This window comes from Gobius niger, assembly GCF_951799975.1.
Source record: "Gobius niger genome assembly, chromosome: 24".
Lineage (NCBI taxonomy): Eukaryota > Metazoa > Chordata > Actinopteri > Gobiiformes > Gobiidae > Gobius > Gobius niger.
This window is the reverse complement of record NC_136875.1, coordinates 839900-911815: the sequence shown is the minus strand read 5'-3', so window position 1 is coordinate 911815 and position 71916 is coordinate 839900. Positions and strand designations below refer to the sequence as shown.

Here is a 71916-nt window from a genome sequence, read left to right as displayed (position 1 = left end):
CCACGCCCCCTTCTATGACGAGATGCCGTCTGTATCTATAAAGTGAGATAACTCCTGCCCAGGGACTCAAAACAATAAGCAAACCGGCCCCAATGAACACTTTGAGTTGGGGGACCATGCACTCCCATCATCAGAATAACCGGACCCCTCGTCATGCATTATCTCTGACATACTGGTCAAATGTGTTACGTTATCGGTTCCTACAGGCCCCCTGTAAAACTTCCAAGGGCTCTCAGCGGCCCCCACTTTGTGAAGCTAAGTGCAAAACACAGTTTACACTTTCCTCAAACCCCCTCAGTGCTTTATGAATAAAAGCATTTCTGTGGAGGAGCTTTGTGTGACATTTTAAACTCTGATAAACAAATACAGTGGTTTGGACTGACAGTAAACACATTCATTCAAAACGTTCCCTCCTGATTCTTCACAGGGACGAGCTGACGGACACGTGGGGTCAGTGTCAGGAGCACAGTTTACAGTCAGTTCAGTAGCGTTTGTGTCCCACTACGAGAACTAAAAGAGCTGATCAGAGCGTCGGGACGGAGACATGACCTGGACATGATCAGAGTCAGTGCAGAAAAAGAAATCAGCCTTTCTACATTTGGAGGGTATTTTCACCAGAGTTTTTCCAGATCTATCTCCTGCCTGAGTGTCCCCACCAACAGTAACACCAAACCTACACCCTTGCATTTACCCCCGACTGAAGGACTGGACTCATTGATTCACCGCGAGAGAAACATTTATTATCCAGGTATTACCTAAACCTAAAAGCTTCCCAAAAAAATACTTAAAATAGCCACAAAAATGAGACGTAAAGGAAGATGAAAAAGTAACAAAAATGCAACAAAAAGATGCAAACAGCTTTTAGATTTGGGCAAAGTGGAGAAAATGAGCTGTGTTAAAGTGAGGGTTCGAGACTATAAGAAAACATTTGAAGATTCAAACTCGTGCTGTCGATTCCTGACCTCGATATGAGGGAAACATAACCTGTATTATTACTTATTATTCTAAATAATATTTAAATGTGTGCCTTTATTTTAGCATTTAAATCAGAGTACTTGATTCTAATCATTAAAATATCCTGCACATTAAACTATGAAATACTTTTTACTTATAAACTACATTTTACAATGCATACTTTTATACTTTTACTTAAGTAACAATGTTATCAGATACTTTTACTTTTACTTAAGTACATTTTTGGGCCTGTATCTGCACTGTTACTGAAGTAAGACTATTGAGTACTTGTTCCACCAGTGAAAAATACCTCCATGTTTGGAGAATAAAACACTGTGTTTAAATGAGGCCAGAGGAGAGAATACTAAAGACGAGGACATTTTTATGCAACATTATGCAACTGTGAAGCACTTTGAATTGCCTTGTGTATCAACTGTGCTCTACAAATAAACCTGCCTTGCCTACATTTACATCTGAACAAACAAGAGACAAATCCAGCGCCAATCTGCACCAAAGCAGCATTCATTCTCCTGATTCTTCTCCTGATCTACAGAGTCACGTCCTCCAAGGAGTAAGTGTGTGTTTGAGCAGTGGACTCAGAAGAGACTTTAGGTTTAGCTCCTGTGGACTCAGAAGAGACTTTAGGTTTAGCTGCTGCAGGACTCAGAAGAGACTTTAGGTTTAGCTCCTGTGGACTCAGAAGAGACTTTAGGTTTAGCTGCTGCAGGACTCAGAAGAGACTTTAGGTTTAGCTCCTGCAGGACTCAGAAGAGACTTTATGTTTAGCTCCTGCAGGACTCAGAAGAGACTTTAGGTTTAGCTCCTGTAGGACTCAGAAGAGACTTTAGGTTTTAGCTCCTGCAGGACTCAGAAGAGACTTTAGGTTTAGCTCCTGTAGGACTCAGAAGAGACTTTAGGTTTAGCTCCTGTGGACTCAGAAGAGACTTTAGGTTTTAGCTCCTGTGGACTCAGAAGAGACTTTAGGTTTAGCTCCTGTAGGACTCAGAAGAGACTTTAGGTTTAGCTCCTGCAGGACTCAGAAGAGACTTTAGGTTTAGCTCCTGTGGACTCAGAAGAGACTTTAGGTTTAGCTCCTGTGGACTCAGAAGAGACTTTAGGTTTAGCTCCTGTGGACTCAGAAGAGACTTTAGGTTTAGCTCCTGTGGACTCAGAAGAGACTTTAGGTTTAGCTCCTGTAGGACTCAGAAGAGACTTTAGGTTTTAGCTCCTGTGGACTCAGAAGAGACTTTAGGTTTAGCTCCTGTGAACGTCGAGGCCGCTTCAGGCGATGACACAATCTTTCCGAGACGAGACTTTGAACCAAACAACTGACATTTCCTCGAGTCTGCCTTCTCGTGGTCGTCACCGTGCGCTTTATTCATCTGTAAGTGAGACGCTGTGGTGGTGTCTTTCAGCTGGTCCTGAGCAGGTTCAGGTCCAGGAGGGTCTCTGGTCCTGAGCAGGGTCAGGTCCTGGAGGGTCTCTGGTCCTGAGCAGGTTCAGGTCCTGGAGGGTCTCTGGTCCTGAGCAGGTTCAGGTCCTGGAGGGTCTCTGGTCCTGAGCAGGTTCAGGTCCTGGAGGGTCTCTGGTCCTGAGCAGGTTCAGGTGCTGGAGGGTCTCTGGTCCTGAGCAGGTTCAGATCCTGGAGGGTCTCTGCAGGTCCGAGGTGCTCCTGCTGTGTCCACCAGACCTCACACGCCCCGACATCACGGCTAATCCAGTATTTAGGACGCTCTCGTCATTCGGATTCACACTGAACATGTAACGACACTTTACACCAGTGGTTCCCAACCTTTTTGTGTTGCGGACCCCTTGGTGGACCCCCTACCTCAAACATAAGACGGCACCTTCAAAGCTAAAAAGACAGTGTTGTGTTCAAAGCAAACCTCAGATTCTTCCCAAACTATTTTACTGCAAAATAATAACAATAATATTAATAACAATAATAATACTGCATTAGTCTTATATAGCGCTCAAAGTTGCTTCACAATTTTGTGAATTATTCATTGACCGCGCGTAGTACCCGCTGCCTTGTCCTCGAGCAGCACTGGGGTCCCCGTACCCCCGGTTGGGAAACACTGCTCTGCACTGACGATTTGAATGTGAGCAGGTCAGCTCTTTTCTGTGGCGTTTGGAACATGTTTTTCTAACGCCATTAACTCGAGAAACCTATGCAGATAAATCCCCATCGTATCAAACAAAGGGAAATGAAGGAAACACTTCATTATGTTAATAATGTCATTCAAAATGCAATAACTTTATATTCAGCATCAGTTATACGGTTATTATCATGGCCTGTTACCATGGTCGATGATGACAATATAATCATCGGTAAATTATTACAAAACGCTTTATACCAAGGTGTGCTCATTGAGTATTCATAAGGTTTTCATAAGCATTAGTAATTAATACGCCATTACTAATATACTTATAAAGTATGAATAAGGTGGTTAAAGGGAGACACTACAGGCAAAACTCAATTTTTTCAGTTTTCAGGTTTTGGGCCAAATTGGTCTCTGAACATACAAGCTTTCACCCCGAAACAGAAAATATGCTTAATCTTCACAATAACATGTTTAAATATTGCGCTGATTCAATGTTCCCCCATAGACTTATATGGGAGAATGCAATTTCAAGGGCCTTTTTCTCAAAACACATTTTTCTGTCATTGTGGCGACACTATGTCCACGTCAGTCGGACCTAAAGACTTCACATTTTACAGCCTCGGACTCAACAATATTTGGAAGATTTTTTCAGAGGGATTTTTTTATTATTTAATCCTTAAGCCCCATTTATTGAGTTTTGAATGTCAACAAATTAGACGAAAATTGCATTTTTACACATTTTTACACTAAAAAAAACAGCTTATTTTAAAACTAAACAAGAAATCCAAAATCCCCTCTGAGAAAGTCTTGGTAACTCATTTATCAATAAAATGAAACCATACATTTGAATGTAGCTCTATCCGTTATTCAGATTTCGTCGCCGAAAAGATGGGAAATTTGGGGCATTTTTAGGCATAAAACACCTTGTTCTTATATGAAAAGATAAAATGACAGAAAACTTGTGATGTATTTTTTTCTCACATTTATGCCAGTGATCGACAGCAACAGTTTCAAATTGATATCTGTAAATATACATTTTTTTCCTATTCACCTGCAGTGTCTCGCCTTTTAAGTATTAATAAGTATTAATAATGGTGTATTATTTACTAATAAGCATTAGTAATTAACATGCCATTACTAATATACTTATAAAGTATGAATAAGGTGATTAAGTATTAAAACGTATTAATAATGGCGTATGAATTACTATCAAGGATTAGTAATTAATCCGCCATTACTAAAATACTTCTAAAGTATGAATACAATAAGTGTTTAATATACTTGTATCTGTTAGCTAATATAAAGATCGTCCGGTAACACTTGGTTTATTTGGTCGGGACAGGGCGTGTTAATGAACATGGGTCTCATGCATGTAAACGCGCCACACTCAATTGTAGCCTTGGGTTAATTTCCATTAACATCGTCCCCCATGCACACTCTCATTCATCCTATTGTACATGTTTTTAGTGGTAGGGGAAACCTACGCAGACACGGGGAGAATACATATAAACTGCACACAGAAAGGCCCCGTCCAGGTGGGAATCGAACCCGGGACCTTGGAGCTGTGAAGCACGAGCACTAACCGCTGTGCCACCGTGCCGCCCGGTATTCATTTATTAGCCTTAATAAACGATTAATTAACACTTAATTCATTAGTGAAGTGTGACTGACACTTCATGAGTAACAGTGAATACGTGAAGTTTGTGAAGAACTGTTTATTACGAGTGAACTGTAGTTATTACACATTAACCAATCATTAATTAAGTGTTAATTCATCATTTATTAAGGTTAAATAAGGTGTAGTTATTATCAAGTGCTACCGTATATTACTCATGGCCTAGGAGCTGAGAGATACAAATATATTAAGCAGCTTATTAATGCTTTATTAATATGTTTTTAAATAATTACTAATGCTTATGAAAACTGTATTAATACTTAACGAGCACACCTTAATATAAAGCGTTTTGCAATAATTTTCTAATTAATCTTGAACTCCTTTCATGGGATATAATATGTGCTGTGTGCCGACTGCACTATGTACCATTTATAAACACATTTATAAAACATTTACAAAGCTTTCCTCATCATTAGTTACTCGATTATAGGCAACTACATAGTAACTGTTTATTTGATGAAAACGCTTAGACTGAATTATAATTTTCCTAAACTGACCCGTCCCAGACGATGTGCGGTCACTGTCCAGTCTGTCTTCAGCCCAGTGTAAAAGCTTCTTCCAAAAGCCACAAAAACGAGACGTAAAAATCCATCAAAACCCACAAAAACTCAACCCCACGGGCAACGAAACGGTGACGACAAAGGGCCTAAAACACAGCGAAGACGGCAACAGTGCCAGGAAAAATCTTTGATGCGTTTTGACGGTTCTAGCTTTCAAATGAGGCGTTATACTGCCCAGGCTGCAAGCTTTTAGATTTGGGTAAAGCTGAAAATGCGCTCGGATGAGATTACATAATGAGTTGAGAGTTTATTACAAAATGCAGTTTTTATTTGATTTCTGATGCCATTGGATTACATTTTGATGACAAACTGTGGCTTAACAAGGATGTTTAGTAGATTAGACGAAGGCTTTTGAGTAATGTGGACACGATCCAACAACGTCACCATTTTCTTTGTTTTCACCACCTGATGGAACCACTTTGAATTTAAACTCTCAGCCTTTCTATGAGATCTAACTTGTTTGAGCATGTTTCCCCTGGCTGTGTGTTCCTCTCCAGTGTGCCATGGATCAATGTTCTCTAAATGTTCTCTAAATATCTAATATACCTTGTGTCCAGGCCGCGGCGATGAGGAGAGTCCAGAGGAGAGAGCGCCCCATGTCCCTGATGTCCCTGATGTCCCCGATGTCCCTCTGTCGTCTCTGTGGACTCTCAGAGCCAAGTGTCTCCAAACAGTGTCGTCTGTGACAGAAGACAGGAGGAAGTGAGGGGGAAGGCGGGCCAATCGGAGAGCGGGGAGCCAGGCGGGCAGCCAATCACAGACGAGCTTCACAAGCTTCTGTGAGCTTCTCTCTGACAGCTTTGTTTCATGTGGATGTGTCTGACCACCCCCCCAGCACACTTTACCCAGCGAGCTCATAGGCCAGATACAGCCTCATTTGAAAGCTAAGGCCAACAAAATTCATCCAAACAGACCTTTTCCCCCGCGTTGTTGTTGTCACTTTGTCACCTTCTTTTTATATTGTTTTTTGCAACTTGTTTTCATTACTTTTTTATCCACTGGGGATGGTGTGCTTGCTTCAGGTGGAAGTGCTCAACCATGAACCAAGTCTGAAGCTCAGCATTTTTTATTTTTTTTTGGAAAACTTTATTTATACATTTTTGTTTAATAATACAAAATAACCCACACAAAACTTCAAATCAAGCCCTCCCCTTGAAACAAACTAAGCCGAACAAACAAACAAACAAAACAAACAACAACAAAAAAACATACAATAATACTCACACAATGCCACAAGTAAAATTCACAAAACCAAATCAAGCTTTTCTTCAGCATATTTCAAAAAGGGTTGCCAGATTTCTGAAAAAGATGCATCACTGCCTTTAAGGGTATGTCTGATCTTCTCAATTTTTAAGAAATATAGAATGTCTTTGATCCACTGCGAATGAGAAGGAGGTAATGAGTTTTTCCAATTCAGTAAAATCAGTCTGCGAGCAAGAAGCGTACAGTCGGCCAAAAAGTCCCGCTGGTGTTTGTTTAGGTGATATGAATCTGGGATTACACCAAAAAGAGCCACAACTGGGCAAGGGTCCAAAAGCAGTCTGAAAATATCAGAAAATGTCTTAAAAAATACAAGTCCAAAATGACAATAATTTCGGACAACTCCAAAAAGTATGAAAATATGTACCAGGTGTTATTTTACAGCGTTCACAGTTGGGATCGGTGTTGGGAAATCTCTTTGACAGTCTGTCTTTTGACCAGTGAACACGATGTAATATTTTACATTGTAATAGACCGAGCCTGGCGCAAACTGAAGATGTGTGGACCCTTTTTAAAATGTTGGCCCATTTCTCCTCTGACAAATTTTCTCCCAAGTCCTGCTCCCACTTATTTTTTATTACATCTAAAGAAGGATCGAAGCTCAGCATTTTGACCGTTACCGTAGTTACCACAATAGGATTTGAAACTATGGGCTGTTTAAAACTCAACAGCCCTAATGAGCTGCGTGAGACTGAATAAAGAAAATGAGTGGAGCCGGTCTGTGACGGAAAACTCACATGTCAAATCCATAAAGTCAAATCCATGTTAAACTGAGAGCAGCTAAAGTCATATTTCCAACTCGAAAGTGCGGGAAAGGAGCGCGATGTCAGACGGGGAAAATATCTGTAATTTTTTTTTAATATATCCACAAGTCATCGTCCAAGTCTCGGACATTTCCCCATGAACAGACTTTTATTCTGCTCTTGAACAGCTCTTTTTGTACAGGGTTTATACGCAGACGCAAGTCAAACCTAATGCTTTATAATGCCATTGTTAATGCCCAAATATTATATTTTAATGCCACAAATTGGTGCATGTTTAATGTCTTTAACATTTCAAACATTTAATCAAACTGAGGAAAGAGAACTGGACAAAACGGGAAACTTTTAGGCAAAAAAACTTTCAGCCAAACGGCACTGAATATGTTTGAGACCATCGTTTTGGACATTGTTCATTTTCCTGTAAATGTAGATTTAATGCTGGTTTGAATCCTATTTAATGAAACCCTGTTTTGTTTTAGTGGCTCTTCCATCATCCCCACACTTTTCCACTGCTCTGCCATCGTTGTTCGTCCTTTGTTCCACTAAAAGGTAAATGTTTCTGTAGTTCATATTAGAGTCAATGGGACATTTACGGAGCTTTGTGTCCGGGAGCAGCAGGTACAAATGTCAAATCCAAAATGTGCAGTAACATAAAGTCAAATCCATTTTCAATGACACTAATAACTGCTCCGCTCATGTTTCCAAAGTGACAGTGCAGTAAAAGAAGCTCCATCGGCTCCTTCTCCAAAGTCCTCAAACTCAGCCACTGAGACCATGATAAGACGAGTCAGAAGAAGAACTCTGAGGACCAACGTCTGACTTTCACGCAGATGTTCCATGTGAAATGTTTTCTGCTTGTTTCCCGAGCGACCGTTTCTCGGCCGAAATAAAGTCACCTGTTTACTAGTCTTCAGGATGACTGAGTGTGAAACATATGGATGAAAACACACATGTATGAAAACAAGTGCTGCGAGATCAAACTATGAAAGCAACACTGGACAAAATGACCGTTTGAAACATAAAAGTGGCTTTAAAAGAGCTTGAATAAGAGTTCATGGTTCCTACAGCCGCAGAGTCAAATCTAATACTTTATTAATGGAATTTTATTGCACAAATACTCGTCTTTTTACTACACTCATTTTTTTTTTTTTTTTTTGCAAATGTTTCATCAAAGGAATGAGGCAAAAATTCAATATTTAAAAGCAAATTGGACATGATGGGAAACTTTTCAGCCAAAAAGTGCAGCTGAATGAGATAAAGAGCAGAATTTCAGTATTTTTAACAAAGTTAAATCGTCTTTATCTAACAAGGAATTTAGACTGAATGACATTTTGCATCACACTTGAACACTTTTCAACGACATTTTGAATGACATTTCCAGACCTTTGGCTGAATCTCTTGTTCTGTGCTAAAAACTGAAAAGCTCTGCTGTGTCTTACCGTTCAGTCCGTGCCGGTTTCTCTCGGAGCTGGAGCTGCAGATGCAAAAGTCTGTCCCAAATTCAGCCCAATCAAACTTTCATCAAACCCTCATGAAGACGAGTGAGCGAGTGAGCGAGCGCCTGATCCGTGTGCAGCAGAGACGCCGCCGCCGCCACTGTGGCTGTGGTCGTGTCCAGGTGTGACCTCGCTCTGCTCCGGCTTCAGCTTAAGCTTCAGCTCTTGCTTCAGCTTCAGCTTCGGCTTCAGCTTCGGCTTCAGCTCCGGCTCCAGCTCCAGCTCCAGCTTCAGCTTCAGCTCCAGCTTCAGCTTCAGCTTCAGCTTCAGCTCCAGCTCCAGCTCTCTGCACAGAGGAGCCACAGACAGGCCCCGGGAAAGAGGAGCTTCACCCAGCGTTTGAGGAGCACAGTCACAATGGTCTTATAACCATGGTCTGAGAACAGGTTCACAAACTATGTGAACCTGCATGCATAAGAATATTAAATAAATAAGTGAAATAATAAAATATGATAAGACGACATTTGACATAGAACAACAGCAAGATTATATGTCGGTGTATAAAGTGATAAATTGATGAAGTGATAAAGTGATATAAAGTGATAAATTGATATAAAGTGATTTAGAGTGATATAAAGTGATATAGAGTAATATAAAGTGATATAAAGTGATGTAGAGTGATATAAAGTGATATAAAGTGATGTAGAGTGATATAAAGTGATATAAAGTGATAAAGTGATATAAAGTGATATAAAGTGATAAAGTGATATAAAGTGATATAAAGTGATAAAGTGATATAAAGTGATAAAGTGATATAAAGTGATATAAAGTGATAAAGTGATATAAAGTGATAAAGTTATATAAAGTGATATAAAGTGATATAAAGTGATAAAGTGATATAAAGTGATAAAGTGATAAAGTGATATAGAGTGATAGAGTGATATAAAGTGATATAAAGTGATAAAGTGATATAAAGTGATAAAGTGATATAAAGTGATAAAGTGATATAAAGTGATAAAGTTATATAAAGTGATATAAAGTGACATAAAGTGATATAGAGTGATATAAAGTGATATAGAGTGATAGAGTGATATAAAGTGATAAAGTTATATAAAGTGATATAAAGTTATATAGAGTGATAGAGTGATATAAAGTGATGTAGAGTGATTGAGTGATATAAAGTGATAAAGTGATATAAAGTGATAAAGTGATATAAAGTGATATAAAGTGATATAAAGTGATATAGAGTGATATAAAGTGATATAAAGTGATATAGAGTGATAAAGTGATATAAAGTGATATAGAGTGATATAAAGTGATATAAAGTGATATAGAGTGATATAAAGTGATATAAAGTGATAAAGTGATATAAAGTGATATAAAGTGATAAAGTGATATAAAGTGATATAAAGTGATATAGAGTGATAGAGTGATATACAGTGATATAAAGTGATATAGAGTGATATAAAGTGATATAAAGTGATATAGAGTGATATAAAGTGATATAAAGTGATATAGAGTGATATAAAGTGATATAAAGTGATAAAGTGATATAAAGTGATATAAAGTGATATAGAGTGATAGAGTGATATACAGTGATATAAAGTGATATAGAGTGATAAAGTGATATAAAGTGATATAAAGTGATATAGAGTGATAGAGTGATATAAAGTGATATAGAGTGATGAAATGATATAAAGTGATAAAGTGATATAAAGTGATATAAAGTGATATAGAGTGATAGAGTGATATAAAGTGATATAAAGTGATATAGAGTGATAGAGTGATATAAAGTGATATAAAGTGATATAAAGTGATAAAGTGATATAAAGTGATATAAAGTGATATAGAGTGATAGAGTGATATAAAGTGATATAGAGTGATGAAATGATATAAAGTGATAAAGTGATATAAAGTGATAAAGTTATATAAAGTGATAAAGTTATATAAAGTGATATAAAGTGATATAGAGTGATAGAGTAATATAAAGTGATATAAAGTGATAAAGTGATATAAAGTGATATAAAGTGATATAGAGTGATATAAAGTGATATAAAGTGATAAAGTGATATAAAGTGATATAAAGTGATATAGAGTGATAGAGTGATATACAGTGATATAAAGTGATATAGAGTGATAGAGTGATATAAAGTGATATAAAGTGATATAAAGTGATATAGAGTGATAGAGTGATATAAAGTGATATAGAGTGATATAGAGTGATAGAGTAATATAAAGTGATATAAAGTGATAAAGTTATATAAAGTGATATAAAGTTATATAGAGTGATATAAAGTGATATAAAGTGATAAAGTGATATAAAGTGATATAAAGTGATATAGAGTGATAGAGTGATATACAGTGATATAAAGTGATATAGAGTGATAAAGTTATATAAAGTGATATAAAGTGATATAAAGTGATATAGAGTGATAGAGTGATATAAAGTGATATAGAGTGATATAGAGTGATAGAGTAATATAAAGTGATATAAAGTGATATAGAAGGATAGAGTGATATAAAGTGATATAGAGTGATATAGAGTGATAGAGTAATATAAAGTGATATAAAGTGATAAAGTGATATAAAGTGATATAAAGTGATATAGAGTGATATAAAGTGATATAAAGTGATAAAGTGATATAAAGTGATATAAAGTGATATAGAGTGATAGAGTGATATACAGTGATATAAAGTGATATAGAGTGATAAAGTTATATAAAGTGATATAAAGTGATATAAAGTGATAAAGTGATATAAAGTGATATAAAGTGATATAGAGTGATAGAGTGATATAAAGTGATATAGAGTGATAGAGTGATATAAAGTGATATAAAGTGATATAGAGTGATGAAATGATATAAAGTGATAAAGTGATATAAAGTGATAAAGTTATATAAAGTGATAAAGTTATATAAAGTGATATAAAGTGATATAGAGTGATAGAGTAATATAAAGTGATATAAAGTGATATAAAGTGATATAAAGTGATATAGAGTGATATAAAGTGATAAAGTGATATAAAGTGATATAAAGTGATATAGAGTGATATAGAGTGATAGAGTAATATAAAGTGATATAAAGTGGTATAAAGTGATATAAAGTGATATAGAGTGATATAAAGTGATAAAGTGATATAAAGTGATATAGAGTGATATAGAGTGATGAAATGATATAAAGTGATAAAGTGATATAAAGTGATACAGTTATATAAAGTGATAAAGTTATATAAAGTGATATAAAGTTATATAGAGTGATAGAGTGATATAAAGTGATATAGAGTGATAGAGTGATATAAAGTGATAAAGTGATATAAAGTGATAAAGTGATATAAAGTGATAAAGTGATATAAAGTGATATAAAGTGATATAGAGTGATATAAAGTGATAAAGTGATATAAAGTGATATAAAGTGATATAGAGTGATATAAAGTGATATAAAGTGATAAAGTGATATAAAGTGATATAAAGTGATATAGAGTGATATAAAGTGATATAAAGTGATAAAGTGATATAAAGTGATATAAAGTGATATAAAGTGATATAGAGTGATATAAAGTGATATAAAGTGATATAAAGTGATATACAGTGATAAAGTGATATAAAGTGATATAAAGTGATATAGAGTGATATAAAGTGATATAAAGTGATATAGAGTGATAGAGTGATATAAAGTGATATAGAGTGATGAAATGATATAAAGTGATAAAGTGATATAAAGTGATAAAGTTATATAAAGTGATAAAGTGATATAAAGTGATATAGAGTGATAGAGTAATATAAAGTGATATAAAGTGATATAAAGTGATATAGAGTGATATAAAGTGATATAAAGTGATAAAGTGATATAAAGTGATATAAAGTGATATAGAGTGATATAGTGATATAAAGTGATATAAAGTGATATAGAGTGATATAAAGTGATATAAAGTGATATAAAGTGATAAAATGATATACAGTGATATAGAGTGATATAACGTTATATAGAGTTATATAAAGTGATATAAAGTTATAGAGTGATATAAAGTGATAAAGTGATATAAAGTGATATAGAGTTATATAGAGTTATATAAAGTGATAAAGTGATATAAAGTGATAGAGTGATATAAAGTGATAAAGTGATAGAGTGATATAAAGTGATGAAGTGATATAAAGTGATAAAGTGATATAAAGTGATAGAGTGATATAAAGTGATAAAGTGATATAAAGTGATATAAAGTGCAGGACACTGCAGAACATCCATGACTCTGTTACTAAGTCATGGGTCTTGTTTTTGTTCACGAGTGTGACGGTGGAGGGGAAACAACTGTTCTAGTGTCGGGATCTATGGGTCCACGATGATCTCCACTGTCTTCTGGGCGTTCAGCTCCAGGTTGTTGTGGCTGCACCAGGACGCCAGCCGGTCCACCTCTCTGCTGTAGGCGGACATCACCGTCCGAGGGTGGTGTCGTCCTTCTGTTTCATATATTTATTGGTATGCATACAACAAAAGAGTGAAGGCACTTGGATATACACATTTTAATTTTTTTATATAAAAAAAACACACTAATAATTCTAATATAAAAGGAAATATTTAAAGTGCACTAAAAGTAAAAACAATTGGTATGTCATTGAAAAAAATACAAAATACTAACAACATAATATAATGAACTCACTATATATTGCACTAGTAAAATACTTTACCTTAAAAAATAGATACATAAAAATACTAATAAAAGGGTGTGTGTTGGAATTAGCCTAGCTTAGCATAAATGGTTGCCACTTATTGTGAAATTTGACGAGATGACCTTGTTTAGAGAATCTTATTTTTTCCAGTTTCAGAAAGGACATGACCTCAGTGACCCAAAGTGTGTTGGACGAAGAAGAAGATGGCGTCTCACCATCACAGAAGTGAAAGTCAGGACCTCCAGCTGCACTGAGGAAACACCAACAACATCTGGAGACATATCCGTGGTCTTGAGGAGCACTTTAGACACGAGCAAGACTACAGGGTGAACCAGAACATCTGTCAGACATCATTGTATTTGGGAAAGTTTGTGATCGTCGGGTTTTAGAATAATCACATCTGAACACAGCTTTAAGCGTGCACACATGGAAACTGGTGCTGAGCGGTTTGTCGGAGGATGAAGGGTTCAGGTCCTTTGTGAGTGAGAGTTACATCCTCCCATCCTGAAAGGCTGCTGACCTTAATGACCTATAAACCAAGGAGACGGCAGAATACAACATCAGAAAGGCCTCACTGCTGACGTGTGCTCCTCTGCTGTGGGACTCCGGGAAACCAGCACCACAACAGTTCTACTGCAGATGCCACCGTTGAAGTCAAAAAGTACCAGAACCATTTTGTTTCTCACACTGAGGACCCTTTCATGTAGTGGAGAGAGAGCAGGTGATGGGCTAAAGGAGCTGAGGCCCCCATTCTCGTGTCACGTCCTGAAAGCGAGCGTATCGTTTAAGAAAAAGTCATGTGACCAACACTTTCACAGTGTAGCAACGAGCAGCAGGGGGCGCCAGCTGAACGAGAGCAACACCTGGTCATTTTGTCATGTGGGATTTATGCGCCGGGCGCTGATCCGGGGGCCGCCCAAAACACAAGAGCCGTCTAAGTTCTTCTCTTTCACGTCCAGACTGAAGTGCACAAAACCATAGATAAAGGCTCGCACGCTAGTGCGTCGTCATGTAGTTCACACAGCTCTGTGAGGAGCGTCCGGGAATAACCAGAGGGTCGTGAGTTCCAGTCAGATGATGGTTTATGACGGTTTAGTTGTTTGACTTGATATTCACTGGTAAACAAAAGCACACATATGTTTGGTGTCATATTGTCACAGGCACTATCTTTTATTAAATCTTGGTCAGTGACTTCATTTTTAGAAGGTTGTATCACTGATGCTTCTCATTCTTTTCTGTTCTCATTATCCGGAGCAGTTTTCCTCTTTCTAGATTCTCAGCTGTTAAACAGCTCAATCCTGGTTCATATTTCTGAAGGAGAATAAATGAGCTGAGTTTGCTTTTTTCAGGCTCACTGCTGCAATGCTTTTCCACCACCAGATGGCGCCTATGAGCCTCCCAACACAGTGTGATACAGTGTGTGACACACTATGAGCCATCATTAACCCATCACTAGAAAGAGCCGTGATTTTTCCGCATTTGTTCATTGTGTCCAAAGAATACTTGTGTATGCCAGCGACACGGGTACCATGTGTGTTTTCTAAAGCAGGATAAGTCATTACAAACGAAGTCCATTCACAGCAGAAAAAAAAAAAAAAAATGAATAGAAATCTTAAAATGTAAAACTATAAACCTCTGCCTTTTAGTTATGGCAAAACAATGAAGCACAGACAAACCAAATAGCCTGGTATAAAAAGTGCATTTATTTGATAAACACATTTTTATTTCAGACAATTTGAATACAAAATGATGCACAGGTTTTTTGTGGTCGTTTATAATTGGTCAAAAATAGCTTGAGCGAATGTTTTGAAATGTGTTTTAATGTATTATTAGCCGATCAGTTGTATTGTACCAAACACTGGAGATTGAGGCTTAGATCTGCTGAATCATAGAGATTGTGTGCACGAGCCCTGTAGCACCACTGGATCAGCACCAATGTAGCGTTTCATCTCTTGGCTGAAGCATCGTGAACGTTGTAGTAAGTAAGTAGTAGTATGTAGTATGTAGTACGTTGCAGTACTGCAACACTGCCTGTTGAGGTGACTGGAGTCAGTTTCAAAGCTTCAACACAATCGCTTCAACTGCTTTGGGTTTCATGAAGCTTCCTGTTGCCCAAACTTAGAATAAACCAATCACAAACGAGGAGTCCCATTCTGACAATGTTTCAATGAAAAGAGCTCAAGATGGCCGCCACATTTACCCCGTCAACGAGCGTCAGACACTACATTTAATGACTCACACTGAAAACTTCATAATCCAACAGTTTGTGAGATGGAGCTGCATTCTGGTAGAATACAACAAGGGACACAAAGATCCTTTTCCTGAGGTTTATCATCAGTTTGCACAGAGAGAGAACCCTCAGGGCGGATTCTTTTATCCGTGCAACATTGCCTGAAGTTGTTGTATAAGTTGCATTAACTGCTCTCGGTTTATTATGACTGTGGCTCCTGTTTTTGCAGTCGTCGCTCCCTACAAAATAAAGCGTCAGTTTCTTAAAGTGCATATGACAGTTTTTAATGCTTTGTAAATATGACTTATTTAGGAGAACAGACAGTTGTTATTTCAGTGAAGCAGAGATTTTAATGACGAAATGTTGGGCAGAGGTTTTTAAGCTGCTGACAGGAACTGACATACAGGAAACGTTCCAGAGCAGTTTGACTCAATTCCTGTTGACTTAACATGGTCGGCATGGCAACAGTTTAAAATTGTTCGCCTTCATCTATGTCACTTCCTGTCAGTGTCCAATAAGGAAGTGAAACTAGAAGCATCAAAAAAAGTCAAACTAGAGAAAACTGGGAACTTTTGTGCAAAATCTTAAATATAACATTGTATTAACTGTTTTAGCAAACACTGTGTCTAATATGTGTGATCCATTCACAGACGGGCACTTAAAGTGCAGATGCCAGTGTTCTGACATTGAACGGAAACTTACCTCAGTGGAGTCGGAGTTTGAGCGAGCCTGACGGTGGAGCTCCTTATTCAGCTGAGAACGAATGACCATTTTAAGACACTCCAGATAAAATACATCTTCATTAGTTTAAATATCTCAAATTAAAGGGATAGTTCAGGATGTTTGACATAGGGCCTCATTTCCTAGTTATCCGGCGTGTTGCTGATACCTGGAGGTATTTTTTTTGTAATTCATGCAGTTCTTCTGTTTGAAGAGGCTAGTGCAAGGCTAGTGCATTTCTATGGTATCAGCTAGCCTGCATTAAAAACAGTGTGACCCGCTCCACAGAGCACCTGAGGCAAATCACTTATAACACCAGACTAACCTGTCGATAGAGTAATTTTAACCATTTTGCATTTAAAATAACTTATATTTGAGCAGCATTTGCTTCGTGGTTGTATAAACTATGAAGTGGCGGAGTGATCTGCTAGAAAATAGTCCCTCAAAATGCGATCATGTGATGCAAGGTCAGTTATATTCCAAAAATGATTCCATCGACCGACATTTATATGGTTAGTCTGGTGTTATAAGTGATTTGCCTCAAGTGCTCTGTGAAGTGCGTAAGATTGTTTTTAATGCAGGCTAGCTGATACCATAGAAATGTGCTAGCCTTGCACTAGCCTAGCGCCACGAAACTCTTCAAACATAAGAACTGCATGAATTAAACAAAATATCTCCAGGAATCAGCAACACTGTGGATAACTAGGAAATGAGGCCCTATGTTAAAAATCCTGAAACATCCCTTTAAGCATAATCATTTAAATGAGTCGGTTTAACAAGTCAAAAGGGACAATACGGAGTTTAACAATGTTAAAACTAAGTATTTTCCTCCCCTACATGTTCCTCCATGTCCTGATGTGTAGAATGAGCTCAGACCTGTTCACCACAACTGCCTCTAAAATCCTGCACTGTCACTCAGAAAGGTGTTACTTCAGGTCCGAATTGCCGTCATGCACGAGCTTAATATAGAAGCTGCAGTTACACGTATGACCTGAGGTGGCAGTAGTGAGTATAAAATAACCAACTTGCATCTAGTCCCTTTAAGTTTGGCATGACATTGATTTCACTTGTTCCGAGATGTTTCAAAACATTGTCTTCATTTCAGGGTACTCTGTCTGCAAAGGTAAAGAAACTGCACTCGTCCCATTGGCGGTTTTACTTGATTTCAGGTGAGAGTGAGACTCCCTCAGAACCAGTGAGAAATGTCCTTACAGATTAATATTCTCAATTCAGGTCACCTAAACCCACACTTGTTCACTGTGGAGAACATGAGAAGGAAGCGACCGCTGTGGTTAAACACTCAGGAGGTCAAACACATGAGTCTGCCTTTCGGTAAAACCCAGATGTTTGTAGATACTTACAGGAGAAGCCAACGTGAGGCTCAGGAGGCATCCCAGAAACAGAGCCTTCAGCATGGTCACGCCTGTGGAGCACAACATCAGTAACACACCCTTGTGTCGCCTTCGCGGGTCATTTTGACCCGCTGGTATGTTCCGGGCATTTGGATGCAAGGTGACACAAGGGGGCGCCCTTCCAACCTTCTCAGTGTAAATGTGAGTTGACTTTCTTCAGAGTGAGACTTTAGGTCAGACACATGAGTGACAGTGACATGACGCTAAATACAGTGAGCTCTTTGTTTGCAGTAAAAAGGCTGAGGCCTCATTGCTCTTCAGTCACAGACTGAGAAGTGAAGAAGGAAGTCATGGAGCTTCTGCTTTAGACAGAACTTCAGACTTCTGCTGCAGGTATGAGTCAGATCATATTCTGAAACTCAAATATGTAGTAAAAACATAATATATGGAAAATTATTATTACAATTACAAAAAGAAAAAAATTGAAAATGCTGTATCTAATCCAAAAATAGTTTTTTTATTTACTCTCATTCTAAAAAAAAAAAAAAAACCCAGGTCATTTGTATCTGCTGTAGAGTCATGTTTGACCCAGTTCCTCTGAGTCGTGGTGCAGCAGGACTGATGTGGACAGATGTTACAGAAGAAGCTTGTGAGATTTCTTCAACAGTTACTATAGTAACTATTTTCTCCAAAGTAAAAGTAGATCTACTACAGTCCTGTCCACATCTGTCATGGTCCACCATGACCCACCACGACTCAGAGGAACTGGGACAAACATGACTTTACAGCAGATACAAATTGCTAGGGTTTGTTTGGGTTTTCTTTTTTAGAATGAGAGTAAATTAAAAATAAATAAATTGATTAGATATAGGACATCAAGATATAGATATGTTTTTCTTTTTGTAATTGTAATAATTATTTTCCATATTTTATGTTTTTACTACAGATTTGAGTTTCAGAATATGATCAATCAATCAAACTTTATTTATAAAGCACTTTTCATACCAAAAGGTATGAAAAGTGTCTGGTGCTCGCAGTCTGGTGCTCGCAGATGGACCGGGGAAAGTTCTGGTACAGGTGAGCTGGCCAGGTATACTGACACCGCAGATCAGAGTCCTCCAATCACAGGCAAGGACTCACACAGCCAGGGTTCAGCCACACCCACAAAGGTCAGGGCCTGTGGAAATCACTGTGATTAGACGACCGATTTGACCATATATAGTAAACTACTGAGTTTTGTGTTTTGAATTTCAACATACAAGGCACAATGATTTTATTTTTTTACTTAAAAAAAATGCTCATTTTAAAGCTGAACAAGATCCAAATCCCTCTGAAAAAACTCTGTAATTAATACATTTAAACCTGGCGCAATTCATTTTTCAGATTTTGCCAATTTGAGGCATTTTTCATTAAACAGCCTTTTTTTTAACATAAAATGACAGAAAACTTGCCAAGCATTGTTTGTTCATATTGATGTCAGTAATCTACAGGAGTTTCACATTGATAAGTTTCTTTATAAGAAATGGCTCTGCTCCTCAGCACTGGAGCTCCTCTCCTGACTGACATGTGTCGCCTGAGCTGAGGCTGAGCTGAGGCTGAGCTGCAGAGCGAGGACACAGGACGGATGTGGAGAGTTTACGGGGAGATCACAGACGCCACACGCTCCGAACAACACTTTGACTTTGGCTTTTCTTTGACGACGCCGGAGCTTTTGTTCTCACACGCCTGTCACGGAACCTTTCAAGTGGCGTGTGCTTTACAGAACAAGAGACACGAGAGGAGTCAGGCTGCAAGAGGACTTTAGTTTACACACAGATCTACAAGCATGTCTGATACAGTGGTGTGCAGAAGTATGGCCCCCCTTTGACATTCTGCCATAGTATGGACCATAAACACAAATATATTTCATTGAAATGTTATGTGTAAGACACACTAAGTGACACACAATCGTGAAGTGAAATTTATACATGATATAGATTTTTCTTTAATAAATAAAAACGGACAAGTGTGATGTGCAGAAGTATAGTGTAGTCCTTTAAGTACAACCAATTACCTTCAGAAGTTTCCTGATGATTTCTGAATGATCACATGTTGACCTAGTGACTAAATAGAGTCTACCTGTGTGTAAGCTAATGTCAGTTCAAATACAGCTGCTCTGTGATGGTCTCAGGTCTGTTAGAGACTATTGTGGAGCAGAAGCTTCATGAAGTCCAAGAACACACCAGACAGGTCCGGGATAAAGTTATTGAGAAGTATAAAGCTGGGTTAGGTTATAAAAAGATTTACAAAGCTTTGAACATCTCGGTGTACAGTTAAATCCACCATCCAGGAATGGAGTCTGACATCACTGCAAACCTATCAAGACCCGGCCGTCCTCCTAAACTTACTGACCGAACAAGGACAGCACTGACCACAGCTGTTATAAGAAGCCTATGATGACCCTGGATGAACTGCAGAGAGCTACAGCTCAGGTGGGGGAAACTGTCCACAGAACAACTATTAGTCGTACACTGCACAAATCTGGCCTTTATGACAGAGTGGCATTTTTGAAAGAAAACCATAAGTCCCGTTTTGTTTGACAGAAAACAGGACTTCTGTCTGCTCCACAATAGTCTCTAACAGACCTGAGACCATCACAGAGCAGCTGTGTCTGAACTGACATTAGATTACACACAGGTAGTCACTGGGTCAACATGTGATCATTCAGAAATCAGGAAACTTCTGAAGGCAGTTGGTTACACTAAAGGAAAGGGGGCCGGTACTTTTGCACATCACTCTTTTCAGGTTTTTATTTTAAATCTTATTTGAAATTATGTATAAATTTCATTTCACTTCATGATTGTGTGTCTGTCTTTCATATAAAATTTCAATGAAATATATTGATGTTTGTGATCCATATGGCAAAATGTCTGAAAGTTCAGGGGGCCCAAACTTATGCAAACCCACTGTATAGTCCAGGCTGCAGGTGCAGAGAAAACTATACAGGGCATAGTGGTCGTCTACACTCATTCCAAAATCTATCACATTCGGGGTTTTTTCATCAATCTAAACAATACCCTATGACTAAGTCAACGTTTTTTTGAATTTTGGGCAAATTAAAAAATCTGACACTCAGAACTGGGCGTAGAACCACGAGGACTCTTCCGTCAAACATTTCCTTTTCCTTCCAGTGTCTCATTTTTCTTAGAGACGTTAGCTACAACTGCAGGTCTGATTCAAACTTGATTTGGATGGAGTCTGGCATGTTTTCATTTGTACATCGACAGAAACCATTTGAATGTACTTATACTCAAGTTAATGACTACTACACTGCTGTATTTCATCTAAGTAATATGTTCTGCTGTAGATATACTGACCAGTGGTTCAGTCTGCAGACAAACCCAGGCGGCCGCTTTACCAAAGGAACTTTATTGCCGTATTTACAGTCTGGTCAAAGGCACGTTTCACAGAAGCTCAAAGTAAAACATTTTTACACAAAGATAAATGTAACTAAAATAGAAATGAGTCCAGTCTCTACTCCGCCTCCTTTTTCTTCTTTTTCTTCTTTTTCTCTGGCACGGCTGGCTCCGCCTCCTCCTCGGCAGGCTCTGCCTCCTGTCTCTTCTTTTTCTTCTTGGCCGGCGTCTCCGCTGCCGCCTCCTCCTCCTCCTCCTCCTCCTGCAGCTCCACGGCGCCCTCCTCTGGCTCGGACTTGCGTTTCTTCTTCTTAGCAGACGTGTCTGTTGAGGCGAGGTTCTGGGCCCCGTTCTCAGGGGCCTCCTCCACGGGGCCCTCGGACGGCCTCTTCTTTTTCTTCTTGACCACCGTCTCCGCCGCGTCTCCGTTCTCCAGCTGCAGAAGGAGAAGATTTACCATTTAGGCTTTTTAAGAAATCATGGATTTAATGTCACTAGTGGGGCTGTGCTTTAACTAGATGGGACAGAATAATGTTCGTTTAAGCCATTTCTTTTAAATATGTGTCATTGATGGAAGCTGAAACAACCAAGTCACTTCCTTTAGAGCCGTCTGTGGACCAGCAGCATCAGGACGTGGTCTTAAGACCAGTTCAGCAGTTTACCCTTTAACAGCTCAGCCATGATGAACCGTTAGCTAATGATTAGCTAATGATTAGCAAGCAGCTGGAAAGCTGAAAATTTAGTTTTACTTGCAAAGTAACAGTATACCGCAATTTGATGTAGAATACAGTGAATTTGTTTGTTTGCAGATAAACACTTAATAACGGTCCTTAATGTGTTTAGGGACAGGAATACACAGACTTTTTGCGCATACTGCATATCTCTACTCAGAAAACAGCAGAAATTAAGTTTGTACTGATTGTTTTGGGCACAGAATGTGTAGAGTTGAACACTGTTACAGGACAAAGACAAATCTCATTTCATTGAAGATTCGGAAAGCTTCCCCCAGACTAACTAACTACTATGCTTATTATGCACAGCCTATTCAGGTAAAGCCTGCAGCTCAATGAGTCAGTGGGTCCCAACCTGGGGCCCAGACCGGTGTCCGGTCATTAAGATATCCAAATGTGAGACTCACTTCAGTGTCCGAGTCCACAGAGCGGACCAGACAATGGTTCGGAGTCTCTGTTCTCTGGCATGTTTTATACGAGACCGGACCACGACACAGGGCCGGCTCAGTCAAACACGCGCCTGACCCACTGACCCACAACATTACGGGTGATGATATACACATATTGCTATGGTACAGACTTTTACATTGCAAGGCAAGACCATGCCAAAGATTGCTGAACCACACACTGACTGGGAAATGCCTACAAAATGCATTGAGATTGAATTTTGGATCCATTGAAAAAGTATTTAGTAGATACACCTGTTAACCCCACCCCCCCCTCACCTGAGTGTCGCCGTTGGTGCCATTCTCCGGCTGCTCCTGAAGCAGCTTCTCCTTCTTCTTGCGTTTCTTCTCCTTTTTGTCCAGTTTCTTCTTGATCTCAGCCGCCACCTCTCCCGCCTGTCAAACAGATTCACATTTACTCTCAGCAAAGGAAACGGGACGAGAGTGGATTTCCCCAACGGCAGCGCTGCGTCAGACTCATTAAATCAGTTTTTGCCTCCACTTCAGAGTCAGGAGAAAGAGGGTCATCATCACAGCCACTTCACTTCCAAACATTCACACCACATTTACGGGGTTCTATTCATTAAGCTAAGTTCTTACTTCAATGTCACATTTCACAATGTAAAGAAGCCCATCTCACCTCCTTGACGGCCTCCTTCATCACGTCCACGTTCTTGCGCGGCATGTCTCCGGTCTCGTAGAAGGAAAGCCGCTCCTCCACCTGCTCGCGGAGTTTATCCCCGAACACAGATGTGGGCACCTCTGTCAGAGACAAACACGTGTCAGAGAAAGAGGGTAGAAACAGAAACCTAAACCGAGAAGCAGCAGGGCGGCTCCAAGGGCTCTGCTCAGACACAAGCTTCCACATCCATCCACCAGGAGGCGGTGTGCGGTTGACGAAAAATGACACATCACAGCAGAGCTCCGGGGGCAACACGGACAAGAACAGAGGTTTGGGTTTGAACACAACGTTCTCTGCAGCTAAAACATGTTTCACTTTCTCAATATTCAAAAGTAAATGAACTAAAGCGAGCTCACCGGAGAAGCAGTCAATGCGCGAGGCAATGGTGCACTTGTTGGCCAGATAGCGCGAGATTCGGCCCTTGTTCTTGGCGGCGGCTCGGCCAATGAACGTGGAGTGGAAGATCAGGCCATATTTGGGCGTGTTTCCTCTGGTCTTCAGCGCTCTGTAGGGAAGACGGGTTTAGAGACGACTGTGGGGGGGAAATCAATCAAGAGTAAAAATTATGCTTGAATCATGGCTAAAACATGGTCTGTTCCCAACGAGGGGAACAACATTGCAACTTAAGAAACCACCGTGTTTCAGCCCCTCTAAACCACTCCAGGGGCCCCTTGTTTCAGCCCCTCTAAACCACTCCCGGGGCCCGTGTTTCTACCTGTAGCTGCAGCTACATCGGCCGTTCAGACGTGGGGTGCACCGGGGCCGGGGTCACTCCGTGGTCACCCCGCGGTCACCCGGCCCAGCGCCCCGCCCTGCCATCACCACAGCCACGCCCCCAGACATGCCCCCGCAGGGAGGGGGGGCCCATGTACCTGAACAGGGCCTTCTCTGCACCCAGGATCTGCACCGTCGACGCAGGGTACTTGGCCAGGTTAGTCAGGCTGCCGGCGTGGGAGATGAGGCGCGCGCCCACCTGTGAGGAAGCAGAGAGCACAGGGTGAGACATGAGGGGGGAGAGAGTAGGTGAGCAGGGGGAGAGGAGACTTGAGGGGGGGAGGACCATCAGAACCGGAGGAGTCTCAACAGGAGCTTCAGGGGATTGACAGATTTTGGTCAAACATCATGGGTCCAGGACAAAGGGAGCTCATTTAAACTTCTGACTTCATGTCTTTCTTGCGCCTCTAAGATGCCACTCACCACTTCCCCGATGAGCGCCGCCAGGTTTGGTGCCACCTGCCCCATCTTGGAGCGCAGGTACTCCTGCAGCTCCAGCCGGTACTCGGCCAGAGACACCACACGGCTCGAAAAACGCTCGATGTTGATCAGGTCAATAGGAGAGATGTCCATCCCTGAGGAGAGCAGGCACATGGAGGTCAGTGAGCGGGCAGAGGGGTCAGTGAGCGGGCAGAGGGGTCAGTGAGCGGGCAGAGGGGTCAGTGAGCGGGCAGAGGGGTCAGTGAGCGGGCAGAGGGGTCAGGGAGCGGGCAGAGGGGTCAGGGAGCAGGCAGAGGGGTCAGGGAGCGGGCAGAGGGGTCAGGGAGCGGGCAGAGGGGTCAGGGAGCGGGCAGAGGGGTCAGTGAGCGTGCACAGGGCACAATGTGAATTACAGGCAGGAAAATATTGCAAACATTATTGTTAGTCCTTTTCATGGCACAGGGGAAAAGGACAGTGACAGTTAACATACTAAAATATACAAATTGCAATAAATAAATTAGTACAACACAATATATGTCTCAAACAGTTGGTGGGTTGTACTTTACTATACATAAAAAGAAGGTTTTGGATATGGTGCAGCCTCTCTAGTGAAGCGTGTTTCTCCCGACAGGATCCGTGGTGAGGAATACAACCCTCACCTCAGGTTAATGAGAGACGCTGCTGTGCCCCCTGTGTTTCCACGCCCAGGACACGGCAGTCCGGGCGGGCATAAGAGGGGCGTTCCTCAAAGTGTGGATATACTGACCCATGGAGGAGCGGGACGCGTCCAGAATGGCCTGGGCCTTAGCGCCGTCCATCACCACCTCCTCGATGGCCTCCAGATTCTCCTCCGACAGCTCCTTCCTGTTCCCGATCAGCTGGGCCATGCGGCAGTACGTGGAGTTATCCGCCACGATCTTTATCAGCTCCGGGAAGTGGTAACCGTACCACTCGCTGAGGAGAGGGAGGGCAGAGAGGCGAGGAGGAGAGGGGGAGAGAGACGAAGAGGAGAGGGAGAAAATCTGTCAAGAGTGCCTGACTGTTATGGTCCACATGTGGACTAAGGAGCAGAGAGCCAGAGGGGGCGCTGTTCCTCCTGTTTCTATACAGCAAGAACTCCAAGTACAGTCTGTGGTAAGCTTTAGGAGAAACCTCTGCACACGCTGGAATCACTTCTATTCTCCCAAATGTTCTTGCCACATCATGCCTTGAAAATCCATAGTACTCTTTAAAGCACTCACATGTTTAACCATATGTATTAGGGCTACCATGGACTTTAGGGCAAATAACTTTCTAAACTGCATAATACGACACTGGGCATTTTGTTATGGGCTACCATCTCTTTGGTTGAGTCGAAGTAGAAAGCAAGCAGCAGTTCCTCACCGAACCCTCATGGAGAAGGTGTTGATGTCCTTGTCCAGCTGGTCCAGCAGAGCGATGGACTGGATGATCATGTTGTCGGCGCGGTTCACGTTGAACTTGACCTTGGCTCTGGAGTAGCTGTGGCCCAGGCCCAGCTGAGCTTTGGAGGCTGCCAGCGCCGTGAGGCCTTTGACCAGGGCGTGGAAGTGCAGACGGACGCCTGAGGACAGGTCAAACAGAGATTCTTAATGTAATAAGACCCAAACTTAACGGTCACTCCAAGAGAAACAGCCAAGAGTGCAGTTACTCTGACTAGGGCTGGGTACCTTAACATGCTATTCCCCCATATCGGGACTAAAATAGTTCTGATTCCATTTTTTAGATTTGTAACTACTACCACAACTACAAAGAAGAACCGTCATTACAAAAGAACAGGAAAAAACACTTCCCACATTTTTCCCTTCAAATTTTGCACACTTCCATTTTTTTTCTCTGATACCAAACTAGTTTTAGTTTCTCTTGGTTAAAAGCGGCGGCTGTTCAGATTTTCAGTATGAACCCTCAGGAGATTCAGGAGAAGGCGTTTCATCACCACAGCCTCGCCCGTGCCCCCTCTGGGCCCCCGTCTCACCTCGGAGGATCTCTGACACCACACCGCCCGTCTGGATGGACATGCTGACCTCCTCCTGCAGGGCGGCGCCGATCTTGGTGTCCGACACACCCAAAACCGCCTTCTTTTTCCCCGAGCTGGGCAGGTTTGTCTCCAGGAACAACTTCAGGTCGGCGTGAACCAAACCTGTGCAGGAGAAACCGTGTAGAGTTTACATTTCAGACTGTCAAATATTGATGTACTACAAACACATTTAAGACCAACTCAATGTTGAAACGATCACACCAATATCTGCCTCCATTTCAGTTTAGGAGGAGTTGCCACAAACTTTGAAAAGGTTCCCAGTTGTTCAGAGTATACGGAGTTTGTCTTCACATGATCTCAGGGGATTGACAGATTATACAAACATCATTACAACTGGAAACCGCGTTGGACCACTGGGCTGTGCAATGACTAACAAGTTACCATATGTGATCATTTAAATGTCACGCAGTAAATTACTGATAGAAATATGAGACTGCATGTTTGGTCTGTCGTTGAAAGATGTAACGGCAAAAAATCCCAACGTTCACCAGTGCAGCAGGAAAAGTCAGGAGTAAAAAGAGACTGACCTTCTGAGATGGCGTTCATGTTCTCCAGCGCCGCCTGAGCAGATTTAAAGGGGAAGAACGCAGCCAGGCTCACCATACTGTTGAACTTAGCCAGACTCAGGACGCTCTCCTCCACCTGCAGCAGAGGCACACGCTCCATAAACAAAGACTATCCATCTATGGTGCAGCTGGAGGATCTTCAGGAGGATCTCAGTGCATTTCAACAAATGGGACTGACCTGCGGCAGCAACATCCCGATCTCCTCCACCTCCTTCACGGCGAACAGCGCATACCCCGCTGCATGCTCGAACAGCACGTGCAGCAGCACCTGCACGGGACACACGGTGTTAACATGTACACCACCAATGATCACACAACAGCCCAAAATAAAATACAACAAAATGTCAGTGTTTCATTGCCAACGCTAAACTCGTTTAGGCGACTTCATATTAAGCATTTAAGAATATACAATAGTGTAAATCCAGTCTCTTTAATTAAACTGAAACATTGTATCCACTTTATAGGCGCGTTCACAGACCTGGAGCCCCGAGGTACCGAGCTTTTACTGCATAAACAATGTATCTAATGAAAATATGAACTAAACTGTTTGAGTGAAATTTTACACACAGTGACTTAAATTTCTGTAGATTATCCAGCCATAAAAAACTAGTTGCCAAAATATTTCTCCCATGAAGCCACTGGGTCCAAAACGGCCTCTGGCACCATCTGGTGGCCAAAGCAGAGCACAAACGTAGCGCTCCGCCAATATAAAAGGTATCCTCAGACTTTCAGCTTCTCAGTTGTTCAGAGTATACGGAGTTTGTCATCACATGATCTCAGGGGATTGACAGATTATACAAACATCATCACAACTGGAACTGTCAAAGTCAGATACCTGCAGGGGGCGGACTGGGACTGAAGAACGGCCCTGGACTCTGACCAGCCTGGCCCAAGTGAGTGTAAATGCAGCACTTCCACAAAGACATATTTTACCCTCTTACCTCCCGTCTTAACCGAGCGCCTTTTCTCGAGTTCAGCTTTACCCAAATCTAAAAGCTTCTCAACTGGGAAGCAACGGTGTAACGCTTAATTTGAAAGCTAAGCCTACAAAAGTGATCGCTGCATTTTTGTCACATTTTGTGTCATTTTTTGTTGCTTTTTCACTACTTTTTTGCGTGATTTTGTCACTTTTTATTCCTTTTCCATTGCTATGTCGTCATGTTTGTCACATTTTTTGTTGCTTTTCCGGCACATTTTTGTTGCTTTTTACCATCGTTTGTCACCATTTCAATGCTTCTCTTTTAAGCTTTTAGATTTGGGTAAAGCTCGGTTAAGGTGGGGGGTAAGAGGTTAAGGAGAAAATTGAGAGGCCAGACCGGGCCTTCTGTGCTTTTCCAGAATGGACACATGGCCAGTCCGCCCCTGGATACCTGATCACTTTAATCAATTTACGAAACCATTACAAAATACATGCCAAAAAAGTATGTTTAACAAACCGTCAAAAGATTTACACAACAGGAATTTAGTCGACTACATAAAAATCATTCTGGTCAAGTCTGTGACCATATGTACATATGTGTTGATAGTCTCCGCTTCCTCCGGTCTGTCCCACGTGGTGAAAGCACCGACCTGTTCCTCTACCATTTAAATGATATGCTCTTATAAATTGAAGTTCACATGTTTTTAGATCCCTTACTTTTGATTTAACTTTAAGGAGTCGACCAAATATATACAGATTTACGACATAGACGTACTGACATAGTAATAGTTTTAATGTTATCGACAGCAACGACACGACTTTGACTAAAATTGTGACACATGAAAAATAAGTCAACGAAATACACGTTTTTTTTTAACCTGTATATTTCGTTTACTTATTTTTCATACTCCGCTATACACAGTAGTGAACCACGTGTCACAGATTCCACACATTATTCGAGGCAAATCTGTGCAACTCAGGCAAAAACTCTTAAACTTAAACATTCGGCTGCATCGACACAAAGTCCGTCTCTTCACGTTAGCAGATTTTTGTAACACCTTTTTAAAGTTTTTTTTTTTTTTTTCCCACCACGAAGAACCCGCACTCCCTTCACCCACGTGTTGTGTTTCCTGGGCCCATGCGTGATCTGCGCGCAGTCAGGATAGCAACATGCTAATGCTAACGCGGGGAAATGTGCCTGAAACTCCGCGGACAGCAGTTTTAAAGGCAGTTTAAAGTGCACCATTTCGACAACAACACGTCACTCTTGTTAATAAAAGGCCTGCGTGAGTTTTAATTATGAATGCGTTTCCAAACCGAGCCAAGTAAACAACCCCGTTAGCAACATTAGCCGCTACGGAGGCTGCGCAGGCCTCGCTCCTTCAGCACGTTTACGCAGACAAAACTAAACCCTCAGATCACAACCAGAGGGCACGAGCTCAAAGACTTTTAAACACTACTCTCCAGTCCCGTGTCATGGACTTTACTTACCATTTCTGCGGTTTGTTTGTGCTTTCTCAGCACAGACGCAGCGCTCCGGTCCGTGTTCTGCGGGTCTGTCTGTGCGTAAAGAGAGAGAGCACGGGCGTTTCAATCCTCTCAGACCCCCGAGAGGACCGCCCCAAATCCCGCGTGATCTCCCTCAGGAGGACACGTGGTAGGTACGAATGTGTTTACGTTAAATGTGTGTGTTTTATTTATAGTTTCAAGCTTTCAACGCTCTGTCTCTTTTTTGACCAGCGTTTTTTGAATAGAGTACGTGATCTAGTTATTATGCGGGCTTGGGAAACTCCTGGGTGATTGAGAGCTCACACAAACTTTGAAGCCCAAACACTACAGAAAAAGTACCATTTTCAAATTCAGTCCACTTTCCTGCATAGGTTTAAATGGGAGCTGTATCATTTTAAAGGGCATGTTCTCCCGGTCTCCTTCTGTTGTGTCTGCGTGATTGATTTGATCATATGCAGACGGTCTTCAGTCCGGAGAAACTAGACCGGTTTGGGGGAAAGGGGAGGGGGGCTTGTCACCACTCTGATTGGTCAGGCCAATAGTCAGCTTGCATATTCAAAGTTTCTTTCTCTTCACATGGTTCTATCATGACTGTATATAATACAGGCATTATTTACCCTCTCTACTCAGAGCCTACGCCTGATTTTGATGAGAAATCATTCAATCCCTCATATTTATGCCAGATGGACTGGATATATGTCATGTAGTTAAAGGATATATGTCATGTAGTTAAAGGATGTATGTCATGTAGTTAAAGGATGTATGTCATGTAGTTAAAGGATGTATGTCATGTAGTTAAAGGATGGATGTCATGTAGTTAAAGGATGCATGTCATGTAGTTAAAGGATGTATGTCATGGAGTTAAAGGATGTATGTCATGTAGTTAAAGGATGGATGTCGTGTAGTTTAAGGATGGATGTCATGTAGTTAAAGGATGTATGTCGTGTAGTTAAAGGATGTATGTCGTGTAGTTAAAGGATGTGTGTCGTGTAGTTAAAGGATGTGTGTCGTGTAGTTAAAGGATGTATGTCATGTAGTTAAAGGATGTATGTCATGTAGTTAAAGGATGTATGTTGTGTAGTTAAAGGATGTATGTCATGTAGTTAAAGGATGTATGTCATGTAGTTAAAGGATGTATGTCATGTAGTTAAAGGATGTATGTCATGTAGTTAAAGGATGTATGTCATGTAGTTAAAGGATGTATGTCGTGTAGTTAAAGGATGTATGTCGTGTAGTTAAAGGATGTATGTCGTGTAGTTAAAGGATGTGTGTCGTGTAGTTAAAGGATGTGTGTCGTGTAGTTAAAGGATGTATGTCATGTAGTTAAAGGATGTATGTCATGTAGTTAAAGGATGTATGTCATGTAGTTAAAGGATGTATGTCATGTAGTTAAAGGATGTATGTCATGTAGTTAAAGGATGGATGTCATGTAGTTAAAGGATGCATGTCATGTAGTTAAAGGATGGATGTCGTGTAGTTAAAGGATGTATGTCATGTAGTTAAAGGATGGATGTCGTGTAGTTAAAGGATGTATGTCATGTAGTTAAAGGATGGATGTCATGTAGTTAAAGGATGGATGTCATGTAGTTAAAGGATGGATGTCATGTAGTTAAAGGATGGATGTCATGTAGTTAAAGGACGTATGTCATGTAGTTAAAGGATGTATGTCATGTAGCTAAAGGATGTATGTCATGTAGTTAAAGGATGTATGTCATGTAGTTAAAGGATGTATGTCATGTAGTTAAAGGATGGATGTCGTGTAGTTAAAGGATATATGTCATGTAGTTAAAGGATGTATGTCATGTAGTTAAAGGATATATGTCATGTAGTTAAAGGATATATGTCATGTAGATAAAGGATGTATGTCGTGTAGTTAAAAGATGTATGTCATGTAGTTAAAGGACGTATGTCATGTAGTTAAAGGATGGATGCTGTGTAGTTAAAGGATGTATGTCATGTAGTTAAAGGATGGATGCTGTGCAGTTAAAGGATGTATGTCATGTAGTTAAAGGATGGATGTCATGTAGTTAAAGGATGTATGTCATGTAGTTAAAGGATGTATGTCGTGTAGTTAAAGGATGTATGTCATGTAGTTAAAGGATGTATGTCATGTAGTTAAAGGATGGATGCTGTGTAGTTAAAGGATGTATGTCATGTAGTTAAAGGATGGATGCTGTGTAGTTAAAGGATGTATGTCATGTAGTTAAAGGATGTATGTCGTGTAGTTAAAGGATGTATGCTGTGTAGTTAAAGGATGTATGTCATGTAGTTAAAGGATGTATGTTGTGTAGTTAAAGGATGTATGTCATGTAGTTAAAGGATGTATGTCATGTAGTTAAAGGATGTATGTCATGTAGTTAAAGGATGTATGTCATGTAGTTAAAGGATGTATGTCATGTAGTTAAAGGATGTATGTCGTGTAGTTAAAGGATGTATGTCGTGTAGTTAAAGGATGTATGTCGTGTAGTTAAAGGATGTGTGTCGTGTAGTTAAAGGATGTGTGTCGTGTAGTTAAAGGATGTATGTCATGTAGTTAAAGGATGTATGTCATGTAGTTAAAGGATGTATGTCATGTAGTTAAAGGATGTATGTCATGTAGTTAAAGGATGGATGTCATGTAGTTAAAGGATGCATGTCATGTAGTTAAAGGATGTATGTCATGGAGTTAAAGGATGTATGTCATGTAGTTAAAGGATGGATGTCGTGTAGTTTAAGGATGGATGTCATGTAGTTAAAGGATGTATGTCGTGTAGTTAAAGGATGTATGTCGTGTAGTTAAAGGATGTGTGTCGTGTAGTTAAAGGATGTGTGTCGTGTAGTTAAAGGATGTATGTCATGTAGTTAAAGGATGTATGTCATGTAGTTAAAGGATGTATGTTGTGTAGTTAAAGGATGTATGTCATGTAGTTAAAGGATGTATGTCATGTAGTTAAAGGATGTATGTCATGTAGTTAAAGGATGTATGTCATGTAGTTAAAGGATGTATGTCATGTAGTTAAAGGATGTATGTCGTGTAGTTAAAGGATGTATGTCGTGTAGTTAAAGGATGTATGTCGTGTAGTTAAAGGATGTGTGTCGTGTAGTTAAAGGATGTGTGTCGTGTAGTTAAAGGATGTATGTCATGTAGTTAAAGGATGTATGTCATGTAGTTAAAGGATGTATGTCATGTAGTTAAAGGATGTATGTCATGTAGTTAAAGGATGTATGTCATGTAGTTAAAGGATGGATGTCATGTAGTTAAAGGATGCATGTCATGTAGTTAAAGGATGGATGTCGTGTAGTTAAAGGATGTATGTCATGTAGTTAAAGGATGGATGTCGTGTAGTTAAAGGATGTATGTCATGTAGTTAAAGGATGGATGTCATGTAGTTAAAGGATGGATGTCATGTAGTTAAAGGATGGATGTCATGTAGTTAAAGGATGGATGTCATGTAGTTAAAGGACGTATGTCATGTAGTTAAAGGATGTATGTCATGTAGCTAAAGGATGTATGTCATGTAGTTAAAGGATGTATGTCATGTAGTTAAAGGATGTATGTCATGTAGTTAAAGGATGGATGTCGTGTAGTTAAAGGATATATGTCATGTAGTTAAAGGATGTATGTCATGTAGTTAAAGGATATATGTCATGTAGTTAAAGGATATATGTCATGTAGATAAAGGATGTATGTCGTGTAGTTAAAAGATGTATGTCATGTAGTTAAAGGACGTATGTCATGTAGTTAAAGGATGGATGCTGTGTAGTTAAAGGATGTATGTCATGTAGTTAAAGGATGGATGCTGTGCAGTTAAAGGATGTATGTCATGTAGTTAAAGGATGGATGTCATGTAGTTAAAGGATGTATGTCATGTAGTTAAAGGATGTATGTCGTGTAGTTAAAGGATGTATGTCATGTAGTTAAAGGATGTATGTCATGTAGTTAAAGGATGGATGCTGTGTAGTTAAAGGATGTATGTCATGTAGTTAAAGGATGGATGCTGTGTAGTTAAAGGATGTATGTCATGTAGTTAAAGGATGTATGTCGTGTAGTTAAAGGATGTATGCTGTGTAGTTAAAGGATGTATGTCATGTAGTTAAAGGATGTATGTTGTGTAGTTAAAGGATGTATGTCATGTAGTTAAAGGATGTATGTCATGTAGTTAAAGGATGTATGTCATGTAGTTAAAGGATGTATGTCATGTAGTTAAAGGATGTATGTCATGTAGTTAAAGGATGTATGTCGTGTAGTTAAAGGATGTATGTTGTGTAGTTAAAGGATGTATGTCGTGTAGTTAAAGGATGTGTGTCGTGTAGTTAAAGGATGTGTGTCGTGTAGTTAAAGGATGTATGTCATGTAGTTAAAGGATGTATGTCATGTAGTTAAAGGATGTATGTCATGTAGTTAAAGGATGTATGTCATGTAGTTAAAGGATGGATGTCATGTAGTTAAAGGATGCATGTCATGTAGTTAAAGGATGTATGTCGTGTAGTTAAAGGATGTATGTCGTGTAGTTAAAGGATGTATGTCATGTAGTTAAAGGATGTGTGTCTTGTAGTTAAAGGATGTATGTCATGTAGTTAAAGGATGTGTGTCGTGTAGTTAAAGGATGTGTGTCGTGTAGTTAAAGGATGTATGTCATGTAGTTAAAGGATGGATGTCCTGTAGTTAAAGGATGGATGTCATGTAGTTAAAGGATGGATGTCATGTAGTTAAAGGATATATGTCATGTAGTTAAAGGATGGATGTCATGTAGTTAAAGGATGTATGTCATGTAGTTAAAGGATGTATGTCATGTAGTTAAAAGATAGATGTCGTGTAGTTAAAGGATGTATGTCGTGTAGTTAAAGGATGTATGTCATGTAGTTAAAGGATATATGTCATGTAGTTAAAGGATGGATGTCATGTAGTTAAAGGATGGATGTCATGTAGTTAAAGGATATATGTCATGTAGTTAAAGGATGGATGTCATGTAGTTAAAGGATGGATGTCATGTAGTTAAAGGATGGATGTCGTGTAGTTAAAGGATGTATGTCATGTAGTTAAAGGATGGATGTCGTGTAGTTAAAGGATGGATGTCGTGTAGTTAAAGGATGGATGTCATGTAGTTAAAGGATGGATGTCATGTAGTTAAAGGATGGATGTCATGTAGTTAAAGGATATATGTCATGTAGTTAAAGGATGGATGTCATGTAGTTAAAGGATGGATGTCATGTAGTTAAAGGATATATGTCATGTAGTTAAAGGATGGATGTCATGTAGTTAAAGGATGGATGTCATGTAGTTAAAGGATGGATGTCGTGTAGTTAAAGGATGTATGTCATGTAGTTAAAGGATGGATGTCGTGTAGTTAAAGGATGGATTTCATGTAGTTAAAGGATATATGTCATGTAGTTAAAGGATGGATGTCATGTAGTTAAAGGATGGATGTCATGTAGTTAAAGGATGGATGTCATGTAGCTAAAGGATGTATGTCATGTAGTTAAAGGATGTATGTCATGTAGTTAAAGGATGGATGTCATGTAGTTAAAGGATGGATGTCGTGTAGTTAAAGGATATATGTCATGTAGTTAAAGGATGTATGTCATGTAGTTAAAGGATATATGTCATGTAGTTAAAAGATATATGTCATGTAGTTAAAGGATGTATGTCGTGTAGTTAAAAGATGTATGTCATGTAGTTAAAGGACGTATGTCATGTAGTTAAAGGATGGATGCTGTGTAGTTAAAGGATGTATGTCATGTAGTTAAAGGATGGATGCTGTGTAGTTAAAGGATGTATGTCATGTAGTTAAAGGATGGATGTCATGTAGTTAAAGGATGTATGTCATGTAGTTAAAGGATGTATGTCATGTAGTTAAAGGATGTATGTCATGTAGTTAAAGGATGTATGTCATGTAGTTAAAGGATGGATGCTGTGTAGTTAAAGGATGTATGTCATGTAGTTAAAGGATGGATGCTGTGTAGTTAAAGGATGTATGTCATGTAGTTAAAGGATGTATGTCGTGTAGTTAAAGGATGTATGCTGTGTAGTTAAAGGATGTATGTCATGTAGTTAAAGGATGTATGTCGTGTAGTTAAAGGATGTATGTCGTGTAGTTAAAGGATGTATGTCGTGTAGTTAAAGGATGTATGTCATGTAGTTAAAGGATGTATGTCATGTAGTTAAAGGATGTATGTCATGTAGTTAAAGGATGTATGTCATGTAGTTAAAGGATGTATGTCATGTAGTTAAAGGATGTATGTCATGTAGTTAAAGGATGTATGTCATGGAGTTAAAGGATGTATGTCATGTAGTTAAAGGATGGATGTCGTGTAGTTTAAGGATGGATGTCATGTAGTTAAAGGATGTATGTCGTGTAGTTAAAGGATGTATGTCGTGTAGTTAAAGGATGTGTGTCGTGTAGTTAAAGGATGTGTGTCGTGTAGTTAAAGGATGTATGTCATGTAGTTAAAGGATGTATGTCATGTAGTTAAAGGATGTATGTTGTGTAGTTAAAGGATGTATGTCATGTAGTTAAAGGATGTATGTCATGTAGTTAAAGGATGTATGTCATGTAGTTAAAGGATGTATGTCATGTAGTTAAAGGATGTATGTCATGTAGTTAAAGGATGTATGTCGTGTAGTTAAAGGATGTATGTCGTGTAGTTAAAGGATGTATGTCGTGTAGTTAAAGGATGTGTGTCGTGTAGTTAAAGGATGTGTGTCGTGTAGTTAAAGGATGTATGTCATGTAGTTAAAGGATGTATGTCATGTAGTTAAAGGATGTATGTCATGTAGTTAAAGGATGTATGTCATGTAGTTAAAGGATGTATGTCATGTAGTTAAAGGATGGATGTCATGTAGTTAAAGGATGCATGTCATGTAGTTAAAGGATGGATGTCGTGTAGTTAAAGGATGTATGTCATGTAGTTAAAGGATGGATGTCGTGTAGTTAAAGGATGTATGTCATGTAGTTAAAGGATGGATGTCATGTAGTTAAAGGATGGATGTCATGTAGTTAAAGGATGGATGTCATGTAGTTAAAGGATGGATGTCATGTAGTTAAAGGACGTATGTCATGTAGTTAAAGGATGTATGTCATGTAGCTAAAGGATGTATGTCATGTAGTTAAAGGATGTATGTCATGTAGTTAAAGGATGTATGTCATGTAGTTAAAGGATGGATGTCGTGTAGTTAAAGGATATATGTCATGTAGTTAAAGGATGTATGTCATGTAGTTAAAGGATATATGTCATGTAGTTAAAGGATATATGTCATGTAGATAAAGGATGTATGTCGTGTAGTTAAAAGATGTATGTCATGTAGTTAAAGGACGTATGTCATGTAGTTAAAGGATGGATGCTGTGTAGTTAAAGGATGTATGTCATGTAGTTAAAGGATGGATGCTGTGCAGTTAAAGGATGTATGTCATGTAGTTAAAGGATGGATGTCATGTAGTTAAAGGATGTATGTCATGTAGTTAAAGGATGTATGTCGTGTAGTTAAAGGATGTATGTCATGTAGTTAAAGGATGTATGTCATGTAGTTAAAGGATGGATGCTGTGTAGTTAAAGGATGTATGTCATGTAGTTAAAGGATGGATGCTGTGTAGTTAAAGGATGTATGTCATGTAGTTAAAGGATGTATGTCGTGTAGTTAAAGGATGTATGCTGTGTAGTTAAAGGATGTATGTCATGTAGTTAAAGGATGTATGTTGTGTAGTTAAAGGATGTATGTCATGTAGTTAAAGGATGTATGTCATGTAGTTAAAGGATGTATGTCATGTAGTTAAAGGATGTATGTCATGTAGTTAAAGGATGTATGTCGTGTAGTTAAAGGATGTATGTTGTGTAGTTAAAGGATGTATGTCGTGTAGTTAAAGGATTTGTGTCGTGTAGTTAAAGGATGTGTGTCGTGTAGTTAAAGGATGTATGTCATGTAGTTAAAGGATGTATGTCATGTAGTTAAAGGATGTATGTCATGTAGTTAAAGGATGTATGTCATGTAGTTAAAGGATGGATGTCATGTAGTTAAAGGATGCATGTCATGTAGTTAAAGGATGTATGTCGTGTAGTTAAAGGATGTATGTCGTGTAGTTAAAGGATGTATGTCATGTAGTTAAAGGATGTGTGTCTTGTAGTTAAAGGATGTATGTCATGTAGTTAAAGGATGTGTGTCGTGTAGTTAAAGGATGTGTGTCGTGTAGTTAAAGGATGTATGTCATGTAGTTAAAGGATGGATGTCCTGTAGTTAAAGGATGGATGTCATGTAGTTAAAGGATGGATGTCATGTAGTTAAAGGATATATGTCATGTAGTTAAAGGATGGATGTCATGTAGTTAAAGGATGTATGTCATGTAGTTAAAGGATGTATGTCATGTTGTTAAAAGATAGATGTCGTGTAGTTAAAGGATGTATGTCGTGTAGTTAAAGGATGTATGTCATGTAGTTAAAGGATATATGTCATGTAGTTAAAGGATGGATGTCATGTAGTTAAAGGATGGATGTCATGTAGTTAAAGGATATATGTCATGTAGTTAAAGGATGGATGTCATGTAGTTAAAGGATGGATGTCATGTAGTTAAAGGATGGATGTCGTGTAGTTAAAGGATGTATGTCATGTAGTTAAAGGATGGATGTCGTGTAGTTAAAGGATGGATGTCGTGTAGTTAAAGGATGGATGTCATGTAGTTAAAGGATGGATGTCATGTAGTTAAAGGATGGATGTCATGTAGTTAAAGGATATATGTCATGTAGTTAAAGGATGGATGTCATGTAGTTAAAGGATGGATGTCATGTAGTTAAAGGATATATGTCATGTAGTTAAAGGATGGATGTCATGTAGTTAAAGGATGGATGTCATGTAGTTAAAGGATGGATGTCGTGTAGTTAAAGGATGTATGTCATGTAGTTAAAGGATGGATGTCGTGTAGTTAAAGGATGGATTTCATGTAGTTAAAGGATATATGTCATGTAGTTAAAGGATGGATGTCATGTAGTTAAAGGATGGATGTCATGTAGTTAAAGGATGGATGTCATGTAGCTAAAGGATGTATGTCATGTAGTTAAAGGATGTATGTCATGTAGTTAAAGGATGGATGTCATGTAGTTAAAGGATGGATGTCGTGTAGTTAAAGGATATATGTCATGTAGTTAAAGGATGTATGTCATGTAGTTAAAGGATATATGTCATGTAGTTAAAAGATATATGTCATGTAGTTAAAGGATGTATGTCGTGTAGTTAAAAGATGTATGTCATGTAGTTAAAGGACGTATGTCATGTAGTTAAAGGATGGATGCTGTGTAGTTAAAGGATGTATGTCATGTAGTTAAAGGATGGATGCTGTGTAGTTAAAGGATGTATGTCATGTAGTTAAAGGATGGATGTCATGTAGTTAAAGGATGTATGTCATGTAGTTAAAGGATGTATGTCATGTAGTTAAAGGATGTATGTCATGTAGTTAAAGGATGTATGTCATGTAGTTAAAGGATGGATGCTGTGTAGTTAAAGGATGTATGTCATGTAGTTAAAGGATGGATGCTGTGTAGTTAAAGGATGTATGTCATGTAGTTAAAGGATGTATGTCGTGTAGTTAAAGGATGTATGCTGTGTAGTTAAAGGATGTATGTCATGTAGTTAAAGGATGTATGTCGTGTAGTTAAAGGATGTATGTCGTGTAGTTAAAGGATGTATGTCGTGTAGTTAAAGGATGTATGTCATGTAGTTAAAGGATGTATGTCATGTAGTTAAAGGATGTATGTCATGTAGTTAAAGGATGTATGTCATGTAGTTAAAGGATGTATGTCATGTAGTTAAAGGATGTATGTCATGGAGTTAAAGGATGTATGTCATGTAGTTAAAGGATGGATGTCGTGTAGTTAAAGGATGTATGTCGTGTAGTTAAAGGATGTATGTCGTGTAGTTAAAGGATGTGTGTCGTGTAGTTAAAGGATGTGTGTCGTGTAGTTAAAGGATGTGTGTCGTGTAGTTAAAGGATGTGTGTCGTGTAGTTAAAGGATGTATGTCATGTAGTTAAAGGATGTATGTCATGTAGTTAAAGGATGTATGTCATGTAGTTAAAGGATGTATGTCATGTAGTTAAAGGATGGATGTCATGTAGTTAAAGGATGGATGTCGTGTAGTTAAAGGATGTATGTCATGTAGTTAAAGGATGGATGTCGTGTAGTTAAAGGATGGATGTCGTGTAGTTAAAGGATGGATGTCATGTAGTTAAAGGATGGATGTCATGTAGTTAAAGGATATATGTCATGTAGTTAAAGGATGGATGTCATGTAGTTAAAGGATGGATGTCATGTAGTTAAAGGATATATGTCATGTAGTTAAAGGATGGATGTCATGTAGTTAAAGGATGGATGTCATGTAGTTAAAGGATGGATGTCGTGTAGTTAAAGGATGTATGTCATGTAGTTAAAGGATGGATGTCGTGTAGTTAAAGGATGGATTTCATGTAGTTAAAGGATATATGTCATGTAGTTAAAGGATGGATGTCATGTAGTTAAAGGATGGATGTCATGTAGTTAAAGGATGGATGTCATGTAGCTAAAGGATGTATGTCATGTAGTTAAAGGATGTATGTCATGTAGTTAAAGGATGGATGTCATGTAGTTAAAGGATGGATGTCGTGTAGTTAAAGGATATATGTCATGTAGTTAAAGGATGTATGTCATGTAGTTAAAGGATATATGTCATGTAGTTAAAAGATATATGTCATGTAGTTAAAGGATGTATGTCGTGTAGTTAAAGGACGTATGTCATGTAGTTAAAGGATGGATGCTGTGTAGTTAAAGGATGTATGTCATGTAGTTAAAGGATGGATGCTGTGTAGTTAAAGGATGTATGTCATGTAGTTAAAGGATGGATGTCATGTAGTTAAAGGATGTATGTCATGTAGTTAAAGGATGTATGTCATGTAGTTAAAGGATGTATGTCATGTAGTTAAAGGATGTATGTCATGTAGTTAAAGGATGGATGCTGTGTAGTTAAAGGATGTATGTCATGTAGTTAAAGGATGGATGCTGTGTAGTTAAAGGATGTATGTCATGTAGTTAAAGGATGTATGTCGTGTAGTTAAAGGATGTATGCTGTGTAGTTAAAGGATGTATGTCATGTAGTTAAAGGATGTATGTCGTGTAGTTAAAGGATGTATGTCGTGTAGTTAAAGGATGTATGTCGTGTAGTTAAAGGATGTATGTCATGTAGTTAAAGGATGTATGTCATGTAGTTAAAGGATGTATGTCATGTAGTTAAAGGATGTATGTCATGTAGTTAAAGGATGTATGTCATGTAGTTAAAGGATGTATGTCATGTAGTTAAAGGATGTATGTCATGGAGTTAAAGGATGTATGTCATGTAGTTAAAGGATGGATGTCGTGTAGTTTAAGGATGGATGTCATGTAGTTAAAGGATGTATGTCGTGTAGTTAAAGGATGTATGTCGTGTAGTTAAAGGATGTGTGTCGTGTAGTTAAAGGATGTGTGTCGTGTAGTTAAAGGATGTATGTCATGTAGTTAAAGGATGTATGTCATGTAGTTAAAGGATGTATGTCATGTAGTTAAAGGATGTATGTCATGTAGTTAAAGGATGGATGTCATGTAGTTAAAGGATGGATGTCATGTAGTTAAAGGATGCATGTCATGTAGTTAAAGGATGTATGTCGTGTAGTTAAAGGATGTATGTCGTGTAGTTAAAGGATGTAAGTCATGTAGTTAAAGGATGTGTGTCTTGTAGTTAAAGGAAGTATGTCATGTAGTTAAAGGATGTGTGTCGTGTAGTTAAAGGATGTGTGTCGTGTAGTTAAAGGATGGATGTCATGTAGTTAAAGGATGGATGTCGTGTAGTTAAAGGATGGATGTCATGTAGTTAAAGGATGGATGTCGTGTAGTTAAAGGATGGATGTCATGTAGTTAAAGGATGGATGTCATGTAGTTAAAGGATGTATGTCATGTAGTTAAAGGATGGATGTCATGTAGTTAAAGGATGTATGTCATGTAGTTAAAGGATGTATGTCGTGAAGGACTGTGCATAGATATAGTCTTATTCAAAGGCTCCATCGAACAAACTGGTTGAATGGTTATTGTCTGCGCACATGTATTTGTGGACTGCTCATCCATTTTTTTACTCTTTCTTCTGTCCGAAATCAGTACGAACCTGTGTCCGCCTTAAAGGAACAGGCCACCGTTTTTCTATACTCAGATATGTTCTTACCTGAGCTTAGACGAGTTGATGTGTACCTGTCTGGTCTTTGTGCCCGTGGACGAGCGCGGTAGCTTCTAACTTCACCCCCGTTTGGAGCTAAAGGAATATACTGGGAGAGGCCAAATGTTAATAACATCTTTGGTCGTTTTGCGTGACTGAGGGTACACACAAAGACCAGACAGGTACACATAAACTCGTCTAAGCTCAGGCAAGAACATATCTGAGTATGTAAAAACGGTGGCCTGTTCCTTTAAGTTATACTGTGGGTGATACCTTTTCCTGCTCTACATGCAGGATGGCGCTGTGGCAACAAATAGGTTAATTTATTAGCCAGGTAATTGTAATTATTTTAGTGCTGTCCTGGGCGCTGGGCTACATATGCTATGGGCAGTAATTCACTGATGGAGTTTCCTGATCTGGAACTTCATTAAAGAGAAAGCTCGTACGACTTCCTTTCAGTACTTCAGTCAGCTGCCAAATCTGCTCGTCCAACATAAATGACTTTCATTTGTTTCTCGAGTTACGACGACTTTCCAACGATCATACAATGTGAGAAATAGATTTTCCCATTGTTTCGTTTGATATTCACACATTTTTTCAGTTGGCTCTTTTCTCTGTTGGGAATGTCCCGCTTGTTCATTATCCCTCTGGTTGTTCATTGCATCAGCTGTGAGGATGGACTGTTCGGTTGCGAGCACACCCTGACACCTTTTTTATTTATTTATTTTGATTTATTTGTTAAAAGCACCATCCAACAATAAATTAATTAACTGAAGAAGTCTTTCCAAAATGTCACATTTTGTTTTATCCAGTCTTGGTGTGGCCTTTTTTCATTTTATTTTCCGTAATCAATATTTCCACTGTAAGAACTAAAAGCACATACCATAATAGATTAATACCAACTTTTACAAAGAAATACAAACATACAATAAATCACGTCACCTCTTTTCCCCATTCCAACCAGGCGCTAGTGTTTAACAAACACCGCCATGACAGATTTAAACATTTCCAGTCGCAAGAAAGGGAAATTACCCAATCAATTCGGCAGGAACTTTCAAAATAAAATATAAAGTCCTTACAGGTGGTATTTATACTTCAAACTGATCCACATCGAGTCTGTGGATAATGTCAGAGGTGGACATTTCAGAAATGAAACGTCTGAACCATAAAGAGGGGAAATGCACTGCTGTAAAGCAGCAGTATAAGTTCCATGATGTCTGTGAATGCGTCAGAGCAGTGTGCGCAGTGTTTGAGTTACTCTTGACTGAAGTAGTCTGTGTACTCTGCGTACTGCTGAAGATGCCTGTGTCTCTCAGAGAACTACAGTAGCACCGCAGCAGTACTTTGTGTTTCTGAGCAGCGTCTGAATCTGGAGCTGTAAACTGACAACACAAAACCAACTGGAATTTAGTGACAAGGGTTACATTCAGTGACTAAAATGAGACGAAAGCTGAAAAGCAGAGGATAAGGCTGAAACTGTGACAAAAACCTAACTCCTACAAACAAAAGAATATAAGGTGAGTGTAGCCAAAGATTTAAACACAACTCTTGATAGGACATGACCCTCATGGAAGTGGCAAACTAATCTGATCAATATTTATCAACTGAGACAGTGAATACACAATGAGTGGTCAGCATGGCGCCTTTACTTTCCATCACAGTGGGCTCGGACGCAATTTCACTGTTTACAGACACGCTCACCAGAAAACCTGTTGTAGAGATCACAGGGATCAAAAGTGCGGCTCCATGCTGACCACATACAGCCGCTGGGTCACACAAATATCATACAACATAAAAAATAGCATAATGCACCTTTAAAGCAACTCTAAGGTCCCGTTTCACCGGACCGGCATGGCTGCATTCCCACATTGCCTCGCTCGATGTGCCACTGTCGCAAACAGTGAGGCAGGTTTGTACCACAGAAGCAGACCAGCACCTCCCTCACCTCGGAGCAAATCCATTAAACTTGTGAATTTGTGGAGAGTTTCTGCTTGGATTTGTTTGCAGGATGTCAGATGTAAAGTCCTGTGGGCCTTTGCTCCAAAAGACAGTTTGAAGTTTGCACATAAAAAGATACAGACTTACATTTTTGGAGACATGGTCTCCAAAAATGGGCAGTGTGAAGGCAGTGTCAGGAAACTGCAGTAGATTCACGCCATGCTGGAAATAGACAAAGGTCAGACAAAGGCAAATGAACTAACTAAACTGTACTAACTAAACTGTATTAACTGACAATCACATGATGTAAAAAGCGCTTCTTTCGTGGCCATTGGAGCCACAGAGAAGGGAGGCCAGGGTGAGAGCACTGAGGCTGCAAACCACAAAGACCACCCCAAATGTCCGTCAGCGCCTTTGCTGCCAAAGCTCGTCATATAAATGTAGCCATGTATTTCTACTTGTTGTTGTTGTTTGCATTTTAAGAAGGAAGATTGTCATCTGATTTTGAGTTGTTTCCTTTGACCACTTTTTTGAAGACTTTTTTTTTTCATTTCTTCGAGTTGATTTTATGAGCTTAAAAAGAACTAATGAGTCATGTTTTAAAATTGTATATTTATTATGGTGGAATCATACAAACAGTTAAACATTGGTTGTGTATAAACAAGTTTGCCTCTTAATTTTGAAAAAAAAAAAAAAAACTTAAATGCAGGACCTCAGAATGGGAAGTAAAGTTTAATCACGATGATGTACACTGCAAAAAGTAATTAACTAGATTAGTATAAACATCTCAATTTGAGCATAATAATCAAAATGTTAGTTGTTTTGACTAGGTAAATTGTTCTTGGGCATTTGTCCTAGATTATTTCACTTGTTCTGAGATGTTTCTGACTCGTTTCAATACATTTCGTCCTTATTTCAGGTCATTTTCTTTGCCAATGGGGTAAGAAAAACGGTCTTATCTCTTTGGCAAGTTTACTTTCTTATTTCAAGCGATTTACCTTAGAACTGGTCTGAAATGTCCTCAAACAAGCAAAGTAAACTTGGTCCGATCAGGAAAAATGTCTAAATTAGCGACAAACGCTCAAAACAAGATATATTTCCTCAATTCAAGTCATTTCAGACAATGCTTGATATTGACTTTTTGCAGTGTACTCTTCATCTTGTGTTGCCTCGCTCTCACTCTGCCTCACACAGTGACTCTAATCAGTCTCTCTAAACATAGAACCTGAACTGACCTGTGACTGAACATAACCTTTGAACATGTACATGAATTACATCATGCATCCATGTGACCTGCCAGTCAGCCTGCCACGGGGCAGTCCAGCAGCTCTCGCCTGCCCGACACTGCATATGTGCCGGAAAATACACAAGTCAACAATAACAGTGATCGCAACTGTGTTCTAAAGTTTGTGAATCCCAACTTGGAGGCGCGTGCGTGTGAGGACTAATTAGCATATGCCCCGCCTCTGATTCACCATATAAGGACATTAACAAAGTGCTGCACACACAAGGCAGGAAATGAACGACCAAACACCAATCCAAAACTAATAATAACCAACAAAGACCAACAAAACCCCAAGATAATCGTCCCATGTGCTCAAGGACCCTCTGAAACCTTTGGCACGAATTAGCTCTCATTACAAAATGTTTAATTAGATAGAACCTGTACATTAATAAAGGGTTTTCCATCCCCTTTCGCTAAAACAGGTGGGGGTGGTGCTGCACCTCTGCGTGGTTAGCTCTCCGAGCAGAGCACACGCCTCGGGAACACAGGGTCGCAGGATCGAGGCCCACGTTTGTCTTCATCAAAGACGTTTATGAAGCACGTTTAATGCTACGTTACTTGTGAACGACGGCGTTGAAAAGTTTTAGCTGTAATACATTGGTACATTAACAAAAGTAGCTAAGTGATATTATCAGCTTATTTCTGTATAAAGGCATCTATAATTTATTATAATTATATATACATTCTGGGATTAATGAATACATGATATAATATGTACAAATATATGTAACTCAGAATGTTGGGTCCCACAGGAGCCGATCGTGAACGGAACAGGAGATGTCCTCCAGACTGTTCTCACAGGTTAGGTTAGGTTAATTTATTTGTACCCGTGGGTAAATTCGTCTTGCAATTCTGAGAACTAGTCAACACATTAAAAGAAAATTAAAGATAAAACATCACACATATTTAAATATAAAGCTTGTAAGTGCTCCAGATACTAACAGGAAGTGCCTTTGGTACAGAAACAACTGAAGTTTAAGCCACTGGACAGTAACAAAGATAAAAAGCCGTGTCAGGGGCGATTTGATCCCGTCTTGTTCATAAAGGAAAGGGCGGCGGGAACAAAACTTTTCTTAAAACGGTTCCTGTGGCTCATTGGCATCAAAAACCGACGCCCAGACGGAAGCATCGAAACTCTGAATGCAAAGGATGCTCAGTGTCTTTGACGATGCTTTGTGCCATCCTCTCTAACTGTCTATCATGCAGAAAGTCCAAACTGGTCTGGCCAATGACTTTACTTGACCACTTGACCAGCTGATTAAAGGCGTACAGAGAAACACTTTCAGCCAAAAATCTTTCTAAGAAGGCCTTGAGAACAAATGAATGTGAAAGAACCTGCTGTGAACGTCCGTGAATGAGGCGCGATGTTTTGAAGTGGTCATCACAAAGTCCTGATCTCAATCCAGTTGAAAATGTGTGGGCAGAACTGAAAAGGCATAGGCACACAAGGTGGCTACAAGTGTGTCTCAGTTACTCCACTTCTGTTTGGACAAATCCAAAACCTTTCGGGGGTTCAGACAGAGTACAAATGAAAATGCTTCAGGGGGTTTGTGGATCATGGCTGATATCATGTGTACGGGGGATGAAGCTGGCCCGGGGCAGGGCAGAGGTAAGTGGCTCCACAGCAACAATAACTGAGTGTGTTTCCAGGAGCCGCGGGAGGAAAGACGTCAGGAGCTGCCCAGGAACCGCTGAGAGGAAGCTCTCAGAGAGGAACTGAAGAGGAGGAGAGGCTGAAGAGGCTGCAGAGGAGGGGGCCCCGCCGGACCGGAGGAGCTTCATATAAAGAAGACGGCTGCCGGTTCATCCCACACACCGATACACGAGGACAAGTGAGTACAGCTATTCTTTCTACTACCTGAACTTCTACTAAAGTACTTCTGTACTACTACTACTACTACTACCTCTACTGCTGCTGGTGCATTGTGCTGTGGCTTCCTGTTCTCTCTGCTTCACATTCTGTCCTGAACCTTTGCATTTTTCCCACCCGTATACTTTCACAAATTCTGACATGTTTGGTATCCACGGACTACGCCACGCACGGAATCCCCCCAACAACACTCGTTAATCCACTTCCTTAGAGGGGATGTGCAGACATTACTTAAGTTTAGGGCCGTTTTCTCCGAATTAGGTTTTCACTCACGGCTCTTTCCATTATCAATATTTGTTCGTCAAAAGTATCGGCAATATTTCTTTTGTTGCCTTATTTTGATATTAAAAGCACATTTCCCCCTCACATTTATGTAAGTATGCAAACGTTATTGATTGATTTTCTATTTTTTTTTTCTATTGGTGTTTTCTGCCTGCATTACTAGTGCGTATTTTAACTTTGAGTGACCCGCTGTAAGGGGGGGGTTTGACCCTCTAACCCCGCGCGTGTGTGTGTGTGTGTGTTTACTTGTGTAGCCATGACGATGAGCCTGAGCAGATGTGCCGTGGCCTGTGCGCTCCTGTCCCTCCTCTGCCTGCACCTCCGCTCGTCTGAGGGACACATCACCTTCTTCAGCCCCCGTGAGATGCAGATCATGAAGGTACAGCTCCCAGGAGGTCACTGGTTCCATTCCCCGGGCCAGGAGCAGAGGGTTTAAGTCTTGTGTGCTTGTCAGGAGCGCGAAGGGAAGAAGGATATGGAGCCTCGGTCTGAAGACGGACAGTTCCAGGACGTCAACATCCAGCCACTCCCAGAGACAGAACACCACACGGTAACTGTACCTCTCCCCCCACTCTCCTCCTCCCCCTTCTCCTTTCCTCCACCCTTGTTCTCTCCGCCGCTTTCCTCCTCCCCTCCCCTCTCCTCCTCTTTCCTCCTGTCTCCCCCTCTCCTCACCTCTCCCCTCATCTCCCATCCTCTCTCCTCCTCTACTCTCCTCCTCTCTCCTTCTCTACTCTCCTCCCCATGCTCTCTCCTTCTCTTTCCTCCTCTTCCCTCCTCCCCTGCTCTCTCCTTCTCTTTCCTCCTCTCTCTTCCTCTACCCTCCTCCCCCTGCTCTCTCCTTCTCTTTCCTCCTCTCTCTTCCTCTTCCCTCCTCTACCCTCCTCCCCCTGCTCTCTCCTTCTCTTTCCTCCTCTCTCTTCCTCTACCCTCCTCCCCCTGCTCTCTCCTTCTCTTTCCTCCTCTCTCCTCCTCTTCCCTCCTCTACCCTCCTCCCCCTGCTCTCTCCTTCTCTTTCCTCCTCTCTCCTCCTCTCTCCTCCTCTTCCCTCCTCTACCCTCCTCCCCCTGCTCTCTCCTTCTCTTTCCTCCTCTCTCTTCCTCTACCCTCCTCCCCCTGCTCTCTCCTTCTCTTTCCTCCTCTCTCTTCCTCTTCCCTCCTCTACCCTCCTCCCCCTGCTCTCTCCTTCTCTTTCCTCCTCTCTCTTCCTCTACCCTCCTCCCCCTGCTCTCTCCTTCTCTTTCCTCCTCTCTCCTCCTCTTCCCTCCTCTACCCTCCTCCCCCTGCTCTCTCCTTCTCTTTCCTCCTCTCTCCTCCTCTCTCCTCCTCTTCCCTCCTCTACCCTCCTCCCCCTGCTCTCTCCTTCTCTTTCCTCCTCTCTCTTCCTCTACCCTCCTCCCCCTGCTCTCTCCTTCTCTTTCCTCCTCTCTCCTCCTCTTCCCTCCTCTACCCTCCTCCCCCTGCTCTCTCCTTCTCTTTCCTCCTCTCTCTTCCTCTACCCTCCTCCCCCTGCTCTCTCCTTCTCTTTCCTCCTCTCTCTTCCTCTACCCTCCTCCCCCTGTTCTCTCCTTCTCTTTCCTCCTCTCTCGTCCTCTACCCTCATCCCCCTGTTCTCTCCTTCTCTCTCCTCCTCTCTCCTCCTCTACCCTCCTCTTCCCTCCTCTACCCTCCTCTACCCTCCTCCCCTCCTCTCTCCTTCTCTTTCCTCCTCTCTCCTCTCTCCTCCTCTACCCTCCTCCCCTGCTCTCTCCCTCCCCCTCTCACGGTAGTACAGTGGATTGTGCTAATGCTTCACAGCTGGAAGGTCCAGTTTTCGATTCCCACCAGGGTCGAGGCCTTTCTGTGTGGAGTTTGCATGCTCTCCCCGTGTCTGCGTAGGTTTCCCCCGGGTACTCCACTTTCCCCTACTAGTAAAAACATGTACAATAGGTGAATTCTCCAGCCAGGTGTTTCTGACCACCAGCCTGGCTCCACATCATGGAGACGGGTCCCCGAGCGCCGGCCCCTGCTGGCAGCCCCAGCGACACTGAGGATGGGTCACATTTCTCTACAGAGTTTAATAAAGTATGACTTAACTCTTCTCATTGCTGCCTGTTGCAGGAGAAGGCGGTGGAGGTGGCGCTGAGCCTCTCTCCACAGCAGCTCGACCACGTGGCGCCTGTTTTGGAAGAACTGATCCACCAAATGGCGGAGGAGCGACAGAGAGGTGGCGCTGCGGCTCAATTTTCAGACTTCCACAAATGTAATGTAAATAATCTGATCTAAGTTTTCCTTTTCGTGTTCACAGCCAAATAAACTCCGGACGGACGGGACGCTGTTTCACCTGCACTTCACATGGTTCAATAAACTTAAGTTATTCATAAACTCTCCACTGTGCAGTGTTTTATTTAGTAAATGTACTTCAATCCCGTACTTCAGTATATGAGGATCTGTACTTTACGTTAGTATTTGTGTCGAGAACTTCTTACTTTTACTCCATTTCTGTTAAGGCTCCATTTGTTCATGTGAAAAGCCTCATAATGCACACTCAACAAACAGTAGGTGGCGCTGTGCATGTGATGTATTGTCAATGTTGCCGACTCACCACAAGGAAGAAGCTTTGTCCCTGTGGTGTTGCCGTACTGAGGGGAATTTACCCACATTTTCATCACACACTTACTTCAATGGATTTGGACTTTCTACTCTCTATTGCAAATACTTGAGTACTTTAATCTTGACCAGTAGTATCTGTACTTTCACTCAAGTGAAAGTACTTTGAGCAGCTCTTGATTTATTATACTTGTTAATAGACACTGTGTAGACACTGTGACAAAAAGATAGACTAATCAAATTCCTCCCTTTTATTTATTCCTTCATTTTCAGCAACAGTGTACTTTTGCTTTATGACCAGACGGGGGCGCTGTTCACAAAAACACAGTGGATTTCGAAAAACAATCTGAATATACAATATCAGTGTGAACAGAGCTTGTAACCACAAGAACAAGGTAACTGTTAGAGAATTAACAATGGTGTTGAAGAGGAGAGATGGAAAATAGACAGTAGTCTGGATGTCTTATACAGGAGACATTGCACTAGTCCTGCCATTCAAGCCTGTCTGTGCTTCCACAGAAAAGGGATAAATCCCCTCTCAGAGCGTCAGACTGATACACAAGAGTCTGAGCCCCACAGTCAAGGCTGTGTCAGAGATAGTACGACTGTACAGCCTGACCTAGTATGATAAATAGCCATTTAATGTTATCCTTTAACATTTTATTTTTTACAGATATCTGTAGTATTAACTATATCCACAGTTTCCAAAATCCCTTATGAAATCGTTGTCTCTGATAAAGCACAAATAAATTCAAACTTTTCATGAATCTAATTTTGTTTCTGGAAATATGCAGCGTTACCGTGGGGCAATAAAAGAACTGTGCGTTAAAATATCAATAAAAACCTCAAATTGGGCCCATCCTTACGCTATATCTATATTTCTTGGAAAAACAGTGACAGTTGTGCAGCACAAGTCCATTCAAAACATGAAAGTCCTGGTCTAGGTCACATTCAGCTGCCGTTTTGGCAGAAGTTTCAACTCAAATGTTTTTGGATTAACATGGACAGACCGGCCTCAGAGACTGGGAACAATGTGTCCGTGCTGCCATTTTAATGACCAAATCAGAGCCGGTGCTGGCCCTTCTAGGGCCCTAAGCAAAAATCCACACGGGGCCCTACAGTAGCGTCCCATGGTCATTCAACACAGAGCAAAACCATCTATGGTCAAAAACAGTTCCACTGGTCAGTAGTGCAGGACAGGACGGGAACATAATGTCCTCAGTGCAGGTCCTGTCCCACTGTGGAAGAACCACTAACCACTAAAACACTGGTTTAGGACGACTACTAGTCTTTTTCTCCCACTGTTTAAAATGGCAAATGGTCCCATTCTCTCACCTCTGGTCCCTGACCCACAGTTTGGGAACCGCTGATTTAAAACTTAAAACCTGCTCCTGACGGTTATTTCTGTCTGACCACTGAGGATTAGCCTGAGTCGCCCAACTCGTTATAGACTGTGCACATTCAGAGAACCAGAGTTACTGTAAGTTACTGTGCTCATGAGAACCATGTGGATTCAACTCCTCTTTGAAACAAACAGTCCACAGAGAACAGCTTTTTACTCTCGTCTACTCGCCAAACCTTGCGAAAAATGCTTGTGTTGCTTGATAAAGCTAACATGACACATTAATTTTCTGCTTAAGATAGCGTTTATGCTAGTTGTAAATTAGTAAAATAAATAATCCCAATTACATGCTACCCAAAAATGCAATTGCAGGCTGTAAAGTAAATATATAATTAATAATATTATTCATAATTATGTATTACGGGTCCCTTTTACTTTCTGTGGCAAATTATTGCATATTTTAATTTTAAAGAATCTTGGCCTGGACACTCGAGTGACAACACGAGTTTTATCCTGGATAAATGAAGGACAAATAAAATAAAATAAAGTTATGGCACCATTATTAGTGGCACATTGTTGCATGTATATGTCATTCCAGACTAGTTTGGACCGTATTGCTGGGTTTCGGGTGACATCACAGCGTTCTAAAGGCCAATGCTATTGTATGGAGGAAAAATTATTTTGTTTTTGAGGAAATTTTTGGTCTTGTACAGAGAGATCATGGACCCAGAGATTGATATTATTGATAATTTTTCTAATTCATACATTTTCTTTTGAGCTACGACTTGTGAAAGTGTAATGCTGTTAATAGGAAAAACTGGCTCCTGCCCCCCACTGGGCCCGATGACATCATCACATTCTAGGACCTGCAACCCAGCAATTCTTCTTCTTATTATTATTATTATTATTATTATTATTATCATTATCATTATCATTATTAGCCCAGAATTACAACATTTGATTTTTACACATTAATGACATCAGTGTTGATCTTTTGTTTTCGTGAAGTTGACAGAAAGATGCTGCTGAATTTAGGAAACGGTACAAATGTTATTTTTTGCTTTGTTATTGCATCTGCAAGCTAACATTATTAACCCTATGAGCATTACAGCAATGGTCTGTTACCACAATAACAATGTGATTTTGTTCCAAAATATTGTCTCTGTCCCTTGAACAAATGAACAAATGAAGGCTCTGTCCTACAAAATACAATGAAAGGAGTAAAACATAACATTTAATTTCATAAAATAACCCAAACACATGAACAAGTACATGTCGCCTAAACTAAGTTACATGTCAACACATTCTAAATTACACAAAATAATCCCAACAATACAACTGTAAAACATGAGATAAGCGGACAAGCACTCCTTCCTTGGAAGTGACCGGGGGAAGGCGGCCGGTCTCTCCTGCTCATCCACTTCAGCGACTGCTCCGTTGTGGTGTTCTATGTGGCAAAGTAAGCGGAGAGTGAGTGAGGCTGTCAGAGTCTGTCCCCGTGACAACGCGGTGATGAATCAGTGAAACAACACCGCAGTTTGACTGAGATGCGGGGCCCTCGCGGCTGCGGGGGCCCTACGCACCTTTCGTAGTCGTTTGCGTTTAGGAAAAAACAACTCTGGACCAAATACTAGCTTTTTCTAAAATGTCAATATTCACAACAGGAAACTTCAAATCTCAGCCCAAACTGCAGCTGGATGAACTTCAGACCACGATGTGTGAATGTGCGAGCGATGTGACCACCTTCAAAGAAAAGTGGATTTAAAGGAACAGGCCACCATTTTTACATACTGAGATATGTTCTTACCTGAGCTTAGACGAGTTGATGCGTACCTGTCTGGTCTTTGTGCGTGTCCTCAGTCACACAAAATGACCAAAGATGTTGTTAGCATTTAACCTCTCCCAGTATATGTTCCTGTAGCTCCAAACGGGGGTGAAGTTGGAAGCTAGCATGCTCTTCCGCAGGCACAAAGACACTCGTCCCTCACTTGTGAGCAAGACCCTGAGAGCTGCTACACTTGAGGCACTTTAGACACTTTGATATAAAACAAAATGCTTCTGATTTCAGTTTAACTTCAATGAGCAAATTGAGATGAAATGGTTTAGTAAAACAACAGAATGATATCATAATAGGAATATTCAACACAGTTACTGCAGTTCTTTCTCACATTGTGCCAGACGCTCCATTAACCAAGAACTCTCCATCATTTATGAAATATCTTCAGCTGTTTCATACAACTCTATATTCAGTATCTGTTTGGCTAAGAATACATATAATCAATTAAAGACAGATGAAATTCGCTCATGACGGATTCCACTGTATCCACTGGTGCACCACAAGGCTGCGTTCTATCCCCACTTTTGTTTACCTTGTACACTACTTGTAGCTTAAACATAAAAACTTGTGTTTGATTCCAGAAAGAAAAAAGGTCCGGTCTCTGAGAGCGTTGTACAGTTTCGAAAATGAAACCAAACGCATTTCAATTGAATTAATATTATTATTATACTTATTGTCACACAACATTAGAGATTTCATTTGACAGAGTTTTGAAAATAATATGCATTAAACTGATTCAGATAAATAGGTTTTGGTCCACTCTTTCAAATATGTTGTTTATTGATAATGTTGGTTCAGATTCTGTAAGTCAGGGGTAGGCAACGTCAGGCCCGAGGGCCAGATCCGGCCCTTCAGCACAGCACCTCTGGCCCTCAAGATGATTTTGAGAAACATTATCACACAAATCAGAGAGTACTTTTAACATTATTAGAGTTAAATGGGTAGAAATACTGTCAATACACACGATTAGGTTATTTTTTGTTGTACAACACTGGCATTTGAAAGAAGTGCACTGGAAAAATAATTATCGTTTAAAAGGAAGAAATGACATACATCTACTTGAATTAAGAGATTAAATCTAAGGATTGAGTAGATTTGGTCTGGTCTTGGGCGAGATAAAAACTCTAGTAGTCGTTATTCTCTTAATTCAGATAATTTTGTGTCATTTCAAGTGAAAAGCAATTATTTGTCTGATTTCAAGTGGGTTTTATTCTTGTTTCATTGGTGCTAGAATTTGTATCTTGGATTAGTTTAAACCGACTCAAATTCAACATAGAAGAACTTTTATTCAATGTTAAGTCATTTATCTCATTTAAGATTTGGGCTAATAATCAGCGGCTTCGGCCCTCGTTCTATTTACAATAAAGGAAGTCGGCCCTCCGCCAAGAAAACTTGCCTACCCCTGCTGTAAGTCTTCTGTGGACCATCGTTATAAACCAGGGGTTTCAGATAACCCCACAGGAAATAATCCCAGGTCTGGTTGAAGATGGAGTTCATTGAGAAGAATTGGACGTGTATGTTTGCAGCAGCACAGACACGTCTAAGCGCATTTACCAACAGACTGTCATGTTTTTCTTTTACTTGCAGGTTCAGCAACCTTTCACTTGGAGAAAACAACAGTCGTGAAAACTTGCTCAAAAATTCAGAGTTCAGCAAAGGGGAACAAACACTGAGCAGAGTTCTGCGCTCTTATCTCTCCATCATAGTACGTGGTTAATGACGGAATACCACCTCCTGTGGTTTTTCGGCGGTTATTTCCAGAGCAAAACATTTAAACAATGGACAGAGACAGGTTTAGATCTGTGGTTTTATTTTGTGACATATTAGTAACAACAATTTGCTCAAAGGGATTTTGGATCATGTTTAGTTTTTGAATAAGCAGTTCAAAAAAATATCTGTAAAAATAAAAATTCCTCCTTGTTTTTTTTAGTTAAAGAGGGGGTATTCTGCTTTTTTCAGCCACACAGCACCAGTCTATAGCACACTACAATGATGACGAAACCTTCTGTTGGTCTGTAAATGCAGTAAATTAGAATAACTGCCTTGTATAAAATTGCTCTTTCAAAATGGCGGTAGCAAATGTCTTGAAATAGGCCTCTGTCTCTTTAAGAACCTCTGACCCTTTCCGACACGCCCCCTCCACACGCTGTCTGTGGCATCACAACACTTTCTCCACAGTATTGAAACTACGATCGGTGCATTTTAATTTTTATTGTTGGAAAGGAGCTACTGTTTATCACTTTGTGAACAATGGCCACACAGGATATTATTTGGAGACGAACCTTCCACACCGGACGCTTGGAAGGGGCTCTGGCCTGAAAAATAACTGCTGTTTGGAGGCTTCTCTTTGCATCTGCCATGCCCTATGGATCTCTAACTACACCCCCATGGACGACACCAGGATCTGCAGGAGCCCATACCATTCAAAGACGGACATTATCTGTGCAGGTGGACAATGGTTTTTCGAGGTTACCCGTTAGCTTGTTATAATCGACTACAGCTCATTGTTGATGAAAAGTCTGCAATAAACCACACATGTGTAAAGCCAGGCTCATTGTGTGATCATCGTAAAGGCTGCTTCAAGTAGTTGCTGCTTTATTGACGTTATTTGTGCATAATATGCTGCCTGTTTTCAATGAATGTTGTGAAGGTGAAGGTTGTTAGCTTGGCGCGGCTAATAGTGCCTTAGCTCCGGGAGAAAACCACTCGACTACGACTCACTGTAGATGAAATGTGAGCAATAAACTACAAAATCAACAAGCCAGGCTCCGTGTGTGATCATCATAAAGGCTGCTTCAAGCAGTTGCCTGTTTTAGTGACGTTTTCAATGCATAATATGCTGCTTGTATTCAGTGAATTTTCCCGTTAGCTTGTCACGGCTAGCTTGTTAGCCCCGGGAGAAAGCCACTCGGCTACGACTCACTGTAGATGAAATGTGAGCAATAAACTTCCAAATCAACAAGCCTGGCTCCGTGTGTGTCATTGTTAAACGGTTCTTTATGTGTGTGGTGGTTTTATTGACTTTATTTGTGCATATTTCTCGTTTCCACGTGATGACTCGAGGTTTAGCTTAGCATTAGCTTTCTCCGGAGGCTCTGTGCATCATCAAGGCCCAGTGCAGAACCAGACACTGAAATAAGTGTTCTTGTCACCGGTTTTAATCCTGGGTGTTTCGGTAACAGAAACACTGATGTGTGTCTTTGTAAAAGTCTGCTGTGGCTCCGGTTCACAACACATGAAGCTAATCCTCCATGATGACTCTGTTTACATCTTAGGGCTAGACACTGCGGGGAGGGGGTTCTGCTGAGGAGCAGTGGTTGGTTACTCGGCTGGTGACGAAAGGTCGGAGGCGTATCCTGGAGGTCGAGGGCGTTCCCTGAAGGAATCAGGCGTTTTATCCCTAAAATGGCCGCCATCAGAGTTTTTACAGACTACTCGAAAATACGTGAATGTGCTAAGGCAACACTTCAGGCATGTTTTTAATGAGGGAATGACAGAATAACATGATGTAAAGCTTTGGCATCCGCACAGTAAAGTGAAGATTACTGCGCGGATCTCAAACTACTCCTGGTATTATTACGCCTTACAATATAGTCCCCCCTTTTATCCGCTTAGAAAATCCACATTGTTTAATTGTGTGTAATTATACTTTGTAGTGGAACACTTCACGTAACCATATTTAAATAGGGAAAACGTGGAAGAGCTTGGTAGCTTCTATCTTGACCTGTTTTGGAGCTATAGAGGAGAGAGGGAGAGGCTAAATGCTAACGCCGTCTGCGCTGTGTTTACGTGACTGAAGGCACGGGGGAAGATCAGACAGGTCCTAAAGAACTCGTCAAAGCTAAGATAAGAACATATCTCAGTATGTAAAAACGGTGGCCTATTCCTTTAAAAGCTCAATAAATCAGGCAGAAAGTAGATATTGAAAAAATCCTTGAGTATGCTGTTGGGTCAGAGCCTGTACTAAAGTGCAAGAGTGGAATGAAAACCTCATTTGGAAAAAACAGCCCTAAAGTTGGATATCATCTGCACATATTATATCACTGCTGTGTGTGGCAGTGAGTTGGTTGGTGCCGAGTGTTTCTGTTTTCAGAGGTTGGTAGAGAGTTTGTCGGTTCAGAGGTTGGTGCCGAGTGTTTCTGTTTCGAGAGGTTGGCAGAGAGTTTGTCGGTTCAGAGGTTGGTACCGAGTGTTTCTGTTTTCAGAGGTTGGTAGTGAGTTTGTCGGTTCAGAGGTTGGTGCCGAGTGTTAGAGTTTTCAGAGGTTGGCAGAGAGTTTGTTGGAGGTGAGCTTCGCGCAGGTCTCGAAGCCCTCTCGTCCCAGCGTGTCGTCCCTGGCGGTGGCGGACGGCAGGGCGAGGCTGCAGTCTGAGTCCACATACTTCCCGGTCACTCCGTCCATCTCCTCTGACACGGCGCAGTACAGCGGGGCCACGGCGCCCTCCTCTGACGACTGTGGGGAGTGTAGGCGGGCACAGTCTGTCAGTTAGTCTTGGTTTCAAGTGCAAAGATAGCAGGAGACAGTAGACACCCCTGTCGTGTCCCTGTCATGATTTGCATTGTACAGTTTTTATTATTGTTCTGTTTTCGGGTTCTAGATGACAAAGATTTGAGTATAGGTATCGGAAAAAGCATCGTTCAGGTATCGGGATCGAAAACACAGTATTGTTAAAGGGATATTTCTGGATTGTTGTCATAGGGCCTCATTGCCTATATTTATACAGAGTGTTCTGGAGATTTCTTTTTTTTTTCATTCATGCTGTCCATATATTTGAAGAGTTTAGCGGTGCTAGGCTAGCGCTTAGCTAGTGCAAAGATAGCAGGAGACAGTGGACACCCCTGTCGTGATCACTTTGTGCCTCTAAGAACAGGGGCTCCAATAGGGATGGGTACCGGGAAAAAGGTTTCGGTTCTACAGGTATCGAAAATTGAAATTATCGTAAACAGTTACTGAATATAACTTAAATCTGTTCAGATCAAATACATTATTTTCCCCCAATTTTGCCCATTTGTTCCCCCTCTTTTCCATTTTTTTTTCTTCCAATTTTGTGGCCCAATGTTTTCCCCATTATTCCCAAATTATTTTTGCCCCATTTTTTCCCAACATTTTTGATCATTTTTTAAATTACTAATATTATCCCTATTTCCCTCCATTTTCCCTTCTTTTTTCCCCTTCTTTTTGCCTCATTTTCCCACCAATTATTCCCAATTTTTCACGTTGGAGATGAATCCGATATTGTAAATCTGCATTGTACAGTTTTTATTATTGTTCTGTTTTCGGGTTCTAGATGACAAAGATTTGAGTATAGGTATCGGAAAAAGCATCAGTATCGGTATCGGTATCGGGATTGAAAACAAAGTGTTGTTAAACGGATATTTCTGGATTATTGTCATAGGGCCTCATTGCCTATATTTATACAGAGTGTTGTTGATTTCTGGAGAGTTCTTTTTTTTTCATTCATGCTGTCCTTATATTTGAAGAGTTTAGCGGTGCTAGGCTAGTGCTAGGCTAGTGCTAGGCTAGTGCTAGGCTAGTGCTAGGCTAGTGCTAGGCTAGTGCTAGGCTAGTGCTAGGTAACTAGTCGCCTGCATTAAAAACCTCTTCAAAATCATGGGCTCGTCCTCTAAGCGTTGCCATATCTGATTTGTAGAAAGCTTCCACGTGTAGTAATGCGGCCGCAGATAAACAAACTACTGTAGATCCGGTAACCGAGCAGATCACTCCGCCGCTGCGTAGCTACAACCAGGAAGCTGATGCTGCTCAGATTTAAGATTTTTTAAATGAAAATTAAGATATATTCCAAAAAAATGATTCTATGGACAGACATTTATATGGGTAGTTTGGTGTTATAAGTGAATTGCCTCAGGTGCTCTGTGCTTGGGTCAGACTGTTTTTAATGCAGTTACCATAGACATTCACTAGCCTAGCACTAGCCTAGCACCACTAAACTCTTCAAATATAAGGAAGGCATGAATAAAAAAAATAAAAAAAAAATCTCCAGAAATCAACAACACTGGATGACTAGGAAATGAGGCCTAATGACAAAAATCCTGAAATATCCCTTTAGAGTACTGGTATCGGGAAAAAAATAATGGTTGTCGTCAGAGGTTGTACCTTGAAGAAGAAGAATCCGATCATGTTGACGATCACTTTTATATAGAGCGGGTAATTCCTCAAGACTTCAGTCATCACGTAACCGGGATGCACACTGTTCACGCACACGCCTGAAACACAACAAGAGGCTTTTCACCAGGATTCACCAGGACACAAGTCATGGACTGACCGGACGTTAGTATTGCAGTCTTCAGAGCTGGACAGCCTAGGACTAGCTGTTCTTCTTTGGTCTTTCTGTGGTTCTACCCCTGAGTTTTCTCTTTTATCCCACTGAGGTTTTTCCACACCGCGTCGGAGAGTCTAAAAACTTACAGACTATCACTTTATTGTTTGGTACAGCCCTGTGAGGCAACTCCTGTTGTGATATTGGGCTATACAAAACTGACTGACTGATTGATTGATTAAAATGTAAAATAATGTTCACGCACATATCGGTCAGTATCTCAGTCAGTATTGGTCATGATCGGCTGGTATTGATCAGTATTGGTCAGTATTGGTCAGTATCGGCCAGTATTGATCAGTATCTGTCAGTATGTCAGTCAGTATCAGTCAGTATCGGCTGGTATTGATCAGTATCGGTCAGTATGTCAATCAGTATCGGTCAGTATCAGCTGGTATTGATCAGTATTGGTCAGTATCGGTCAGTATCGGCTGGTATTGATCAGTATTGGTCAGTATCGGTCAGTATCTCAGTCAGGATCGGCTAGTAATGATCAGTATCGGTCAGGATCGGCTGGTATTGATCAGCATTGGTCAGTATTGGTCAGTATCTCAGTCAGTATCGGTCAGTATCGGCTGGTATTGATCAGTATCGGTCAGTATCGGCTGGTATTGATCAGCATTGGTCAGTATCGGTCAGTATAGGCTAGTATTGATCAGCAGTGGTCAGTATCGGTCAGTATCGGTCAGTATCAGCTGGTATTGATCAGTATTGGTCAGTATCGGTCAGTATCTCAGTCAGTATCAGTCAGTATCGGCTGGTATTGATCAGTATCGGTCAGTATCAGCTGGTATTGATCAGTATTGGTCAGTATCGGTCAGTATCTCAGTCTGTATCGGTCAGTATCAGCTGGTATTGATCAGTATTGGTCAGTATCGGTCAGTATCGGCTGGTATTGATCAGTATTGGTCAGTATCGGCTGGTATTGGTCAGTATCGGCTGGTATTGGTCAGTATCGGCTGGTATTGATCAGTATCGGTCAGTATCGGCTGGTATTGATCAGTATTGGTCAGTATCGGTCAGTATCTCAGTCAGTATCGGTCAGTATCGGCTAGTATTGATCAGCATTGGTCAGTATCGGTCAGTATCGGCTAGTATTGATCAGTATTGGTCAGTATCGGTCAGTATAGGCTAGTATTGATCAGCATTGGTCAGTATCGGTCAGTTTCGGGTAGTATTGATCAGTATTGGTCAGTATCGGTCGGTATCTCGGTCAGGATCGGCTAGTATTGATCAGTATTGGTCAGTATCGGTCGGTATCTCGGTCAGTATCGGCTAGTATTGATCAGTATTGGTCAGGATCGGTCGGTATCTCAGTCAGTATCGGCTAGTATTGATCAGTATTGGTCAGGATCGGTCGGTATCTCGGTCAGTATCGGCTGGTATTGATCAGTATTGGTCAGTATCGGTCAGTATAGGCTAGTATTGATCAGCATTGGTCAGTATCGGTCAGTTTCGGGTAGTATTGATCAGTATTGGTCAGTATCGGTCAGTATCTCAGTCAGTATCGGCTAGTATTGATCAGTATTGGTCAGGATCGGCTAGTATTGATCAGTATTGGTCAGAATCTAAGTCAGTATCGGCTAGTATTGATCAGTATCGGTCAGTATCAGCCAGTATAGGTACCTGTGCCCTCCAGGCGCTTGGCCAGCTGACGGCTCCACATCACGTTGTGCAGTTTGGTGTGGTTGTAGACATAGTCGGCGTGGTAAACCAGGCTCTCTCCTCTGAAGTGGCGGAAGTCGACTGTTCCATTGTGGTGATTGGACGAAGCCACGATGACGATCTTTGAAGGGGCGGAGAGCTTCAACAGGTCTGCGCCCAAATATGGATTATCCCTTGTACTTGCAATCTACTCTTACTCGCTGTCGCATCAGTTGCAGTAGTAGTGTTTGCAATGCTTCATGCTGACCAAGAGGCTAATGAATAGCAGTAGTAGTAGTAATAGTAGCAGTAGTAGTAGTAGTAGTAGTAGTAGTAGTATTTGCAGCACTTACCCAGCAGGAGGTTGGTGAGGTGAAACGGTCCGAGGTGATTTGTTGCGAACATCAGGTCAAAACCGTCCTCGGTCATCTTTTGGGGTAAACCTGGAAAATACCCAAAGTACTGCAAAGATAAGTACTACAACCAGGGGGGATACCAGACACATTGTCCCGGACCCCAGGAACAGGAACGTTTTGTCTGTTACAAATTTGTCCTTGATTGCTCTGACATTAAGACTAAAGTACTTATTTCAAGATTACTTTTTTGCAGTGAAGTATTTTTATTATTAGTAGTAGTAGTAGTAAGTCACAACCGTTGGTCTAATCACAGTAAACATTCTAATGGTTGAACCATTGAGTGAACTTTGCTCCATTGTAAGGCCAGAGGCTGAAGGTGAACGAGGACCATGTCAATGCACTCATATCAACTCCCTCACTGACATCAGTATGAAGGAGTTTTCTTATAAACAAACATAATATGAAAGAGGATGGGCTGAGACACAGATAGACTTTTATAAATAGATATTGAAAAAACTAATTCAGGTATCGTATCGGAAAAAAATGTAACGGTGCCCTGCCCGGATGAAGGTTGGATGAATCGTCTGTAATTGACTTGAACTTTTAACACGCTCTGCACACAGGACGTTCAAATGTTCAGACTCTCCATATTTGGAGTCAATATTGACTAGGTTCGGGAGCAGGACCTCACCTCAACCAATCACCTTCTGCATACTGTACCAACCAGGCATTCACCTGACCACGCCTCTAAGGACACACCTTATATATATATATATATATATATATATATATATATATATATATATATATATATATATATATACACCAGGCCAAGCCTCTTCATTCCTGTTTGTTTGAAACTGTCCACCCCTCCCTCCTTCTACGTCTGTTTTATCTTTCAGCACTGACTCTTCTGCTTTGAGACGGAGCCCCCACCCACAGTCTCGTCCAGTTTCACTCTACACTTTTAAACATTAATAAATGATTTAATTGCACTTTGTTGTGGCTCGTGAACAAGATAAGATGAGCTGGTTCCACATGTGACCAAATGTTTATGCAAACGAATGTATGTTTAGAGACTTTATAACACAGGGTTAGGCAGGATGGCTTGATAGAAAGACCATTTTCTTCATCATAAAAAAAAACAAGGGTCGAACCCCCAAGTGTAGCCTGAAGTAAATTGTCATTATACAATTGTACTGGACTTGGGTGTATTTTAACAGGCATTTGATCTCTGATTAGTGTAAAGTTATTTCTCAAATCTTGAGGGCCAGAGGGTCTATGCCAGAGGGCCGGATTTGGGCCCCAGGCCTGACACTATAACATAACGAGCCAAATAAAATATGGCCTAATGGAGTAATGTGTGATGTTGTTCTGTCACTACAAACTGAAGCTTGTATAAAAGCTGTGAAGAGCCTGTGTTCTTTGTTTCAGAGCTTCATTCTTTGTTACATTCTATTAAGGTCTTGAATAAGCTCCACCCCCTTTTAATAACGTCACCAGAGGACTTCTTCAGAATGTTGGCAGCAGAGTTTCAAAGAAATACACTGTTACTGATCTTTATCCTCTACAAGCTGCTCCTTGCGGACAAGCCTCCTCTGAACTTCCTTTTCCATCATGTAAACCAACAAGAGCAGGCCAAACATTTCTTCACTCTGAAAACACTTTAGGAATGACAATCATTTGCAGGAGCTTTCAACAAGGTTCCAAGTAGAACTTCAATATGCAACAAGCAGAAAAGAGAGTTTAGGACTTTAAAAGGACAAATGTGGGCAAACCTGTAGACTCCGTATGAATCAGATGAAGTATTCACACTGAGAGGACACTACAGGTCACGGTGCCCAAAGGACAAAGCACAGGAACATAATATCACTCCTCTGGACCACCCTGTGTTCCCCTGATCTAAATCCTTTTGACAACCTTTGGGGATGGACGGAAAGGGCAGTTTACAGACAGTAGATTTCCTTTGTCGTTCACAGTATTTCAGTCAAACTGTTCGTTTCAAAAGCTAAATAAAACATGAGACACAGGGCCCGACTATAGTGTAACATTTTGCGATGAGGAGGGAAATTAAGTGTTGGTGGAATAAGAAGATATTTGAACGTTGTTACTTAGTACATTGTTGTTTTTTGCCCCACAGAACGATTTAAATGAAAGTCCAGCCAAAGCCCATTGGTCAACACAGCTCAATGAGTGACCACAGAGAGCCTGGCAGGATGGAAGCTCCACAGAGGCGACCTGGATCCACGGTGACCAGGTCCCCAGACGCTGAGTGTGGACAGAGCCCCCGACGATGGAGCCGGGCCACAAAAAACAGAATCCCCTTTGTCCCGCTTTCTTGCCCATTAACGACTCCTGTTTTGCTCAGGTCAATATTTGAAGTGTTTCTCCCGAACACACGTTTAAAAGTAACCACAGTGATGTTGATACACAGACTAGTCTGGTGACCTGCCAGACCAGATCCCCTTCACACCTAACACACCTGTCTGCTCTCACCCGCCATCTCCTACTGCATCAACATATGGAACATATAGAACATGTAGAGCATGTAGAGCATGTAGAGCATGTAGAGCATGTAGAGCATGTAGAACATGTAGAACATGTAGAACATGTAGAACTACTGTCAGTACGATCAGAGACTGTGTTACGGTCTCCACATGCATGTGTTTAAACCTCACTCTTGATCATCTCTTCTCTTTTGGTTTGGATGATAGATAGAGTATTGCAGTAGCCATAGTAGTAGCAGTAGTAGTATTGCAGTAGCAGTAGTAGTATTGCAGTAGTAGTAGCAGTAGTAGTATTGCAGTAGTAGTATTGCAGTAGTAGTAGCAGAAGTAGTATTGCAGTAGTAGTAGTAGTAGTAGTATTGCAGTAGCAGTATTGCAGTAGTAGTAGTAGTACTACAGTAGCAGTAGTAGTACTGCAGTAGCAGTAGTAGTAGTATTACAGTAGAAGTAGTAGTACTGCAGTAGCAGTAGTAGTATTGCAGTAGTAGTAGTATTGCAGTAGTAGTAGTAGTATTACAGTAGCAGTAGTAGTATTGCAGTAGCAGTAGTAGTATTGCAGTAGCAGTAGTAGTATTGCAGTAGCAGTAGTAGTATTGCAGTAGCAGTAGTAGTATTGCAGTAGCAGTAGTAGTATTGCAGTAGCAGTAGTAGTATTGCAGTAGCAGTAGTAGTATTGCAGTAGCAGTAGTAGTATTGCAGTAGCAGTAGTAGTATTGCAGTAGCAGTAGTAGTATTGCAGTAGCAGTAGTAGTATTGCAGTAGCAGTAGTAGTATTGCAGTAGCAGTAGTAGTATTGCAGTAGCAGTAGTAGTATTGCAGTAGCAGTAGTAGTATTGCAGTAGCAGTAGTAGTATTGCAGTAGCAGTAGTAGTATTGCAGTAGCAGTAGTAGTATTGCAGTAGCAGTAGTAGTATTGCAGTAGCAGTAGTAGTATTGCAGTAGCAGTAGTAGTATTGCAGTAAGAGATAAGATAAGATAAGATAAGATGAGACTTTATTGATGTCACAGATGGAGAAATTGCATTCGATGAGGAGCATCCGGCAGCAGCACCATTCAGTGGCACCACTCTTTTTTTTTCTTTGGTGAAAGATGGTTGTGTCGCGGCCGCCATCTTCACTTCACTTTGGTCACAGGAGGAGCACTGGTTGATGGGAAATCCATAGACGATGACCACGGCGGTGGAGCTCTTGCGCTTGGCCACGATGTTCTTGTCCACACAGGTGTAGTTGGCCGTGTGGGACAGACGCGCCTGCTTGATGATCAGGTTGTGTCCACGGTGATGTAGAAGTTCCTGTCCTCGGCCGGGTCCATGATCTCGTCCTTCAGCCACTCCACCTGCATGACCTTGGAGGATGGAGAAACTGTAGCTGCCCTCTGTCTCCTCTGATCATCTGAAACGGTGCACCGCCTCCTGGGCTTGTCCCCGTCTCAGAGCGTGGTGTCCTGCACTGGTCAGCTCCGCCTCGTCCTTCCTCTTCCTCCTGCACAGCTCCCTCCACAGTCTATCACCATCTCCTCGTTGGTCCCTTTTGTTGTTTCCTGTAGCTCCTCTTGTGACGCCTCCTCCGTGCTGCAGGTGTGGGGGCTCTTGGTGCCTCTTCACTGTTCAGTGTCTCAGAAGAAGATGTTTGTAGATCTCAAATGGGTTTAGCTGATAAGCTAGCAGTTTGTTTACCTTCAAAAAGCTGCTTTCTTCAGGACCATTTTGGACTCTCAAAGTAAACAAATCCACCAAACCTCCACAAAAACACGGTAAAGACGTACAAAAGTATCCAGAAGAACAACGTGGTTCACTGAAAAAGGCAAACAATTCAGCTGCACCAGGAGAGAGGGAGGTCACTTCCTGTTTTCACGTCGCCATGGCGACGTTAAATCCCAGTGATTTAGCAGTAGCAGTATTGCAGTAGCAGTAGTAGTATTACAGTAGCAGTAGTAGTATTGCAGTAGCAGTAGTGCAGTAGCAGTAACAGTGTTGCAGTAGTAGTATTGCAGTAGCAGTAGTAGTATTGCAGTAGCAGTAGTAGTTCTGCAGTAGCAGTAACAGTGTTGCAGTAGCAGTAGTAGTATTGCAGTAGCAGTATTGCAGTAGTAGCAGTATTCCTCGTACCTGACGCGCCTGCGTTGTTGACCAGCAGGTGTAGTAGTATTGCAGTAGTAGTATTGCAGTAGCAGTAGTAGTATTGCAGTAGTAGTACTGCAGTAGCAGTATTGCAGTAGTAGCAGTAATCCTCGTACCTGACGCGCCTGCGTTGTTGACCAGCAGGTGGAGCTCTGGTTCTTCTTTGATGATGTTTTGGGCGAACTGTCGGATTGACTCCATGCTCCCCAGGTCCACGGTCCGCAGCTGGACTTGGTGGTTCCCGGACTGGATTCTGATCCGGTCCCGAGCGGCTCCGCCCCTGACGGGACATCGACAGGCGAGGATCACACGGGCGCCACGGCGAGCCAGGTCCAGCGCCACGTGGAACCCAATACCTGGGAATCCAGGGTAGTATTACTTCAATCATCAAGTCTTTAATGTGTTCAGAAAATATCACTACATCTATGACTTAGGAGCATTTAGGATTTGATCCTGCAGTAGTTTCTCTGAGAGACTCTTTCAGATTGTTCTTAGTCTGTGTCACATGACGGTCATGTGATTCAGGCAGTTTAACAAAGAGATTTAATCAAACTGTAGACTGGACATGTTTGAACCAATGAACCTCCCCTACACTGGCTCCTGCAATGTCCGATTGTGTAGAATGAGCCCAGACTGCTACTGCTACTGCTACTACTACTACTGCAATACTCTTACTACTACTGCAAATACTGCTGCTGCTAAAAGCCTTCACTGTCTCTCAAAAAGTTGTATTTCAGGCCGAAATAGCGTCATGCCCGAGTTTAACATTGAACCTGCAGTGACACGTGGGACCTGAGGTGGCAGTAGTGAGCGCCATGAACCGAGCAGCCCTGAAGCAGAGCGATCACATCTGTTTAACATCTGTATGACAACTTTAATGCAACACTCGCCTGATGTGGCACAACTCTGGAAAAATGACCGTGTTCAATTCCATCAGTTTAAGATGGTCATTAAAATTAAAAGGGGCTAGATGCAAGTTGGCCATTTTATGCTCACTACTGCCACCTCAGGTCATATGTATAACTGCAGCTTCTATATTAAGCTCTTATACCATGGTCTGGGTGAATACTGGATTCTGATTGGCTGGTGCATTATTTTGGTATAACCGCACACGTAGTCCGGTAGTTAAATCACTGGGATGTCACTCCGCTGTGGCATCGCCATAGCAACGCCTGACACAGCTGAATCAGATAAAGGCGTAATTAGTGACTGACAGGAACGTATGAGATGGATTTAGTGTTTGCTAAATGTTTGTAGAGGAGAGTGAGTAGCTAGGTTAGCTACTGTTAATAACATATGAGCTTTACATTTCTATAGGAAACGCTTAAGGCTATTCATCATTTTCAGGCGTACATAAAATGATCCTGCATTTAAGCATCTTTGTCTGGATTAGTAAAGTCAAACAGAAAAGTTTCAGTTCGTGGGGCTCAGGTGTGAGCGACTCCACCGCAGCTGTTTCCATAAACAGTTGAGCTGGTTGAGCTAGCTAGCTTTAGCTTCAGGTTAAACAGCGTAAAAGGTAAATAACTCCTGCCCACGAGTGCCGCATATCGGTGTTTCCTTCCAGGGAAAAGTGCCGGGTTAGTCCTGTTGTGTTGTGATTCTGTGCTGATGTTGTGTCGTTGAGCCTGACTGTGTGTGCGAGTGCGTGCGCTTGTGTGCGTGTGTGTGCGTGTGTGTGTGCTTGTGTGTGTGTGTGTGTGTTCGTGAGTTTGTCAGGAATGGGACTTAATCAGGGAAATGGACCAAATGAACAATGGTCCCAAACAGGAGCCACAGCCTGAGGGCAAACAGGACATGGCCCGGGACAAGTGTCAGAGTCACAAAGTCAATGTACTTCAGTGTTTGTCCTGAGATCTTCTTCCTTACACTCCTCTCCATGGGAAATTGTCCCTCACAGCCATGTTTTTTCACTTATTTCAGTGGATTTACACTGTGCACTGCAGCAGAGTCGGAGTAATAATGACCTCCCCCCGCTCGGTTTCTCACAAACGTCTAACCAGCTCCAGGTGTGCGGGGGTCACAGAGTGTTCGTCAGAAATATTTCCACAGTGTTTCCCCTGTGATAAACTTGTGGAAAACCAGGCAGGAGGAGCAGCACTTGGTCCTTTAAGATCAAAGAAATGACTTTTCCAACCATTTCCCCCCATTTTTTAAAGATATTTTTTCTCATTTTTGTCCCAATTTTTTCCCTATTTTATGACATGTTTTTTCATCACCAATAATTTCCCTATTTAGAGTGATGTCGAGTCAACGACCCTTTAAAGAAGGGTGAGGACCATATCGTCAGGTCAAAACATACTAAACATACCCTGCTTAAAGTGATAGTCTGTAAGTTTGCAAAGTGAGGAGAGGTGGATTGAAATGTCAAAATAAACAGTCAAATTCCTCCCCTCTTTAACCAGAAAGCCCTTCTTAGTTTGCAAAATGAGGAGAGCTGAAACAGAATATTTAAAAGTAAACAATCAAGCTCCTCCCCCTCCTACCGGATGGGACCTGACAGGCTGGTTCACTGGAAAAGCTTTTCTCAGATTAGTTGCTGAGGTCTGGGAAGGATGGACTTAACAAAAATAACATATACATATTATGACTTACTTTACATCAAAATGCAAGACTCTTTATAAAATGTGTAAAACATTTAGACTTCCAGACTATCCCTTTAATCCTCTTTCTAATCAGCGCAGAGACAAATGACCTGAAGTCCACAGACTGTGACTCCTGTTTATTCCCAGTAATTACCTTGGAAAATTTCCACTGTTAAAAATTCCCAGAATTTTGCAACCCTAGTTGGGACTCACCAGCCATGACCTGACAAACAGTGCACTGAAAAAGTAAATATCAAGCATTGTCTTAAATGACTTGAATTGAGGAAATATATCTTGTTTTGAGCGTTTTTCGCTAATTTAGACATTTTTCCTGATCGGACCAAGTTTCCTTTGCTTGTTTGAGGACATTTCAGACTGGTTCTAAGGTAAATCTCGCTTGAAATAAGAAAGTAAAATTGCCAATGAGATAAGACCGTTTTTCTTACCCCATTGGCAAAGAAAATGACCTGAAATACAGTGCCTCCCGAAAGTACTAATACACCTTGAACTTTGGCACATTTTGTCATGTTTACAACCCTAAACATAAAGATTTTATTTTGATTTTTTTACTGAACGTTCACACACAAGTAACAGACAACTGTGAAGTGAAAGCAAAATGACACATGATTCTGTTATTTTTTTAGAAATAGAAAACCGAAAAGTGGGGCCTGCATACAGCATGCATGCATACAGCATGCAAAGTATTCATACAGCATGAATACTTTGTGGAACCCCCTTTTACTGCAATAACAGCACAAGTCTTTTGGGTTTGACTCTACAACATTTGCACATGTAGAGACTGACATTTTAGCCCATTCCTCTTTACAAAACAACTCCAGCTCTGTCACATTAGAAGGAGAGCGTTTGAGAGCTGTGTCCTCCATATGACTTCTATAAAATTCAAACAGGATTTCTTATGGCCTCCTTTCAATAATGACTTTCTTCTAACACTCGTCCATGAAGGCCAGATTTGTGTAGATACGACTCATAGTTGTCCCGTGTACAGATTCCCCCAGCTCAGCGGCAGGACTTCACAGCTCCTCCAGAGTTATCTTGGGGCACTTGGTTGTATTTCTGACCAGTGTCTCCTTGTTTGATGTAATATTTTAGATGGGTGACCGTGTCTTGGTAAGTTGGCAGTGGTGCTTTACTCTTTCCATTTCTGAATGAATGATTGAACAGTTGCTCCAGGAGATGTTTCAATCTTGGAAAATCTTTAACTTAACGCTGCTTTAAACTTCTCCACAGCTTTATCCCTGACCTCTCTGGTGCTACTTGACCTTCATGATGTTGTTTAGTGACCAATACACTCTGACCACAGCTCTGAGGCCCTAAAAGAACAGCTGTAATTATACTGAGAGTAGATTACACACCTCTATTTAACTGTTAGGCCAAGGTGTGAACATTCTGGAGTCATTATTAATGTTTTAAAGGCAATTTAATGCACTCAGAAAATGCTGTATGAATACTTATGCACGCCCCACTTTTCACTTTTCTATTTTTTGAAAAATAACAGAATCATGTATCATTTTGCTTTCACTTCACAGTTGTCGGTTACTTGTGTGTGAACGTTCAGTAAAAAAATCAAAATAAAATCTTTATGTTTAGGGTTGTAAACATGACAAAATGTGCAAAAGCTCAAGGTGTATGAATACTTTCGAGACGCTCTGTGAGGACGAAATGTATTGAAACGAGTCAGAAACATCTCAGAACAAGTGAAATAATCCAGGACAAATGCCCAAGAACAATTTACCGAGTCAAAACAACTAAAATTTGGATTATCATGCTCAGATTGAGATGTTTATACTGATCTAGTTAATTACTTTCCCCCACAAATGATTGTTGAATCAGCATTAACAATCATGATCAGAAGTCATTCTGACCCTGCTGTTTGTTTACTGTTTCAGGAGATTCAGATATTAGAAAGAAAATGTCTGCAAACGGTCTACACCACGTCTTTAGGTCCTTTTACTTTTGGTTCACATTTCTGTGGGAACAGAGACACTGACTAACTGTTTGACACCAGGAGGTTTCTCCACATTTCCATCATCCCTCTGCAGATACGCTGAAAACATGTTTAGGCTAATGCGGCGGCTGCTTTAAACACAAGTATCTGCAGATTACACAGAAACACAAACATCTCAGAGTACTTCACTAGTACTTAAAGCAACAGTATCTTCTCCCCGTCTGCTGGGGCACAGACAGCTGAGTGTCAGGGGTCAGAGGTCACACACCTGTGTTGGCGCCGGTCACGATGGCAGTTTTCCCGCGCAGGTCCGTGGGGCAGGTGCGCGGGTCCCAGCGCGCCCTCCTCTGCACACGCACCACCAGCACCAGCACCAGCGCCACCATGGCCCACAGCGGGTGGCCCAGGACACTCCACCAAGCACCCATGTCTGCTCCACACACGCTCACAGCTGCAGAGCGCCAGGCTGTTATACTGAGGGGGCAGGGCTAATAAACAGAGCGGGGAGGGGCAAGAAGTGGGGCCGAACTTTGGTCATGTTTGCAATCCTTTAACTGCATGTTTACTCTGGTTCTTCTGCCTCACATGTCTGTCATTAGAGTGACTTGAGGATTAGCATGAACCTGGCCCCCCATCATACTCCAATTTTTATACAAAATATGTCAATCGTTTGTGCTGTTTTGTGCTGTAAAAATGTTTGTTTGTGCTGTTATCGTTTTTGAGATATTAAGGATTCTTTTAAAGGTCACCCAGCCCCTCATTTTGCTACAAAAATGTCCAAAACGGACGAAAATGGAGTCATTCGTCTAGCTACGTTTGTGCTGGTTTGTGCTGTAAAAAACTACGTTTGTGCCGTTATCGTTTTTAAGATATTAATAATTGCATTTGTTGATGATGACATCATCACACTCTTTCGAAAATGCACAGAATCGACTCAGAAAATACCATCATAGGACAATGGAGAGATGGTATTTTTCTGGAAGATATAGACATTCTCAACAAAAGATGCAGCAACAAGGACATACGGAATATTATTGTTGGAAACACTCCTCCTCCATCTCATATATGGCAGTGTCAATTGGAAGAAAGCATGGAATGTCACAAATACGTACTGCCTAACCAACAAGATAAAGGAAGTGTCTTTCAAGATTCTTCACAGATTATACCCTGCAAAACATGTTCTGGAACGGTTTAAACTGAATATTGACTTTTCATGCGTTTTCTGTGGTTTACACAAGGAGACAATTATCCACTTGTTTTTTGAATGCATGTGCTGTAAAATATTTTGGATTGATGTTCAAAACTACCTCTCCCGTAAAATTGGACAATTAATTATTTTAAATGCCAAAGATGTATGTATCTGCTTTGATCAAAAACTGGATAAAGATGTGAAATTTGTTATTCAACTTTATGTTTTAATTGGAAAGTATCACCTGCATAAAATGAAATGGGCTGACAAAAAAACAATTTTTTATACTTTCCTTGCAGACTTGAACCTATATATTTCTACTATTAATTCAATACAAAATAAAAAAGCAGGTAAAACAATGTATATCCTAGAAAAGTACAATATTACTCCTGGCTCCTCTTAATATTTTCGAGTGTTGTTGTTTTTTTCTTTTAATGACAGATCTTCCTCTGGTAAAATGTAGTATATCCCTGGCACTACTTCCTCTTTGTTGTTAACAATTGTAAATGTTAATGGGAAAAAAAAAAGAAATACAATTTAAAAAAAGAATGGACTCAGAATGGTGTCTTTTCTGCTTTGTTTCCGTTGGCTTGTGCTGTCTTCTGCAGGCACTGCCCAGCCTATCTTGCCATGCGATGCGATGTGTTTACTTTGAAAGTTACATAAATTAAAAACCATCTCCA

The 71916-nt window shown here is 40.8% G+C and overlaps 4 protein-coding genes across 5 annotated transcripts in view; 1 reads left to right on the top strand and 3 right to left on the bottom strand.

Moving 5' to 3' along the window:
• Positions 1-6171, bottom strand: part of cd8b (cd8 beta) — a gene marked incomplete at its 5' end in the record, with an annotated part of 13296 nt that extends 7125 nt beyond the window's left edge. The window contains 2 exons of the mRNA XM_079582416.1: positions 5841-5974; positions 6140-6171. Coding sequence (XP_079438542.1) covers positions 5841-5974; positions 6140-6171 — 166 coding nt within the window. The remainder of the gene's footprint in view (positions 1-5840; positions 5975-6139) is intronic.
• A 14938-nt stretch (positions 6172-21109) lies between these two features.
• On the bottom strand, positions 21110-29323 carry nop56 (NOP56 ribonucleoprotein homolog). Its single transcript, XM_079582252.1, has 12 exons — positions 29198-29323; positions 26966-27055; positions 26749-26863; positions 26159-26323; positions 25549-25747; positions 24932-25119; positions 24169-24320; positions 23844-23944; positions 23328-23476; positions 22930-23051; positions 22569-22685; positions 21110-21548 (listed from the first exon to the last, which is right to left on the bottom strand). The coding sequence occupies exons 1-12, from the start codon at positions 29198-29200 to the stop codon at positions 21231-21233; spliced, it is 1719 nt and encodes a 572-aa protein (XP_079438378.1). The 5' UTR covers positions 29201-29323; the 3' UTR covers positions 21110-21230.
• Positions 29242-49130, top strand: mlnl (motilin-like). 2 transcript variants are annotated; one of them, XM_079582253.1, is made up of 6 exons: positions 29242-29363; positions 46264-46445; positions 47020-47144; positions 47220-47315; positions 48866-48971; positions 49053-49130. In XM_079582253.1, exons 3-6 carry the CDS (start codon positions 47022-47024, stop codon positions 49058-49060), a joined length of 333 nt encoding a protein of 110 aa, XP_079438379.1. In that variant the 5' UTR covers positions 29242-29363; positions 46264-46445; positions 47020-47021; the 3' UTR covers positions 49061-49130. The 2 variants fall into 2 exon arrangements, with proteins under 2 accessions (XP_079438379.1, XP_079438380.1); XM_079582254.1 differs by having other exon boundaries at positions 29314-29367.
• Positions 49131-56790: 7660 nt separating this feature from the next.
• Positions 56791-70467, bottom strand: LOC306982479 (retinol dehydrogenase 11; the record flags this gene model as incomplete). The annotated part of the gene is made up of 6 exons (XM_079582415.1): positions 70313-70467; positions 65610-65849; positions 60865-60954; positions 60494-60682; positions 58648-58757; positions 56791-56985 (listed from the first exon to the last, which is right to left on the bottom strand). Exons 1-6 carry the CDS (start codon positions 70428-70430, stop codon positions 56791-56793), a joined length of 942 nt encoding a protein of 313 aa, XP_079438541.1. The 5' UTR covers positions 70431-70467.
• Positions 70468-71916: the final 1449 nt, after the last annotated feature.

Coding starts and splice junctions, on each gene's coding strand:
- nop56 (XM_079582252.1), bottom strand. Junction 23,945..24,168: donor CGGCGCTCATCGGGGAAGTG/GTGAGTGGCATC, acceptor GCTTCCTCACAG/GTGGGCGCGCGCCTCATCTC. Junction 22,686..22,929: donor TGAAGGAGGCCGTCAAGGAG/GTGAGATGGGCT, acceptor TCTGTTTGACAG/GCGGGAGAGGTGGCGGCTGA.
- mlnl (XM_079582253.1), top strand. CDS start 47,022: ATGACGATGAGCCTGAGCAGATGTGCCGTGGCCTGTGCGCTCCTGTCC. Junction 47,145..47,219: donor GTGAGATGCAGATCATGAAG/GTACAGCTCCCA, acceptor TGTGCTTGTCAG/GAGCGCGAAGGGAAGAAGGA. Junction 47,316..48,865: donor CAGAGACAGAACACCACACG/GTAACTGTACCT, acceptor TGCCTGTTGCAG/GAGAAGGCGGTGGAGGTGGC.